General features: G+C 38.5%; 1 pseudogene; it reads right to left on the bottom strand.

Moving 5' to 3' along the window:
- Nucleotides 1–11,785: 11,785 nt before the first annotated feature.
- LOC127670971 (vomeronasal type-2 receptor 116-like) lies at nt 11,786–70,345 on the bottom strand (annotated as a pseudogene).
- Between the last annotated feature and the right edge of the window lie 1,744 nt (nt 70,346–72,089).

The raw sequence follows: 72,089 nt of genomic DNA, 5'->3' as shown, positions 1-72,089 counted from the left end.
CAGCATTGACAATACCAACTAACACCAGTGAGAACTAGATGGCAAAAGGCAAACGCAGGAATGCCACTAACAGAAATCAAGGCAATATGGCAACATCTGAACCAAATTCTCCTTTACCAGCATGGCCTGGATACCCCATCACACCAGTAAAACAAGATTTGGATTTAAAATCACTGGTCATGATGCTGGTACAGGAACACATGAAGGACATACATAAAGAAATTCAGGAGAAAATGGATCAAAAGTTAGAAGCCCTTGCAAGGGAAACACAAAAATCATTGAAAGAAATCCAGGAGAATACAAAAGCCAACAATGAGGAAACACAAAAAACACTTAAAGAAATACAGGAGAACTTTGTTCAACAGGCTGAGGTCATGAAAGAGGAAACACAAAAATCTCTTAAAGAATTACAGGAAAGCACAAACAAGCAAGTGAAGGAGCTAAGCAAAACCATCCAGGATCTAAAATCAGAAGTAGAAACAATTAAGAAAACTCAAAGGGAGACAATATTGGAGATAGAAAGCCTTGGGAAGAAATCAGTGGACATAGATGCAAATATCAACAACAGAATAAAAAAGATAGAGGAAAGAATCTCAGATGCTGAAGATACCATATAAACCATGGACTCAACAGTTAAAGAAAATGCAAAATGCAAAAAGCTTGTAACCCAAAATATCCAGGAAATCCAGGACACAATGAGAAGAACAAACCTAAGAATTATAGGCATAGATGAGAGTGAAGATTTACAACTTAAAGGGCCAGCAAATATCTTCAATAAAATTTTGGAAGAAAACTTCCCTAACCTAAAGAGAGAGATGCCCATGAATATACAAGAAGCCTACAGAACTCCAAACAGACTGGACCATAACAGAAATACTTCCTGTCACAAAATAATCAAAACATCATATGTACTAAACAAAGAAAGATTATTAAAGGCAGGAAGAGAAAAAGGCCAAGTAACATATAAAGGAAGACCTATCAGAATCACAGCAGACTTTTCACCTGAGACTATGAAGGCTAGAAGATCCTGGGCAGATCTCATGCAGACCCTAAGAGAACACAAATGCCAGCCAAAACTACTATATCCAGCAAAACTCTCAATCACCGTAGATGGAAAACTAAGATATTCGATGACAAAACCAAGTTTACCCAATATCTATCCACAAACCCAGCCCTTCAAAGGATAATAGGAGGAAAACACCAATACAAGGAGGGAAACTTCACCTTGGAAAAAGCAAGATAGTAACCTTTCATCAAACCCAAAAGATGTTAACCAATCAAATTTAAAAAATAACGTCAAAAATGACAAGAAGTAACAATAACTATTCCTTAATATCTCTTAACATCAATGGACTCAATGCCCCAAGAAAAAGACATAGACTAACTGACTGGATACATAAACAGGACCCTACATTTTGCTGCTTACAGGAAACACACCTAGGGTCAAAGACAAGCACTACCTTAGAGTAAAAGGCTGAAACACAATTTTACAAGCAAATGGTCTCAGGAAACAAGCTGGAGTAGCCATTTTAATATCAGATAAAATTGACTTTCAACCCAAAGTCATCAAAAGAGACTCTGAGGGACACTTCTTGCTGGTCAAAGAAAAAAATACAACAAGAACTCTCAATCCTGAACATCTATGCTCCAAATGCAAGGACACCCTCTTTCATAAAAGAAACTTTATTAAAGCTCAAAGCACACATTGCACCTAACACTGTAATTGTGGGCGACTTCAACACTGCACTTTCCTCAATAGACCGTTCAGGAAAACAGAAAAATAAACAGGGACAGAATGAAACTAATTGAAGCATTGGACCAACTAGATTTAACAGATATATATAGAACATTTTATCCTAAAGCAAAAGAATATACTTTTTTCTCAGCACCTCATGGTACCTTCTCCATAATCGACCATATAATTGGTCACAAGACAGACCTCAACAAATATAAGAAGATTGAACTAATCCCATGCCTCCTATCAGATCTCTATGGAGTACAAGTGGTCTTCAATAGCAACAAAAACAACAGAAAACCCACATACACATGGAAACTGAACAATATTCTACTCAATGATACCGTGGTCAAGGAAGAAATAAAAAAAGAAATTAAAGACTTTTTAGAACACAACGAAAATGAAAACACAACATACCCAAATCTATGGGACACAATGAAAGCAGTGCTAAGAGGAAAACCCATAGCCCTGAGTGCCTCCAAAAAGAAAATGGAGAGAGCATACATTACCAGCTTAATGACACACCTGAAAGCCCTGGAACAAAAAGAATCTATTTCACCCAGGAGGAGTAGAAGGCAGGAAATCATCAAACTCAGGGCCGAAATCAATCAAGTAGAAACAAAGAGAACCATACAAAGAATCAACAAAACCAGGAGCTGGTTCTTTTAGAAAATCAACAAGATAGTTAAACCCTTAGCCAGACTGACCAAAGGGCACAGAGAAAGTATCCAAATTAACAAACTTAGAAATGAAAAGGGAAATATAACAAAGGGAAATATAACAAAGGAAGCTGAGGAAATCCAAAAAAATCATCAGATCCTACTACAAGAGCCTGTACTCAACACAACTGGAGAATCTGGAGGAAATGGACAATTTCCTTGACAGATACCAAATACCAAAATTAAATCAGGACCAAATAGATCATCTAAACAGTCCCATAATGCCTAAAGAAATAGAAGGGGTCATAGAAAGTCTTCCAACCAAAAAAAGCACAGGACCAGATGGTTTCAGTGCAGAATTCTATCAGACCTTCAAAGAAGGCTTAACACCAATACTCTTCAAACTATTCCAAAAAATAGAAACAGAAGGAAAACTACCCAATTCCTTCTACGAAGCCACAATTACGCTGATACCAAAACCACACAAAGATCCAACAAAGAAAGAGAACTTCAGACCAATTTCCCTTATGAACATCGATGCAAAAATACTCAATAAAATTCTTGCCAACCGAATCCAAGAACACATCAAAACGATCATCCACCATGATCAAGTAGGCTTTATCCCGGGAATGCAGGGTTGGTTCAATATACGGAAATCCATCAATGCAATCCACTACATAAACAAACTCAAAGAAAAAAAGCACATGGTCATTTCATTGGATGCTGAAAAAGCATTTGACAATATTCAGCATCCTTTCATGCTTAAAGTCTTGGAAAGAACAGGAATTCAAGGCCCATACTTAAACATAGTAAAAGCAATATACAGCAAACCGGTAGCCAGCATCAAACTAAATGGAGAGAAACTTGAAGCAATCCCACTAAAATCAGGGACTAGACAGGGCTGCCACCTTTCTCCTTATCTTTTCAATATTGTACTTGAGGTTCTAGCTCGGGCAATTCGACAACATAAAGAGGTCAAAGGGATACAAATGGGAAAGGAAGAAGTCAAACTATCATTATTTGCAGATGACATGATAGTCTACATAAGTGACTGAAAAAACTCCACTAGAGAACTCCTACAGCTGAAAAACAACTTCAGCAAAATGGCAGATTATAAAATCAACTCAAGCAAATCAGTGGTCTTCCTATACTCAAAGAATAAGCAGGCTGAGAAAGAAATTAGGGAAATGACCCCCTTCACAATAGCCACAAACAGTATAAAGTATCTTGGGGTGAATCTTACCAAACATATGAAAGATATGTATGACAAGAACTTCAAGACTCTGAAGAAGGAAAAGGAAGAAGACCTCAAAAAATGGGAAAACCTCCCATGCTCATGGATCAGTAGGATCAATATAGTTAAAATGGCCATTTTGCCAAAAGCAATATACAGATTCAATGCAATACCCATCAAAATCCAAACACAATTCTTCACAGAGTTAGAAAGAGCAATTATCAAATTCATCTGGAATAACAAAAAACCCAGGATAGCTAAAACTATTCTCAGCAACAAAAGAAATTCTGGGGGAATCAGTATCGCTGACCTCAAGCAATACTACAGAGCAATAGTGTTAAAAACTGCATGGTATTGGTACAGTGACAGCAGGAGGATCAATGGAACAGGATTGAAGATCCAGAAATGAACCCACACACCTATGGCCACTTGATCCTCGACAAAGAGGCTAAAAACATCCAATGGAAAAAAAGATAGCCTTTTCAACAAATAGTGCTGGTTCAACGGGAGTTCAGCATGCAGAAGAATGCGAATTGATCCATCCTTGTCTCCTTGTACTAAGCTCAAATCCAAATGGATCAAGGACCTCCACATAAAGCCAGACACTCTGAAGATAATAGAAAAGAAACTGGGGAAGACCCTTGAGGACATCGGTACAGGGAGAAAGTTTCTGAACAGAATACCAATAGCGTATGCTCTAAGAGCAAGAATTGACAAATGGGACCTCATAAAATTACAAAGTTTCTATAAGGCAAAGAACACCATCAAGAGGACAAATCGGCAACCAACAAATTGGGAAAAGAACTTCACCAATCCTACATCAGATAGAGGGCTAATATCCAATATATATAAAGAACTCAAGAAGTTAGACTCCAGAAAACCAAACAACCCTATTAAAAAATGGGGTACAGAGTTAAACAAGGAATTCTCACCTGAAGAACTTCGGATGGCGGAGAAGCATCTTAAAAATGCTCAACTTCATTAGTCATTAGGGAAATGCAAATCAAAACAACCCTGAGATTCCACCTTACACCAGTCAGAATGGCAAAGGTTAAAAATTCAGGAGACAGCAGGTGTTGGAGAGGGTGTGGAGAAAGAGGCACACTCCTCCACTGCTGGTGGGATTGCAAATTGGTACAACCACTCTGGAAATCAGTCTGGCGGTTCCTCTGAAAACTGGCACCTCACTTCCAGAAGATACCACTCCTAGGCATATACCCAGAGGATTCCCCACCATGTAATAAGGATACATGCTCTATTATGTTCATAGCAGCCCTATTTATAACTGCCAGATGCTGTAAAGAACCCAGATATCCCTCAACAGAAGAGTGGATGCAAACGATATGGTATATCTACTCAATGGAGAACTATTCAGCCATTAGAAACAATGAATTCCCAATTTGTTGGTTGCCGATCTGTCCTCTTGATGGTGTCCTTTGCCTTACAGAAACTCTGTAACCTTATGAGAAGGGGGCTTACGGGACTTTCGGGGAGTGGTCGGGGGCTAGAAAAGGGGAAATCATTTGAAATGTAAATAAATTATATCGAATAAAAAAAAGAATTTACAAATGGAAAAAAAAGCAAAAAAAAAAAAAAAAGAAACAATGAATTCATGAAATTCTTAGGCAAATGGATGGCGCTAGAGAGCATCATACTAAGTGAGGTAACCCAGACTCAAAAGGTGAATCATGGTATGCACTCACTAATAAGTGGATATTAACCTAGAAAACTGGAATACCCAAAACATAATCCACACATCAAATGAGGTACAAGAAGAAAGGAAGAGTGGCCCCCTGTTCTGGAAAGACTCAGTAAAGCAGTATTGGGCAAAACCAGAACAGGGAAGTGGGAAGGGGTTGGTGGGAGGACAGGGGGAGAGAAGGGGGCTTGCAGGACTTTCGGGAGTGGGGGGCTAGAAAAGGGGAAATCACTTGAAATGTAAATAAATTATATCGAATAAAAATTTTAAAAAAAGAAAAGGGGAAATAATTTGAAATGTAAATAAAAAATATATCAAATAAAAAAAAATAAAAATAAATTAAATTTCCCAACCAAAAACCGCTCAGGGCCCAGATGGCTTTAGTGTAGAATTCTACCACACTTTCAAAGAAGAGATAAAAATAATACTCCTGAAATTATTTCTTCAGGCAAACGCAGAAAAAAACACAACCTTGTTCATTTTATGATTCCATAATTACTCTGATACCTAAACCATACAGAGACCCAACAAAGAAAAACAACTTCAGTCCAATTTCCCTTATGCATGTCAATGAAAAAATACTCAATATAATTCTAGGAAACTGAATACAAGAACACAGGGATGAAAGGTTGATTCAATATGTGAAAATACATTAACCTAATCAAGTATATAAACAATCTAAATGAAAAAAATCACATGATCATCTCATTAGATGTTGAAAAAGCAGACAAAATCAACACCACCTCATGTTAAAATAATGGAGAGAACCAGAATTCAAGGCACATACCTAAACAAAATAAATGTAACATATAGCAAACCAACAGCCAATATCAAATTAATGGAGAGAAATTTGAAGCAATTCCACCATAATCAGGAAAAGGACAATGATGCCAACTCTCCCCATATCTATTTAATATAGTAATTGAAGGTGTAGCCCGAGAACTACAACAACAAAAGGAAATCAAAGGGAGACAAATTGGCATGAATTCAAGGTATCACTATTTGCAAATGATATGATAGTATATGTAAACATCCACAAAACTTCTACCTGAGAACTAGTACAACTTATAACCAACTTTAGCAAAGTGTCCAGATACAAAATTAACTCCAAAAAATCAGTATCCTACCTTTAGACAAATGATCAACGGGCTGAAAAAGAAATAATCAAAATAATGCCCTTCACAATCGTCACAAATTATATAAAATATCTTAGTCTAACTCTATCCAAACAAGTGAAAGATCTGTATGTCCAGAACTTCTAGTCTTTCATGAAGGAAATCTAAAAAGACCTCAGAAAATGGAGTCATCCCCCATGCTCATGGATTGATAATTTAAACATAGTAAAAATAGCCATCCTACCAAAAGTATTGTAAAGGTTCATTTCAATCCACATCAAAATTCAAACAAAATTCATCAAAGACATGGAAATAGCAATTCTAAATTTTATATGGAAAAACAAACCTGCCAGGATAGCAAAAACAATTCTTAACAATAAAAGAATGTGTGGGGCAATCACTACCCATGATCTAAAACTATACTACAGATCAATAGTGATAAAAACTGCATGGTGTTGGTAAATCACAGACAGGTTGATCAATGAAACAGAATGGAAAACTAAGAAATATAACTACACACTTATGCACACTTCATCTTTGACAAAGAAGTAAAAAATATACAATGGATAAAGGAAAGCATCTTTAATAAATTGAGCTGGTCTAACTGGAAGTTGGTATGTAGAAAGATGAACGTACATACATATTTGTCACATTACACAAAGCTCAACTACAAGTGGATCAAGGACTTCAACATAAAACTAGATACACAGAATCTAATATAAGAGAAAGTGGAAAAGATCCTCAAACACATTGGCACAGAACAAAATTTCCTAAACAGAACTCCAATGGTTCAGGTTCTAAGATCAAGAATTGATAAATGGGACCTAATGAAACTGAAAAACCTCTGCAAGTCAAAGTACATAGTCAATAGGAAAAATCAGAAACCTAAAAATTGGGGGAAAAAAATCTTCACTAACTCCAAATCTGATAGAGGGCTAATATCCAAAATATATAAGGAACTCAAGAAGCTAACTTCCAACAAAACCAAACAACTCAATAAAAAAACTCGGGTATAGAAGTAAAGAGAGAATTTACAACAGAGGAATCTTGAATGACAGATAAGCACTTAAACAAAAGTTCAAATTCCTTAGTGATCAGGGAAATTCAAATCTTAATGGCCTTGCAATTCTACCTTACACCATTCACAAAGGCTAGGAAAAAAACTCAGTGGACAGTACCTGTTGGTGAGGATTTGGAGAGAGAGGAACACTCCTGGTTGCTGGTGGGCTTGCAAACTGAAAGAACTACTCTGGAAATCAATCTGGAGGTTCCTCAGAAAATTGGAAATAGATGCACCTGAAGACACAGTTATCCTACTCCTGGGCATACACCCTAAAGGAACCTGACTATTCCACAGGGCACGGGCGTCACTGTGTTCATAGTACCCTTATTTCTGATAGCCAGAAGCTTGAGCCAGCACAAATGTCCTACACCGACAGAATAGAAACAGAAAATACGGTTCATTTACACAATGGAATACTCTTCAGCTATTAAGAATGAGGGCATCATGGGTTTTGCAAGCAAATGAATGGAACAGGGAAATACCATGTTGAGTGAGGTATCTCATACCCCAAAGGACATGAATGGCTTGTACTCACTAATAAGCAGATATTAGCCAAAAAATATACAGAATTCCCAGGATACAATCCAGAGAACTCAAGTTTAAGAAGCCAAAGGGCCCAAGTGAAGATGCTTCATTTTCATTTTCTTTTTTCTTTTTTCTTTTCTTTTTTTTTTTTTTTTGAGACAGGGTTTCTCTGTGTAGCCCTGGCTGTCCTGGAACTCACTCTGTAGACCAGGCTGGCCTCGAACTAAGAAATCTGCCTGCCTCTGCCTCTGCCTCTGCCTCCCAAGTGCTGGGAATACAGGCGTGCGCCACCACCGCCTGACTTAAGATGCTTCATTTTCACTCAGGAGGGAGAAGAAACAGAGGACAGAGGGACAAAGTAAACTGGGTGGAAGAGATGGGGGGGCGTTGCAGGGAAAATGGAAACATGAGCAGATATTGTGGGGGTGAGAGGAGTGGTAGTGAAGCCCAGAGGGCCATCATAATAAATGGAAATATGCAATCTCAGGAGTTAGGAGGTTGGGAGACCCTCTAGAACATACCAGAGACGTGGTATGAGCGAATCTCAAGACACAAAGGAAAGGACCTTAGAAGAAATGTCCAAAAGTGGGGAGAGGGAAGTTGTAGATTCTACCTCTGGGGGGCTGGAGAGATGGCTCAGTGGTTAAGAGCACTGACTGTTCTTCTGACAGTCCTGATTTCAAATCCCAGCAACCACATGGTGGCTCACAACCATTCAAAATGAGATCCAGCGTCCTCTTCTGGTGTGTCTGAAGACAGCTATAGTGTAATTGTATATAATAAATAAATAAATCTTTTAAAAAAAGACTCTACCTCTGGTAGAAATACAGGGATCAAGTGGAGGCATAGGGTTGCTGTCCCACAGTGAAAAATGCTGACCCAGGATTGTTCCTGTCTGAAAGAACTGCAGGCACAACAATGGAGAAGAGATTGAGAGAAAGAAGGTCCCGTGACAAGTCCAAATTGGACCCCATCTGAAGGGGAGGCTCCAAGCCTGACACTATTAGTGATCCTAAGATGTAGCTGAATTAGGGAAAGGCTGGAATAATTGAAGAGGAGTGTGACCCATAGGAAGACCAGTTGTCTCAATAAAACTGGATCCTCAAGATCTCTCAGAAAATGAACTGCCAAGCAGGCAGCATTCACTAGCTGGCCCAAGGCCCCTCACACACACACAGATACACAGACACAGACAAACACACACACACACACACACACACACACACATGAGGACTCACTGAAATGGCCTCACCGAGAGTAGACGCACCTATCACTTGAGAGACTTGAGGTCCCAGGAAATGTGTAGGCCTGATGGTGTGTGGTAGGGGTGTGGGTGTTGGAGGTTGGGCCATTCCCTTGGAGACTGTGGTGGAGGAATGGGGTGAGGACATGTCAGAGGGCAGAGTGGGAAAGAGATAGAGACTGAACTGTAAAAATAATATGGCGATTAGTAATAATACTGATAATAATAAATAAAAAATATGAAGTACCATTGGTAGCTTTACCACTAGAACAAATAATCACAAAGAGACTTGCTAAGTACAATTTCTAATTATATCATAAAACAGATATGAGACTGAGTCTCAACCTTTCTAGGACATCTGTTAAATATCATGAAACTCTACATTCCATAAAGACCCTTAACTGTAAATATCTGTGTTTACAATTAAAATAATTAATATAAAAAGAATTATTTTAGTCTCCTTTCCTTAGGTTGATTTGCCTTGTCCTAGTCCAATGAGATGGACTTTTTTTCTTAATATGATTTGCTACTATGTTTTGTATTTATCTTGTAGAATCCTATTCTTTTCTAATGAGAAAAAGAAATGGACTAGATTCAGAAGGGATGAGAGTAGAGAGAAACTGGGAAGATTAGAGTGGGATAAAACTGTAATCGGGATATTTTGTTTAAGAAAAGAATCCATTTTTAACAAAAGGGATAAGTTGCCAATGGTTGGTGAATATGTGAGTTGGTAATAAATGTTTAAACTGAATTAAAGTACAGTAAATAAATGAGTCCATTATAGCTATTAATAGCAGTCTTTGGTTCAGAGAGAATAAAAAATATTCCCCTAACAGATTTAGACTGCCAAAGCTCCTGATGGTTATCTAGACAAGTAGCTTTTAGGTGAAGACAGATAATTTTGGCTTCAGGGAAGATTTTATCAGTAGAAAAGGAAAAACATAGGAGAGGAAGCAGAGAGGAAGGAGTGAAGGAAGGAAAGAAGGAAGAAGGAGGGAAGAAAAAGAGAGTATACTGGAGTTAGTTTATTTTCCTTTGAAAGTAAAGAAAGATGCCTTTGAAGTTCTGAAATTACTATAAATTCAGTGAGAGCAGTGATTCTCAACCCTTGAGTCATGTCCCCTCTGTGTTCACAGGACTCTTCGCAAGAGTCACCAAATACCTTTGAATCAGGAGATAATTATTTAATGATTCATAATGGTAGCAGAATTATTGTGATGAATTATCCATGAAAATAATTTTATTATTGGAGTAACCAGAATATTTGGGAATATATTAAAGGTTCACAGAGTTATAGAGCTCGTGAACCACAAGTTTAAGATGGTCAAGCAAATTTTAATTCATGTTAGGAGCAAACCATTACCTTTGTGAGTTTTGGGTAAGTGGTCTGCTAACTTAGTATGAAAAATGTGGTTTACATGCCCACATTTTGAATAGATTTTAAAAGTAAAGAATTCTAGGTGCTAAAAATTATGCATAATTTTTAGAGCACATTGTTTGTTTGCAAAGACTCAGGATTTAATCCACTGTTATCCTTATATGGTGTCAAGAAATAATTTTAGATTTTGAGATACACAAAATTTTCAAAATGTGGTGGGAAGAGTTTAAAGGACACTTTTCATAATTTTGGATAAGAAGGTAGAGAATAATGGTTAGAGTGATGTCACAAGTAACTTATGGTTCTAGAGGAACAAGAATTTTATTGGTCAATATAATCATGTTACACATTGTACATAATGTAAAGCAGTGTCAAGGATTTGCCCACATGATGCTGACCTCAGACTCAGAGAACTAATTGGTTATTTAGCAGGACAGACATCAAGATGGGTCACATTTAGCTATGCCATGGTTTCTGCTGATTGCTGTTTCAGGACTTCAGTTGAAATAAGAACAGTACTGAAAGATTTGAAAATATGAAAATTTATGAGGAATGTTTTGGTATGAAGTTTTATGTGGCAGTCAAACTGTGTGAAATTCATGACATGTGAAACTGTTAGAAATCAATGCCACCAGAAAGACATTGCATAGTCAGCACTGGGAGAAATGAAAAGGTCCTTAAAGGAAAAAACACCACTGGTTGAAGTAATTAATATGATTTAGAAATAAGAACTTAGAGAAAAAACCCCAGGACCATCACATGATTTGGTGAATAGAGTGTCCTTATTGCAAAATGTGAGAGATTTCAATAGGAAAAATTAATAATTTAAGTCAGTGGAAACAATAAGAGCTCATGCAATCATATCTCAATATTATGATTGTTTTCAAAAGGGTTTTCTAAATTTATATTACAAATGTTTACTTATTTTGGGGACTGGAAATGCACTAGTCCAACTTCCGAAAATCAATTCCTTACTTCATCATGAGGTTCCAGGGAATTAAGCTCAGAATATAATATCTGGTGAGAAGAAGCCATACCCACAAGGCCATCACAGGAAAAACATGTGACCTAATATGTGATGGTCAGAACGGTAGAGATCCAGTAAAATTCAGTTTAGATGAAGAATCATGTGAACTATGTTTTAAGTAAATAATTGCCCCTGTGGTGTCTTTCATCCCTGTTATGAGGAAGTGTGTTTAATTCTGGCCTAAACAAAACAATGTAGCACTTAGGGACAAAGATTACAATTAGAATGCTTGCACTGGAAGCCAGGATAGAGAACATTTCCATAGCTACCCTGACCTTCCCAGTGTTGCTGTGGTAGACAAGGAGGAACATGACCCATACACTGCAGAACATAAGCATGCTGAAAGCCATGGACTTGGATTCATTAAATGTGTCAGGAAGGTTCCTGGACAAGAAAGCCATGAGATAACTACACAAGGCCATGACTCCCAGGTAGGCCAGAGCACAGTAGAAGGCAACAGCTGAGCCCTTGTTGCAAAGAATGATGATGTGTCCCTGTTCAAAGTGGGCATCCATGTCAATAAAGGGAGGGGATGTTCCCGGCCATATGCCAGAGAGAAGTACTTGTATCAGAGTGCAAGCTGGAATGACACACTTAGGGACCTGTGATATCTGCAACCATCTGATCTTTCTTCCTGGAGCTGTAATCTTGAAGGCCATAACTACAGTGATGGTTTTGGACAACACAGTGGATAGAGTCACAGTGAACAGAAGTCCAAACACGTTCTGTTGCAGGATACATGTGGCTGTGTTTGGAAGACCAAGGAAGAGCAATGGACAGAGGAAACAGAGGGTCAGAGTGATGAGCAGGATGTAACTGAGAGATCTGTTATTGGCCTTGACTACTGGAGTGTCTCTGTGGTTTACAAAAACCCCAATAACAAGAGCTGTGAGAGTAGAAAATCCAAGGGACACGAGTGTGAGTCCCTTCCCCAAGGGATCCTCATAGGCCAGAAAGGGGACAGTTTTCTCCAGGCAGTATGTCTTCTCTGCATTTGCATAATGAGTTTCTGGACAGTGCACACACTGATCCATACCTGGTGGAAATGAAGTTGATCATGAATGCATGGTCAAGTTTCCCTTTATCCTACTACATTTTATGCTTCAAACTCATTGGATTGTTATTACAACCATGTTCCCTTGTCACTTTTGGTATAGAGATATGAGTATTCTAAAGTGAATAATCACACAAGTTAAGGTTTATACTTCTTTCCAAAAACCCCATGAAGAGTATCCTTTTCTGGAGAAAAGGGTATTTTTCACACTATATATTATAAATATATCACTGAGGAAAACATGCAGGAACTGAAGGGAGGATAAGGAGGTAAGAACTGAAGGTGAGTCCACTGGGATGTGGTGCTGCCTGCCCTGCCTCTACTATTTTCCCTGACCTGCTTTGTTATGTAGCTTGTGATCACCTCCTCAGAGCTGCACCAACCCAGTGAGGCAGAGCAGCCCACAGCAACCACTAAACATGAGTATGTACAAAACTCTTTGCTACAGTCCAGCCCTTCAAAGGATTTTCAATTGTGGTTTTTCTTTTATTACATAAATCTTGATTGTGTCAAATTGACAATGAAAACACCCATAAAATCTCATACCTAGAGCCTATTTATTTTAGTTGTATATTGAAGTATTCTTATTTTTTGCTTTTTACCTCTCTTTTATTTATATTTTGTAATACAGTTGAAGCATATATTTTCAAACTAGAAAATACCAAATTACATTGCAATAACTAATTCAATTTTTATGCCAGTTCTCAAAAAATATTTCTAAATTTCCAATAGAAGATGCGAATTCAATTTTGAAATAGACATTTTTCATTGAATTTCTTATTTAAAATAATTTTTTAGTCTGGAATACATGACACAAATTCATTTTTTTTAATTTTTTTATTCGATATAATTTACTTACATTTCAAATGATTTCCCCTTTTCTAGCCCCCCCTCACCGAAAGTCCCGTAAGCCCCCTTCTCTTCCCCTGTCCTCCCACCCACCCCTTCCCACTTCTCCGTTCTGGTTGTGCCGAATACTGTTTCACTGAATCTTTCCAGAACCAGGGGCCACTCCTCCTTTCTTCTTGTACCTCATTTGATGTGTGGATTATGTTTTGGGTATTCCAGTTTTCCAGGTCAATAACCACTTATTAGTGAGTGCATACCATGATTTACCTCTCTTTTATTTATATTTTGTAATATAGTTGAAGCATATATTTTCAAACTAGAAAATACCAAATTACATGGCAATAACTAATTCCATTTTTATGCCAGTTCTCAAAAATATTTCTAAATTTCCAATAGAAGATGCGAATTCAATTTTGAAATAGACATTTTTCATTGAATTTCTTATGTAAAATGATTTTTTAGTCTGGGATGTATGACACAAATTCATTTTTATTTATAAATTTCTTTGAGTTTGAAAATGTTTTCTTCTCATGTGATCTTGGTTGGAAACTACTAAATATGTCTTCAAACCATTCCTTATCTTTCCCCAGCCCCTTTCATTTTTGATGGAAGGAAGTTCTCACAGGTATTATAGTGAATATATGGATGTTTGATAAAAGTTAGTAGGCCTTTTCTCTTTTAACTTCTACTGGGTTCTGTGATGAAATTAAGGGTAGAGTAGGGGATGTAAGTTCCTTTTCATATTGAGATATTTTCGTGGCTATTAGTTTACTGTTTTGGAAAACTTTTTGAAAGATTTTCAGGAAAACAACTACTTAATAGCTAAATTTATGTTTTCTTTGTTCCACCAGAATAGATTTTAAGAACTAAATCTTTGTGAATAAAACTCAGAGGAGAAAAATAAATGCTCCTAATATTATTTAATCACATATTTCTTGTCACAAATAACTTTCAGTATTTTTGTAAAGGCTTCATTTCAAAAACTATTTTAGTTTCACTTTTCCTTAAAAGATACAGAAAGACTACACTTACTTCTTTTTACACTCAGTTCTGCATTTGTGTATCTTTCTTATGCTTTCTTAAACTCTCCTGTCAAATAGTTAACATTTTCTCAATGTGACTATTCATGCTAATGTAACACTTTTACATAAATCTGTTCTGCTCTGTTGCTAGATTATTTTTGTTGCTGTGTTATGCTAGCTTTTAATATTGTATCTTATAAACAATATTCATTAATTTATGGCAACTGATCTATAAGACACAATTTATTTTGTATAAGGCTTATGGTTTGTCTTGAAATATATCTTTATTATATTTCCCTGTATTCAAATTCCTTTGATTAGGAATTTCTTTAACTTTTGAGTGTTCAACATATATGTAGCTGTATTTTTAATCAATACAATCTGATAATGTGATGTAGGTCTAAACCTTTATTCTATTCTATCCCTCCAAATGTACATATCTCTAAAGTGTCTGAACTTCAGTCTGTAATAAAGGAAGCATTTTGGGGAGACAGTTGAAGTGGTCCTTCTACAACCACATTAAATTCTTAAGTGGAATTTATATGTCTTCAATCTGCATACAGGAACTATAACCGAATTAACAGATAATTAGTTAGTCTATATGTAGCAGAGAACTACCTTATATAAAATATTTTACAGTCAAATAATGGAAATTAATAGATGAGGAAATATAATTATCCGGAAATCTGCACCAGACTTCTATTCTCCCACTACCTCTCTACCCAGCTTCATCAAGCCTGTTGATCCAGAACCAAAACATTTAGATTTCTTTCCTTCTCTAATCGTCCCTGCCCAAAGAACTTTGTCAGGCATGGCTCTGAGGAGATAGTCCCTGCCAGATATAAAATTTTCTGCCAAGTCTCTTGCCATCTTTTTAAGACCTGCTATTCCAGAACCATATAGCCCAAAAATATACACCAGGGGCCTGTCACACCAAGATCACGGTGGTTAGCCATCATCCCAATATATATCACAACAGGAACATGCAGTGACTAAAACATCTAGATGGCTGTAGGAGTTCTCTAGTGGAGTTTTTTGGGTCACTTAGGTAGACTATCATGTCATCTGCAAATAATGATAGTTTAACTTCTTCCTTTCCAATTTGTATCCCTTTGACCTCCTTATGTTTTCGAATTATTTATTGTTTAATTTATTGTTTTATTATTTAAAAAAAAACATCTAGTTGGCTAAAGGCATGAAACGAACTCAAACACAAAATTCAATAATATTATGACACCAACAGGGCAAACTTACTCTACAACAGCAAGCCCTGCAAATCTTAACACAACTGATCCACGGTGCCCTTAAATCCAGTCTTATGAAGATGATAGAGGCCGTTAAAGAGGAAAGAATAAAATGCTTAAAAAAGAAAAGGAAAACACAATCAGACAAATATAGGACTTTACAGAGGAAACAAATAAATCTCTTAAAGTAATAGCAGAAACTAGAGTTAACCAGGGAAGTAAGTAAAGTTGTTCAGGAAATGAAAGTGGAAATAGAAGCCAGAATGAAAATCCAAACTGAGGGTAAACAGCAGATGGAAACCCTAAAGAAGCTTACAGAACAACAAATGCAAGTATCACCAATAAGATAAAAGGATGTAGGAGAGAATCTCAGGCAAACAAAAATAGAAACTGGCACATCAGTAAAAGAAAATGTTAACGCTAAAATATCCCAGAAACAAAACAGCCAAGAAATCTGGAATACAAAGAAAACAAGGAACCTTATAATGATCAGAATAGTAGAAGGTAAAGAGTCCTAGATCCCAGGGTGAGAAAGTATTTTCAACAAAATTATATTAGAAAAAATCACAATGTAAAGAGAGAAATACCTATAAACATAAAAGATGCTTGTGAAACACAAAATAGAGTGGGCCAGAAAAGTCCTCTCTCAACAAAATAATGAAAATGCAGAATGTAGAGGACTAAGAAAGACTAAGCACTGAGGGAAAAGACCAGGTATCATTCCAAGGCAGACCTGTTAGAATTGTGCCTTTTCAATAGATTCTCTAAAAAGTGAAGGGCCTGGACAGATATCTTAAAACCTATGAAAAAATCACACATGCCAACCTGGAGTCCTATAGCCAGCAAAACTGTCAATCACAATAGATGGAGTAAACAACCATAATTCAAGACAAGTCTGGATTTACACAATATCTATCCAAAAATCCATTCCTACAAAAAAGTGCTAGAAGGAAAACTCCAACAGAAAGATGATAGCTAATTTGAAGGAAACACAAGATATAGGTAATTCCATATAAGGAAAATCAATTTAAACATACACAAACCCATATACACACAACACCAACATCAAATAATAGGGATAAACAAACACTGACCATTAATATTTCTCACCATCTATGGATTCAATTTCTCAATAAATGACACAGACTAACAGAACAAGTACAAAAACAGCAACTATCTGTACTGGCTGGTTTTGTGTGTCAACCTGACACAGGTTGGACTTACCACAGAGACAGGTGCTTCATTTGAGAAAATGGCTCCATGAGATCCAGCTGTGGGGCATTTTCTCAATTAGTGATTACAGGGAAGGGCCCCTTGTCAGTGCTGCCATACCTGGGCTGGTAGTCTTGCTTTCCATAAGAAAGCAGGCCGAGAAAGCCAGGGCTGCTAGCCCAAAAGTAACATCCCTCCATGGCCTCTGCATCAGCTCCTGCTTCCTGACCTGCTTGAGTTCCAGTCCTTACTTCCTTTAGTGATGAACAGCAGTGTGGATGTGTAAGCTGAATAAACCCTTTCCTCCCCAACTTCCTTCGTGGTCATGATGTTTGTGCAGGAATAGAAACCCTGACTAAGATGCTTTCATTTTGCTGTATAAAACAGACATCTCAGCAATACCAATAGACATTACCTTAGAGTAAGTTCTGAAAAAAATTTCCAGGACAAAAACCCTAGAAGTAAGCTGAAATAATCATTTTTTTTTTTTTTTACCATTTGAAACTTTTTTTATTAGAATTTTTTATTGGATGTTTTCTCTATTTACATTTCAAATGTTTTCCCCTTTCCAGGTTTCTCTTTGGAAACTCCCTGTCTCATCTGTCATACTCCTGCCTCTATAAAAACGCTCCCCCACCCACCCATTCCACCTTCCTGTCCTTTCATTCCCCTACACACTGGGGCATCCAACCACCTCAAGCCCAAGGGCCGCTCCTCCCACTGATGTCCAACAAGGCCATCCTCTGCCACATATGCTGCCAGAGCCCTGGGTCCCTCCGTATGTATTCTTTGGTTGGTGGTGCAGTCCCCAGGAACTCCAAGGCGTCTGGCTGTTGACACTGTTTCTCCATCCATGGGGCTGCAAACCCCCTCATCTCTTTCAGTCCCTTCTCCAAATTTTCCATCTGTGATCCCATGTTCAGTCCAATGGTTGGCTGCAAGCATCCTCCTCTACACTTGTCAGGCTTTGGCAGAGCCTCTCAGGAGACAACTATATCAGGCTCCCGTCAGCAAGCATTTCCCTTCATCCACAATAGCATGCAGTTTTGGCGACTGCATAAGAGATGGATCCTCAGGTGGAGCAGTCTACGGATGGCCTTTCCTTCAGTCGCTGCTCCACACTTTGTTTCTATATTCCCTCCTGTGAGTATTTTGTTCCCCCTTCTATGCAGGACTGAAATATCCACACTTTGGTCTTCCTTCTTCTTGAGCTTCATATGGTCTGTAAATTGTATCTTAGCTATTCTGAGCTTTTGGGCTAATATCCACTTATCAGTGACTGCATTCCATGTGTGTTCTTTTGTGACTGGGCTACCTCACTCAGGATGATAGTTTCTAATTCCATCCATTTGCCTAAGAATTTCATGAAGTCATTGTTTTTAATAGCTGAGTAGTATTCCATTGTGTAAATGTACACATTTTCTGTATCCATTGCTTGGTTGAGGGACATCTGGGTTCTTTCCAGCTTCTGGCTATTATAAATAAGGCTGCTATGAACATAGTGGAGCATGTGTCCTTATTACATGTTGGAGCATCTTCTGGGCATATGCCCAGGAGTGGTATAGCTGGGTCCTCAGGTAGTACTATGTTCAATTTTCTGAGGATCCTCCAGACTGATTTCCAGATTGGTTGTAGCAGTTTGTAATCCCACCAGCAGTAGAGGAATGTTCCTCTTTCTCCACATCCTCTCCAGGATCCATTTGAAACTTTTATACATGATTCAGTGAATCTTGATCATATGGATACACCCTCTCTCCCCCACCATCATCCCTCCCAACGTTCTCCCCTTCCAACGTTGTGTCCTTCATTTCCGTGTCCAGTTGGTGTTCCTCATATGTGCATGCGTATAAGGTTATCCATGGGCAGTCCACTAGAGGCCACACCTCCAGAGAGGGGAGAGTCTCCCTCCTCTAGAAGCCACAACTGCCAGCAGTGCCTTAGTGGGGCCTTAGCAACCTATTTCCCACCCATGTTAGAATTTTCGATGGGCAGGTTCTTAACATGGGTCTTGTATAGATGGTCACAGCTGCTGTGGGTTCATGTGCAGCAGTGCGTCCTGTCCAGAAGACAGCATCTCCCAGCATTCCTCCTGTCTCTGCTTCTTACCGTCTTTCTTGAGAGTTCCTCTTCTGCCATGCTCCCCGGGCATCAGGAGAGGAAGAGGGCAGGCTGATGTGGATGTCCTGTCTGTGACTGAGCACACAGACTCCCTTACTCTCAGCACTAAGCAGCTGGGGGCCTCCGCAGTAGTCTGGACCCTCTGCAATAAGAAGCTTCTAAGACCAAGGCTGAGAGCCGTGCCCTTCAGCGCCATCCCTCCTGAGTCTTCATTCCATCTAGGCAGTTTCTCAATTCTGGTTACCATCATACCCTAGGCCTCAGTTTTCTAATCCATACAATGGGGCTGATGATCTTGTTCACCTTACAGAGATATTGAGAGGGCTATCTGAGAAGATATGTGTGGTGGTGATCCCTGCTTACCTTCAGCATGTCTTAGCAGCAGATGGTCCCGTCTCTACTACCCTGGAGAGGTAAACTGAGCATGTAATTAATTTTCTGTCTCTGATTCTGTCGGGTTCATGGTAGAGGCCTTCCCAGAGTCGATCAAGTTCATCTTTAGAGAACCATTTGATTAAAATGTCGTATTGGAGATGACTTTCAGCTCAACACAGTAGTTCGCTATTAATTCTCTATGAGACTTGAACCTTGGCGTTGGGTCTGTTGACAAAGATTCCCCTTGAATTCCTCTTGAAAGCTGGAAGACTTCTCAATCTCATGAGGCTACCCGCAGTGCCTAGCCAAGGGCTCCTGCACCCATATCATGTAACCCCATAGTTAGCACTGCCCAAGGAAGCTCCTTGTACCCTTGACCTGAACTGGAAAACTTATCAGGATGGGTGTGAGTACATGCTGAGAGGGCAGCTAGGGTCAGAGAGGGGACACTTGTCTGTCACCCTCCTGGTTTCCTCCTTTTGCAGAGTGGAAGATTCAGATATCTTCGTCCTGCTATGGTTAGAGTACCACAGTGAAATAACAGAGCAAGTGAGTTTGGAAGTTAGCTAAACCAGGGTTCACAGGTGGCTTCTTCCCAGGTCGCCATGGATAGGAGATTTATTTTCATTAGGCATGTTGACGATATTGGCCTTTCTTTGGCTATTAATTTAAATTTATGTTTTACTCGCTCCAGTTTCCTTCACTCACATTTAATCCTAGCACAACTCAATGAAGCAGGCACTTTGAATGATCCCTTTTCTATGGATAAGAAATTTGAACTAACCTGCCCCACATAACACAACTCATAAGAGGTGGTGCTGGGATTCAGACCAGGGCTTCAAACCCCATGAGCTTTAGTGGTTCTGGAACGTGAAGCACTCGGTCTGGAGTCTGAAAGGTAATGAAAGCCAGTTTGGGTAGGGGCTCTGTTCCCATGTTGATTCTCCCAGCACTAATATTATAGCTACCCTCTGTGTAGCTGTCCTCTATAGAACTGTCGGCTGCATATCAAGAGGGGCTTTGATTCACCCCAGGCACGTCTTGTCTTGAAGGATTTTTCCTGTTTCTCACCCTCCTGTGTCTGGAATGTCACGTATCCCCACCCAAGCCTTGTCTCCTGAGTCTGTTAGAACCAGAACCTGGTTGGTTATTTGATCTGGATACTCTACAGTAGTGTGGGTCAGAGCCCATTATCAAGTCTTAAAATTAACGTTTTAGTTGTGTGCACTTATATATAAATGGTGTGTATGCCATTGATGTTAAAAAGCTGTCACTAGCTTCATTGCAGTCCATGATTATGAAAGCACTGATTCAAAGCAGATTCCCACAGGGGCTGTGGCTGGGACCAGGTGACCTCCTGTCTCTTCTGGTTCTGAGGTGTTTGTATCTGCTGGTCAGTCTTTGCAGCTCAGGGCTAATTTCTCACCATCCCAGGAATTATGTTACTTGGTGTTGTTTGATTATGCCTAGTTGCTGGGGAGGCGATCACTCTCTCTTGTTCAATTAAGCTCGTCTGTGCTCTTCAGCCTGCTAAATGAAGCCTTCTATTGCAGTTGAGAATTTGCTTCTGTCTGAATCAGAGATGCACATTTGCCCATTTCCAACAGCTGTGGATTCTAATTGTAAAGAAACACCGTGGAGGTTTTTCTCTGGCTCTTAATTGAGTTTTTCCCCCTTAAAGATTGCCAACTGCTGCTGGTCCCTTTCTTTTTTTTTTAATTCTAATTTTTTATTGGATATAATTTATTTACATTTCAAATGATTTCCCCTTTTCTAGCCCCCCCACTCCCCGAAAGTCCCGTAAGCCCCCTTCTCTTCCCCAGTCCTCCCACCCACCCCTTCCCACTTCCCCGTTATACTGTTTCACTGAGTCTTTCCAGACTTATACTTATTAAAATAAACTTCCAACTAAAATGAATAAAAGGAGATGGGAATGGATAATTCATACTCAGCAAAGGAAAAATCTACTAAGACGATATTTCAATTCTCAACATGCATGCCTCCAGTTCAAAGGCATGAACATTTGTAAACGAAACATTGAAAAAGCTTGAACCACATGTCAAACTCTGAACATTACTAGTGGTTAATTTCAACACCCTTTTTTCACCAATTGACATGTTATTTAGTCAGAAACTAAACAGAGAAATAACAAAACTTACAGACATTATGAATCAAATGAACTTAAAAGGCATCTAGAGAATATTTCACACAAACACAAAAGAATATACTGTCTTCTCAGCACCTAATGGATTCCTCCCCCCAATATTTACCAGATAATCAGTCACAAAGCATCCTTCATGGATACAAGAAAATTGAAACATCATCTTTTCTGTTATGAGAGAACCTTGGAGGAAATTTGGACTTCAACAACAGAAATACCATGAAACTTAAACACTCATGAAAACTGAAGAACTCATTACTCAGTGATCTCTGGATTAGGGGAGAAATAAAGAAATTTTTAGATTTCAATAAAAACAAAGCACAGCAAACCAAAATTTTTGGGAAACAGTAAAAATAGTGCTAAGAGGAAGGATCATTGCACTGAGTGTCTTTATAAAGAATTTAATTTGAAAATTCTCAAAAGAGTAATTTAAACATAAATGTGAGAGCTCTAGAAAAAGGAAACACCAGGAAGAGGAGACAAGAAGAGGAAATAATCAAATCAGGGCTGAAATCAATCAGTTAGAGCAAAAGGAATAAAATTAATCAATGAAGACAAGAACTAGTTCATCGAGAAAATCAATAAGATAGACAAAACCTCACCATATTAACTACATAGCAATCGTATCAAAATAAATAAAACCCATACTTGAGAATTCCTTGTTTAGCTCTGTACCCCATTGTTAATAGGTTTCTTTTGTTCTCTGGAATCTAACTTCTTAAATTCTTTGTGTATATTGGATATTAGCCCTCTACCGGATATCCGGTTGGTAAAGATCTTTTCTCAATTTGTTGGTTGCCATTGTGTTTGTTCTATTGACAGTGTCCTTTGTCTTACAGAAACTTTGTAGTTTTGTGAGGTCCCATTTGTCAATTCTTTATCTTAGAGCATAAGTCATTGGTGCTCTGTTCAGGAAATTTTCCCCTGTGTCCATGTGCTCGAGGCTCTTCCCCACTTACTCTTCTATTAGTTTCAGTGGATCTGGTTTGATGTGGAGGTCCTTGATCCAATTGAACTTGAGCTTTGTACAAGGAGATAATATAGGATAATTTGCATTCTTCTGCAAGCTGATCACCAGTTAAACCATAACCATTTGATGAAAAGGCTATCTTTTTCTTACTGGATGGTTTTAGCTACTTTGTCAAATATCAAGTGACCATAGGTGTGTTGTTTCATTTCTGGGTCTTCAATTCCATTGCACTGATCTACCAGTCTGTCACTGTACCAGTTTACCATTCACTTTTTAAACACTGTTGCTCTGTAGTATAGTTTGAAGTCCAGGATGCTGGATTCCCACAGAAGTTCTTTTATTTTTGAGAATTGTTTTTACTATCCTAGGTTTTTTGTTATGCCAGATGAATTTGAGAATTGCTCTTTCTAACTCTGAAAAATTGAGTTGGAATTTGGATGTGGACGGCATTTAATCTGTATATTGCTTTTGGCAAGATGGTCATTTTTACTATATTAATCCTGCCAATCCACAAGCATGGGAGATCTTTCCATCTTCTGAGGTCTTCTTCAATTTCTTTCTTCAGTGACTTGAAGAGCTTGTCATACAGATCTTTGACTTGTTTCGTTAGAGTCACACCAAGATACTTTATATTGTTGGTGATTACTGTGAAGGATGTTATTTTTGTAATTTCTTTCTCTTACTGAGAAACACCTAAAGAAATGTTCAACATCCTTAGTCATCATGGAAATGCAAATCAAAACAACCCTGAATTTCTGCCTCACCCCAGTAAGAATGGCTAAGATCAACAACTCAAGTGACAACAGGTGCTGGCAAGGATGTGGAGAAAGAGGAACACCCACCCCCCTACTGCTGGTGGGACTGCAAGCTGGTACAACCACTCTGAAGTCAGTTTGCTGTTTCCTCAGAAAATTGGACATAGTATTACCTGATGACCCAGCTTTACCACTGCTGGGCATATACCCAGATGATTCTCCAACATGTAATAAGGACACATGCTACACTATGTTCATAGCAGCCAGAAGCTGGGAAGAACCTATATGTTCCTCAACACTGGGATGGATACAGAAAATGTGGTACATTTACACAATAGAATACACTATTCAGCTATTAAAAACAATGAATTTATTAATTTTGAAATTCTTAGGGAAATGAATGGAAGCAGAAGATATCATCCCACGTGAGGTAACCCAGTCACAAAAGAACACACATGGTATGTGCTCACTGATAAGTGGATATTAGCCTAGAAGCTCAGAATACCCAAGATACAATTCCCAGACCAAACAAAGCTCAAAAAGAAGGAACACCAAAGTGTGAATACTTTGGTCCTTCTTAGAAGGGGGCACAAAATGCCCATGGGAGGAGATAAAGAGACCAAGTGTGAGCAGAGCCTGAATGAAAGACCTTCCAGAGAGAGATGCCCCACAGAGAGATCAATCCCATATACAGTCACCAAACCCAATCACTATTGTGGATGCCAACAAACACTTGCTGACAGTAGCCCGAAATAGCTGTCTCTTGAGAGGCTCTGCCAGTACCTGACAAATACAGAGGTGGATGATATCAGAAAACCACTGAACTGATCATAAGTTCCCCAATGGAGGACCTAGAGAAAGGACCCAAGGAGTTGAAGGAACTTGTAGTCCCATAGAAGCAACAATAATATGAACCAACCAGAACCCCCAGAGCTCCCAGGGACTAAACCACCAACCAAAGAGTACACATGGAGGAACCCATGGTTCCCGCTTCGTATGTAGCAGAGGATGGCCTTGTTGGACATCAAAGGGAGGAGAATTCCTTGGTCCTGAGAAGATTCGATGCTTCAGTATAGGGGAATGCCAGGACAAGGAAGCATGAGTGTGTAGGTGGTGACCTGGGGGAGGGGCGATGGAATAGGGTGTTTTCAGAGGGGAAATGAGGAAAGGGGATAACATTTGAAATGTAAGTAAAGAAAATATCTGATCAAACATAAATAAATATATATAAATAAATAAAATCAGAAATGAAAAGGGAGGCAAAAACACAGACAAGAAAAAAAAGTGTTAGTTTATGTCAAAGCTTTTACTCCACAAAACTGGAAAAGCTTAATGAACTGGCTGAATTTCTAAACAAATTCCATACTTTCTAAAGTTAAATCAAGATCAGGTATCCTATATAAATATCTCTAAAACCCTAAAAAAAAAGAGAAGCAGTCATGAAATGTCTCTTGATTAAAAATACCCTAGAAAATTGGAATACCCAAAACATAATCCACACATCAAATGATGTGCAAGAAGAATGTAGAAGTGGCCCCTAGTTCTGGAAAGACTCAGTGTAGCAGTATAGGGCAAAACCAGAACAGGGAAGTGGGAAGGGGTGTATGGGAGAACAGGGGGAGCGAAGAGGGATTATGGGACTTTTGGGTAGTGGGGGAACAGAAAAGGGGAAATCATTTGAAATGTAAATAAAAAATATATCAAATAAAAAAAAATACCCAGGGCCAGGTGGTTTTATTTCAGAATTCTCCCAGACTTTTAAAGGAGAGCTAAAACCAATGCATCACGGATTACTCCACCAAATAGAAGCAGGAGCACTGCAAAACTCATTTTATGAGTCCACGGTCAAACTGATATAAAATTTCACAGACTCAACAAACAAAAATAATTTCGGACCTATTTCACTTATTCATATTGATGCAGAAATACTAAAAACAATCTATAAAAATCAAAACTCACAAACCAATTCCAAGAACACATCAAAAATGTCATAAACCATAACTCAGTAGGATTCATCCCTGAGATCCAAAGATGGTTCAATACATGAAAATTCTTCTGCCTGATTCACCATATAAAAAAACTGAAGAAAAAAAACATATTGATCATCTCATTAAATGCTGAAGGAAACATTATGAAAATGTGATAACAATTCATTCACAAAAAGGAACCTCCTAGCTTGACAGAGCACTGGAAATCCCAAAAAGCAGCAGAAAGAGTCAGATCCAGATATTTGTACCCAACCAATAGACAGAAGCAGCTGACCCCTGTTGTTGAAATAGTGAAGGTTGAAAGAAGCTGAGGAGAAGAGCGATCCTGTAGGAGGACCAGCAGTCTCAATTAATCTGGACTTATGTGATCCTTCGATCACTGAACCACCAAACAGGCAGCATATACCAGCTCCCAGCACACATACAGTAGAGGACTGATGGGTCAGTGTTATGAGATGATGCACCTAACCATCAAGAGACTGGAGATCTCAGGGACTTTAGAGGTCAGGCAGGTTGGGGGTCTGGACCTCCATGTGGAGACAGAGGGTGTGAAGGAAGTATGAGATGTTGAACAGTTGGTGAGTAGATGGGGGTGAATAAACTATGGAGTTTAAAAAATTAATTAAAATAAAGAAAATGTGACGTCAATTCATTTTTTAAGTGTTTGAAAAATCAGGGATATATGTCAAAGATCTAAATTTTACACAAAGAACATAAAGAAAGCCATTAGCTAATATCAAATTAAATGGACAGAAACTTAGTTAATTCCACTAAGATCAGTGACAAGACAATGCTGCCCACTCTCACTAATCTATTCAATACAGAGTTTGAAGTTGTAGCTGGAACAGTCAGAGTACTAAAACAGAACAAGTGGCTACAAATTGGAAAGAAAGAAGTCAAAGTATTGCTTTTGACCGATGATATGATAATAAACATAAATAATTCCAAAAAATTCTACCAGAGAACACGTACAACTGATGAACACTCGGGGAGTAGGGGCCCAGAAAAGGGGAAATCATTTGAAATGTAAATAAAAAATATATCGAATAAAATTTAAAAAATTAATAAAAAAGAAAAAAGAAATAATAATTAAGGAAATATTAAAAATCAGAAAAAGTGGCTGAATACAAAATTAACATTAAAAATGCCATATTCCTTCTTTACACAAATGATAAATGAGCTGAGAAAGAAATTAGGGAAACAGATTACTTTACAATATTTATAAATATAAATTTCTTCATGTAATTCTAGCCATGCAACTGAAAACCTATAAGAAATTATCTTGAAATTACTGAAGAAAACATTGAGAAAGATATCAGAATATCCAAAGATCTCTCATGTCCTTGAAATCGAAATTAACATAATGTAAATGATTACCAAACCAAAAGTAACCTACGTATTCAATCCAATTCCCATAAAAATCACAATACAATTCTTTACAGACCTTGAAATAGTAGTCTTAAATTTATATGGAAAAACAAAATCCCAGCATCACTAAGGGAATCCTGAACTATAATAGAACTTTTGGAGGTAACCCCATCCTTGACCTTAAGTAATAGTAATAAAAATCTGCATGATACTACTCTAGGAACAAACAGATTGATCAATGGAATCATTCCTCAAAGCCACATGCCTACAGACACTTAAATTTCTGACAAAAACCCAAAATCATACAATGGGGAAAAAAGAAAGCATCTAAATAATAGTGGTGAGCTAATGGGATGTCTGATGTAGAGGAATGAAAATAGATGTATATCTATTATCCTGAACAAAATGTCAAGTGAAGTGGATCAAAGATGTTAGCATAAAGACTCCAGAGAACCAGGTAATGCTATTAAAAATGGAATACAGAGCTAATAAAAGACTTTCCAAATAAGGAGTCTCAAGTGGCTTAGAAGCTCCTAGTGAATTGTTCAACATTCTTAGTCATCAGGGAAATGTAAATCAAAATGACCTTCAGATTCCACCACACACCCTTTAGAATAACTAAAATCAAACTCTCAGGTGACAGCAAATGCTGGTAAGGATGTGGAGAAAGAGGCAAACTCTTCTATTGCTGGTGGGAATGGAAGCTGGTAAAACCACTCTTGAAATCAGTATGATAGTTTCTCAGAAAATTGTAAATAGTACTACCTGAGGATCCAGTTATACCACTCCTGGGCATATATCCAAAAGATGCTTCAATATGATCATATCAGCCTTTTTTATAATAGCCAGAACTTGAAACAACCCAGATGCCCATCAATGAAAGAATGGATACAATACTTATCATGCAAATACACAATGGAGTACTATTTAGCTATTAGAAATGGCAACTTTGAGTTTTGCATTCAAATGGATGGAAGTAGAAAATACCATTCTCACTGAAAATGTTGAACAGCAAAAGAACATGAAACATATGTACTACTCTCTCATAGTGATGTGGCTATTAGGCAAAAGGCTTATAATACCCAGCATACAATGGACAAACAATGAAGATCAAGCTGAAAGAAGACCAAATTATGGATCCTTCAGCCCTACTTAGAAGATGGAAGAAAATAATAATGGGATCTAGAGGGAGAAAATTGGTTGACAGAGCGGAGGATGAGGAGAAAAGAGTGTCAGGATACAATTCACAGACTAAATGAAGCTCAAGAAGAAGGAAGAACAAAGTCTGGATACTCTGGTCCTTCTTAGTAGGGGGAACTAAATACCCACAGGAGGAGATGCAGAGACAAAGTGTAGATCGGAGACTGAGGGAGAGATAATTCAGAGACTGTCCCACCTAGGGATCCATCTCATATACAGTTACAAAACCTGGACACTATTGTGGATGCCAACAAGTGCTTGCTGATAGGAGCCTGATATAGCTGTCACCTGGGAGGCTCTGCCAGTGATTGACAAATATAGAGGTGGATGCTCTCAGCCAACCATTGAACTGAGCACAATGGACAAACTAGAGAAAAGACCCAAGGAGCTGAAGGGGTTGCAGCACCATAGGAAGAACAACAATATGAACAACCCAGCTCCTCCAGAGCTCCCAGGGACTAAACCATCAACCATAGAGTACACATGGAGGGACCCATAGCTCCAGATACATATGAAGCAGAGGATGGCCTTGTTGGACATCAAAGGGAGGAGAGGCCCTTGGTCCTGAGAAAGCTAGATGCCCCAGTATAGGGGAACCCCAAGACAGGGAAGTGAGAGTCCGTGGAATGGTGAGCAGGGGGAGGGGGATGAGTTAGGGGATTTTCGGGGGGAAATCAGGAATGAGGACGACATTTGAAATGTAAATAAAGAATATAACTAATAACAACAAAAGTGCTTGCTCAGAGGAGCCAGATACAGATGTCTACTGACAGAGCCTGAGAAATACAGATGGGGATGCTCACAGCCAACTGCTGGACTGAGCACCAGAATCCCAATGGAGGAGTTAGATGAAGGCCTGCAGGAGCTGAAGGGGTTGCAACTCCATAGGAAGAACAGTATCAACCAACCAGAACACATGGAGGGACCCATGGGTACAGCTGCATATGCACCTGAAGATTCCCTTATCTGGCATCAGTGGGAGGGGAGCCCTTTAGTCCTGTGGAGGGTGGATGACCCAGTGGTGGAGAATGCTAGGGCTCTGAATTAGGAAGGTGTTGTGTGGGTGGGGATGGCATCATCATAGAAGCAGGAGGGATGGGATTGGGGGGCTGCTGAGGGCAAAACAGGAAGGGAGATAATATTTGAAATGTAAACAAAACAAACAATAAAAAATTTTGAAGAAGGTACATAGACTTAAAGATTTAGTTGCTAATCTGAAGTAATATAATTGCCACGTAGTTCTCTTGTCTAATTTTTTTTTTCATTACTTAGTTTTGTCAGAGCATTGTAGGAAGGATGTAAAACCCTCTGAAAGACTTGTGCTGAGTCCTGAGGCCTCTGGTGGTAGCCCTCAGACCTCTCCGCTTCCGGATCCAGATCAGCCTGGGCGGCAACACCACATCTCCAGGTCCTGAAAGAGGCACGTGGGGCTTCCAGGCGGCCAGCGGGGAGAAGTCAGTGTGCTCTGGTGAATCCAGCAGGCCCCAGCAGGAGCCTTCAGGCGCCTGCTTTGGGATCTGAACAGCCTGGGCCACAGCTCTCGGTCTCCAGGAAGTGCGGGAGACCTGGTGTGCACCCAGAGGCAGTCTGGGAGCTCACAGCACAGCTCTTTCCTGTGGCACCGAGCTTAGGCTTCAGTCCTGAGGCTTCTGGCTGTAGCCCTCACACCTCTCTGCTTCCGGAACCAGATCAGCCTGGGTGGCAACCCCACATCTCCAGGTCCTGAAAGAGGCAAGAAGGGCTTCAGGGCGGCCAGCGGGGAAAAGTCAGTGTGCTCAGGTGAATCCAGCAGGCCCAAGCAGGAGCCTTCAGTTGTCGGCTTCAGGGTCTGAACAGCCTGGGCAATAGCACCCAGTCTCCAGGCAGTTCAGGAGGTAAGCTGTGCACCAGTGGCCACCTGGAAAGGGGAAGCTTGCACTGGTGAGTTCAGCATTGACAAGACCAACTAACACCAGTGAGAACTAGATGGCAAAGGCAAACACAGGAACGTCACTAACAGAAATCAAGGCAATATGGCAACATCTGAACCCAATTCTCCTTTACCAGCATGGCCTGGATACCTCATCACACCAGTAAAACAAGATTTGGATTTAAAATCACTGGTCATGATGCTGGTACAGGAACACATGAAGGACATACTTAAAGAAATTCAGGAGAAAATGGATCAAAAGATAGAAGCCCTTGCAAGGGAAACACAAAAATCATTGAAAGAAATCCAGGAGAGTACAAAAGCCAATAATGAGGAAACACAAAAAACACTTAAAGAAATACAGGAGAACTTTGGTCAAGAGGTTGTGATCATGAAAGAGGAAACAAAAAAATCTCTTAAGGAATTACAGGAAAGCACAAACAAGCAACTGAAGAAGCTAAGCAAAACCATCCGCAAAACCATCCAGCATCTAAAATCAGAAGTAGAAACAACTAAGAAAACTCAAAGGGAGACAACATTGGAGATACAAAACCTTGGGAAGAAATCAGTGGACATAGATGCAAATATCAGCAACAGAATACAAGAGATAGAAGAAAGAATCTCAGATGCTGAAGATACCATAGAAACCATGGACTCAACAGTTAAAGAAAATGCAAAATGCAAAAAGCTTGTAACCCAAAATATCCAGGAAATCCAGGACACAATGAGAAGACCAAACCTAAGGATTATAGGCATAGATGAGAGTGAAGATTTACAACTTAAAGGGCCAGAAAATATCTTCAATAAAATTATGGAAGAAAACTTCCCTAACCTAAAGAGAGAGATGCCCATGAATATACAAGAAGCCTACAGAACTCCCAACAGACTAGACCAGAACAGAAATACTTCCCGTCACATAATAATCAAAACACCAAATGTACTAAACAAAGAAAGAATATTAAAGGCAGTAAGACAAAAAGGCCAAGTAACATATAGAGGAAGACCTATCAGAATCACAGCAGACTTTTCACCTGAGACTATGAAGGCTAGAAGATCCTGGGATGATCTCATGCAGACTCTAAGAGAACACAAATGCCAGCCAAACCTACTATATCCAGCAAAACTCTCAATCACCATAGATGGAGAAACTAAGATATTCCATGACAAAACCAAGTTTACCCAATATCTATCCACAAACCCAGCCCTACAAAGGATAATAGGAAAACACCAATACAAGGAGGGAAACTTGAGCCTGGAAAAAGCAAGATAGTAACCTTTTACCAAACCCAAAAGAAGTTAACCAATCAAATTTAAAAAATAACGTCAAAAATGACAGGAAGTAACAATCACTATTCCTTAATATCTCTTAAAACATCAATGGACTCGATGCCCCAATAAAAAGACATAGACTAAATGACTGGATACGTAAACAGGACTCTACATTTTGCTGCTTACAGAAACACACCTAAGGGTCAAAGACAAACACTACCTTAGAGTAAAAGTCTGGAAGACAATTTTACAAGCAAATGGTCTCAGGAAACAAGCTGGAGTAGGCATTTTAATATCAGACAAAATTGACTTTCAACCCAAAGTCATCAAAAGAGACTCTGAGGGATACTTCTTGCTGGTCAAAGGAAAAATACAACAAGAAGAATACTCAATTCTGAACATCTATGCTCCAAATGCAAGGGCACCCTCTTTCATAAAAGAAACATTATTAAAACTAAAAGCACACAATGCACCTAACACAATAATTGTGGAAGACTTCAACACTGCACTTTCCTCAATGGACCGATCAGGAAAACAGAAACTAAACAGGGACATAATGAAAGTAATTGAAGCTTTGGACCAATTAGATTTACCAGATATATATAGAACATTCTATCCTAAAGCAAAAGAATATAACTTTTTCTCAACACCTCATGGTACCTTCTCCAAAATCGACCATATAAGTGGTCACAAGACAGACCTCAACAAATATAAGAAGATCGACCTAATCCCATGCCTCCCATCAGATCAGTATGGAGTAAAAGTGGTCTTCAATAGCAACAAAAACAACAGAAAACCCACATACACGTGGAAATTGAACAATACTCTATTCAATGATACCTTGGTCAAGGAAGAGATAAAGAAAGAAATTAAAGACTTTTTAGAACACAATGAAAATGAAGACACAACATACCCAAATCTATGGGACACAATGAAAGCAGTGCTAAGAGGAAAACTCATAGCCCTGAGTGCCTCCAAAAAGAAAATGGAGAGAGCATACATTACCAGCTTAATGACACACCTGAAAGCCCTGGAACAAAAAGAAGCTATTTCACCCAGGAGGAGTAGAAGGCAGGAAATCATCAAACTCAGGGCCGAAATCAATCAAGTAGAAACAAAGAGAACCATACAAAGAATCAACAAAACCAGGAGCTGGTTATTTGAGAAAATCAACAAGATAGATAAACCCTTAGCCAGACTGACCAAAGGGCACAGAGAAAGTATCCAAATTAACAAACTTAGAAATGAAAAGGGAGATAAAACAACAGAAACTGAGGAAATCCAAAAAATCATCAGATCCTACTACAAGAGTCTGTACTCAAAACAACTGGAGAATCTGGAGGAAATAGACAATTTCTTTGACAGATACCAAATACCAAAATTAAATCAGGACCAAATAGATCATCTAAACCGTCCCATAATGCCTAAAGAAATAGAAGGAGTCATAGAAAGTCTTCCAACCAAAAAAAGCACTGGACCAGATGGATTCAGTGCAGAATTCTATCAGACCTTCAAAGAAGGCTTAACACCAATACTCTTCAAACTATTCCAAAAAATAGAAACAGAAGGAAAACTACCCAGTTCCTTCTACGAAGCCACAATTACGCTGATACCAAAACCACACAAAGATCCAAGAAAGAAAGAGAACTTCAGACCAATTTCCCTTATGAACATCGATGCAAAAATACTCAATAAAATTCTTGCCAACCGAATCCAAGAACACATCAAAACGATCAGCCACCATGATCAAGTAGGCTTCATCCCTGGAATGCAGGGTTGGTTCAATATACGGAAATCCATCAATGCAATACACTACATAAACAAACTCAAAGAAAAAAACCACATGGTAATTTCATTGGATGCTGAAAAAGCATTTGGCAAAATTCAGCATCCTTTCATGCTTAAAGTCTTGGAAAGAACAGGAATTCAAGGCCCATACCTAAACATAGTAAAAGCAATATACAGCAAACCGCTAGCCAGCATCAAACTAAATGGAGAGAAACTTGAAGAAATCCCACTAAAATCAGGGACTAGACAGGGCTGCCCCCTTTCTCCTTATCTTTTCAATATTGTACTTGAGGTACAGGCTCGCTCAATTCGACAACATAAGGAGGTCAAAGGGATACAAATTGGAAAGGAAGAAGTCAAACTATCATTATTTGCAGATGACATGATAGTCTACCAAAGTGACCAAAAAAAACTCCACTAGAGAACTCCTACTGCTGATAAACAACTTCAGCAAAGTGGCAGGTTATAAAATCAACTCAAGCAAATCAGTGGCCTTCCTATACTCAAAGGATAAGCCGGCTGAAAAAGAAATTAGGGAAATGACCCACTTCACAATAGCCACAAACAGTATAAAGTATCTTGGGGTGACTCTTACCAAACATGTGAAAGATCTGTATGACAAGAACTTCAAGGCTCAGAAGAAGGAAATGGAAGAAGACCTAAAAAATGGGAAAACCTCCCATGCTCATGGATCGGTAGAATCAATATAGTTAAAATGGCCATTTTGCCAAAAGTAATCTACAGATTCAATGCAATACCCATCAAAATACCAACTCAATTCTTCACAGAGTTAGAAAGAGCAATTATCAAATTCATCTGGAAAAACAAAAAACCCAGGATAGCTAAAACTATTCTCAGCAACAAAAGAAAGTCTGGGGGAATAAGTAACCCTGACCTCAAGCAATACTACAGAGCAATAGTGCTAAAAACTCCATGGTATTGGTACAGTGACAGGCAGGAGGATCAATGGAACAGGATTGAAGATCCAGAAATGAACCCACACACCTATGGCCACTTGATCCTCGACAAAGAGGCTGTAAACATCCAATGGAAAAAAGATAGCCTTTTCAACAAATGGTGCTGGTTCAACTGGAGGTCAGCATGCAGAAGAATGTGAATTGTTCCATCCTTGTGTCCTTGTACTAAGCCCAAATCCAAATGGATCAAGGACCTCCACATAAACCCAGACACTCTGAAGCTAATAGAAAAGATACTGGGGAATACCCTTGATACAACGGTATAGGGAGAAAGTTTCTGATCAGAACACCAATAGCGTATGCTCTAAGAGCAAGAATTGACAAATGGGACCTCATAAAATTACAAAGTTTCTGTAAGGCAAAGGACACCATCAAGAGGACAAATCGGCAACCAACAAATTTGGAAAAGATCTTCACCAATCCTACATCAGATAGAGGGCTAATATCCAATATATATAAAGAACACAAGAAGTTAGACTCCAGAAAACCAAACAACCATATTAAAAAATGGGGTACAGAGTTAAACAAGGAATTCTCACCTGAAGAACTTCGGATGGCGGAGAAGCATCTTAAAAAATGCTCAACTTCACTAGTCATTAGGAAAATGCAAATCAAAACAACCCTGAGATTTCACCTTACACCAGTCAGAATGGCTAAGATTAAAAATTCAGGAGACAACAGGTGTTGGAGAGAGTGTGGAGAAAGAGAAACACTCCTCCACTGCTGGTGGGGTTGCAAATTGATACAACCACTCTGGAAATCAGTCTGGCGGTTCCTCCGAAAACTGGGCACCTCACTTCCAGAAGATCCTGCTATACCACTACTAGGCATATACCCAGAGGATTCCCCACCATGTAATAAGGATACATGCTCTACTATGTTCATAGCAGCCCTATTTATAATTGCCAGATGCTGGAAAGAACCCAGGTATCCCTCAACAGAAGAGTGGATGCAAAAAATGTGGTATATCTACACAATGGAGTACTATTCAGCCATTAGAAACAATGAATTCATGAAATTCTTAGGCAAATGGATGGAGCTAGAGAACATCATACTAAGTGAGGTAACCCAGACTCAAAAGGTGAATCATGGTATGCACTCACTAATAAGTGGATATTAACCTAGAAACCTGGAATACCCAAAACATAATCTACACATCAAATGAGGTACAAGAAGAAAGGAGGAGTGGCCCCTTGTTCTGGAAAGACTCAGTGAAGCAGTATTCAGCAAAACCAGAACGGGGAAGTGGGAAGGGGTGGGTAGGAGGATAGGGGAATGAAGGGGGCTTACAGGATTTTCGGGGAGTGGGGGGGCTAGGAAAGGGGAAATCATTTGAAATGTAAATAAAAAATATGTCGAATAAAAAATATATATATATATATAAAAAAAGACTTGTCCTTCACCTGTCTCATTGGAAATCTCATTGTCTGGGCAAGGACTGCAGTCAAAGCAACAAGTTGGCCTTCCCTCCAGAACAACTTTCCTGAATCCAGGGCTGCAGCTCTCACTGCAGACAGACCGAGGAATCTGAAAAATATTTAATACAAGATACAAAATGCTTAGCTCCTAATCAGTGCCCAAGTACATATTTTATAATAGAAGGTGTATTAATTAAAATTTATATTTAAAAATGTACAAACTTGCTGTATTACCCCACTTGGCTATTGAATGAAAAGTGGAAATGAAGTTTGGCCAGCAACAGCCATCGCTTTCCTCCCCCTGAATGTGGACAGAATCTGCCCAGTTTCCTAAAGTCACTGCTGTCCTGATTCCTTGCCATGATGAACTTCACCCTCCAACGGTGATGTTCTGAAGAGAATCCTACTTTCCTCGCATTGGTTTTGTTGCCTCCATTTTTCCAAGATGAGACTTAAAAATAAAAGAACATCCTCTTAGTTTGTTGTGTGTCTGCCAAAGGCTTAAAAGCAAAGGTCACCTGAAAACTGACTGTGACTGCCTTTCTAGTTGTCTTAGTTGTGGTTTCTATTGTGCTCAAACAGCGTGCCAATAGTAAACTGAGGACAGACATGTTTCTCCTCAATGGAAATAAGAACTAGAGTTAAAGCAGGAAATTGGAAAATTAATAGAAATGGAGAACGTGCAGTATTTCTGTTTAGTATCCTGCTAATAATGGATTTCTCACCCATGATTCTTAAACAACTAAGGACCGCCTGACACCACTCCATTTTATGTGTCATTGTGAGGTAATTTTTTCACTAATTGTTGTATTCAGTTTACATACAGGATGCTTCCTCTCCTCGTCCACACCCTAACACTCCTCCCCCTGCCCTGCTCTGCTGAGAAGGTGTGGGCCCCCTGGATTTACTGCCACTCTGCCACATTATGTCTCTACAGGATTAGCTTCATACTCTCCCACTCTGGCCAAGGAAGGCAGCTAAGTTGTGGAGTGAGTCCCACAGATAGCTTAAGGACAGCCCCCACTTCAGCTATTTGGAACCAACATGGAGTTTGAGCTGCACATCTACTACATATTTTGAGGGTGTTGAGACTATGTCTATCTCATGTATGGCCTTTGATTAGTGGATTATTTTGTCAGAGCCACCAAGGGTTGAGGTTCCTAGACTCTTGGTCTTCCTGTGAAGTTCCTAAACTATTCTGGGCCTCAATCCTTCCATAAGAGACCCTTAGCTCTGTCCAGTGTTAGGCTGTGGATCTCTTCATCTGTGTCTGTCTACTGTTGGGTGAAGCATCTTGGAAGACACTTGTGCTAGGTCTTTTTCTGCAAGCATAGCAAAATATCATTAACTGTTTCAGGGATTGAGTATTGCCCCAGGATGGATCTCAAATTGGGCCAATTATTGGATGGCCATTCTATCAATCTCTCTTCCATCCTTGCATTTCTGTTAAATAGGACAAATTTTGGGTCAAAATTTTTGTGTCTGTGTTGTTGTACTTATCCCCCCAAGGCAGGATCAGCATGGATATAGGAGTTGTTTGTCCTCTTCATGTTACACATCTCCACTGCTATTTTTCTCAGCTATGGTCACCTGAATTTTCTACTGGTACCCTTCCTAAAGCCATGTTTCTGACACTTCTTGTGATTCCCCCAAACCCTCCACTGATGGCAGCTACAGATTGCCTTTCATTCTTCTAACTCTCCCAACACCTAATACTGAGACCACCATTCCCTACCACCTTCCCTCTCACACCCAGTTCCTCCCTCACTCTACCCATTATGACTGTTTCAAGCCACTTCTAAGAGAGATTCAAGTATCCTCGCTTCAGTATCCTGCTTTGTTTAGCTTCATTGGGTCTGTGGATTGAATCAGGGCTATCATGTACTTTATGACTAATGTCCTCTCAAGAGTGAACAAATACAGTGCATGCCTTTTGGGTCTGGGTTACCTCATTGAGGATGATATTTTCTAGTTCCATCCATTTTCCTTGAAAATTTATAATGGCTGAGTGTTTTAATAGCTGAATAGTAGACCACTATGTGAATGAACCACATTTTCTGAATCTATTTTTCCATTAAGGCCTATCTGGGTTGTTTCCAGTTTCTGGCTATTATGGATAAGGATGCTATAAAGATTGGAGAGCAAGGGTCTTTCTGATATGGTAGAGCAGTTTTGGGTATATGCCCAGAAGCAGTATATATATATACATGTCTTCACTTAGTACTATTTCCAGTTTTCTGAGAAAATGCAAGATTATTTTCCTGTGTGATTGTACAAGTTTGCAATCCCACCAGCAATGACGGAGTGCTGCCCTTTCTCTATATCCTTTCTACCATATACTATCTCTTGAGCATTTCTTTTTATTTTAGCCATTTTGATTGGTGTAAGATGATTTCTCAGGGTCTTTTTCACTTGCATTTCCCTGATTACTATGGTTGTTGAACATTTCTTTAACTGCTTCTAAGACATTCAAGGCTCCTCTTTTAAGAATTCTCTATTTAGTTCTTTACCACATTTTAAAAATTTTCTTATTAGCTTTTCAAATTAAGGAATCTAATTTCTTGAATTACTTATTATTTAGAATATTAGACTTCTACTGAATATAATGTTAATGAAGATCTTTTCACAGTCTATCAGCTGCCACTTTTGTCCTATTGATAATATCCTTTGCCTTATGGAAGCGCTTCAGGATCAGTTATCAATGGTTTCATGATCCGTCCAGGAAATTGTCTTCTCTGCCAATGGGTTCAAAGCTATTTCCCACTTTATCTTCTATTAGACTCTGTGTATCTTGGTATTATGTTAAGGTTTTTGATCCACTTGGTCTTAGGTGTCTTCAGAGTTAATATCGGTTGATTTTCATTCTTCTACAAGCATATATTCAGTAGGAGAGACATCATTTGTTGAAGATGCTTTCTTTTTTTCCATTGTTAGATTCGGCTTCTGTCAAAAATAAAGTGTCCGTAAATGTACTACAGGGAACTGATTTCATTCCACCGATCAACTACTTTCATTTTATAGGAAACCATAAAGGTTTTATACCATTGCTCAGTATTACATTTTGAGGGCAAGGATGGTGATTTCTCCAGAATTTCTTTTATTGTTCAGGTTCATTTAGCTATGCTTGGTTTTTGTTTTTCCACATGAAGTTGAGAATTGCTCTTTGAAGGTCGGTAAATAATTGTGTGAGAATTTTCATAGGAATTACACTGTATCTGTAGATTCCGTTATTAAATTGTAAAATTTAGGTAACACTCTAAATTTCCAATTTTCACTAGGTTAATCAAATTCATCCATGAGGATGAAAGAGATTTCCATCTTCTCACATCTTCTTCAATTTATTTCTTCAAGGACTTGAATTTGTTTTCATACACTTCTTAGATTTACTTGGTTAGAGTCATAACCAAATAGTTTACATTATTTGTGGTTATTATTGGTAAGGGTGTTTTTTCACTAATTTCTTTCTAATCCCATTTTTTAATAAATTAGGGAAATATCTCCCATATTAATGGTCCCTCATACTACCATGTTTTATGATAATACTCGACAGGTTTTCCTTGATGAAAGAAGTTCAGAAATGCTATCTATATAAGATTCCTCTTCTCAGGGAAGATCAATTTATGTTATTTTGTAAAAAATTTACCTTGGACTCTAGAAGTTAATGTACAATGATGTCAGAAAGTAGTAATTGATAACCTTTCTTTAAAGGTGTAAATTATTAGATAATTTAAAAATATTTGAAACACTTTCACAAGAATGAGCAATAGTAACACTCTTAATAATAATAGTTATGAATGTATTGATGGGGTAAATATTAACAACCAAGATTTACTACATCAAGAAGCATATAAGATTTACTTAGAAACACACCTCTGTAAATCCTATGGGCCAGTTAATCATGTATTCAGATATCATCAACTGTTCCCCCTTGGAAGCACTAGGAACAAATGTACCCACGTTCACCAACAGTGAAAGACCTGATGGAAAGTTCCAAATGTTGTTAATATCATACTCTGGATCAGCCTTCCTTTTCCAGTCCAGAACCACAGTGTCACCAACAGAGTTTTTGACTTGAATATTCTTCAGAAAAGGGTGAAGCTAAAAGATATGAGAAATCATATGATGAAGTTGAAGTTATGGATTTATAATTTAATTATGAATAAGGAGTTATTTCCTGAAAATAATGTATGATGTTAACACTGTTTTAATTAATTATCTATGGGATTGAACACAACAAAAGAAAGCTTAGGAGAAAATGAATATAATTTTTTTCTTAAATGTCAGTTTTTTCATAGAATATGCCAGGCCAAGAAGAACCAAATGATCAAAGATAATACAGCAAACAAGTCACAACTTTTTATCCCTTTTCAAAAGATTGAAACTACTTCATTTCTATCACTATTATCTAATAGAATAAAATATAATTCCAAGAATCTATAAAATGCTACAAAAGATCCTATTACTTTGCCATGGTTTAAAGAAACTATCTTATTACTATTCCAAATACTACCAAATGTTCAAGGACTATGGAGTGAATGGATCTCAACTTCTTTGAAAAACTAGGTATATCCTTATATTTCCTGACATTTTCACAGCCTCAATGTTTAAGATGAGGTTATTTCAGTTTGGTGGATAAGCAGGAGTGGGCTGATTTAGAGCACATCCTTATTCTAATGGCATACAGGAACTTTGTATATATTTTGTATAAAATGAACTTGAAAACCTGGATTTTTTTTTCTTTTTTTCTTCTTGTTCCGGTTTATTTGTAAGAATGAGAACATGCATTTCAAACAATCAAATGTTTTATAAACTTAGAAACATAGATACAATGTCAGTTATCAAACTAGAAAGCATAGCCTAACATGAATTGGTAGCCATGATTTACATGTATGTTGACTTCTATGAAACCCAGAGCTACACAGTTGTCCTGTATGCTTCACTGACTTAAAGAGTGCTTGTTGTGGAGAACTCGGTGTGCTCCAGTGAATAGGGCGGGCCCCAGCAGGAGCCTTCAGGTGCCTGCTTTGGGATCTGAAAGCCTGGGCAACAGCACTCGGTCTCCAGGATGTGCAGGAAACCTGGTGTGCACCCAGAGGCAATCTGGGAGCTCGCAGCACAGCTCGCTCCTATGGCAAGGAGCTTAGGTTCCAGTCCTGAGGCCTCTGGCAGGAGCACTCAGATCTCTCTGCTTCCGGATCCAGATCAGCCTGGGCAGCAACACCACATCTCCATGTCCTGCAAGAGGCAAGAGGGGTTCCCGGGCGGCCAGCGGGGAGAAGTCGGTGTGCTCTGGTGAATCCAGTGGGCCCGAGCAAGAGCCTTCAGGTGCCTGCTTTGGGATCTGACCAGCCTGAGCTACAGCACTCAGTCTCCAGGAAATGCGGGAGACCTTGTGTGTACCAAAAGGCAGTCTGGGAGCTCACAGCACAACTTATTCCTGTGGCACAGAGCTTAGGTTCCAGTCGTGAGGCCTCTGGCAGGAGCACTCAGATCTCTCCGCTTCCAGAAACAGATCAGCCTGAGTGGCAACACCACATCTTCAGGTCCTGCAAGAGGCAAGAGGGGCTTCCAGGCGGCCATCGGGGAGAAGTCGGTGGGCTGCAGTGAATCCAGTGGGCCCCAGTGGGAGCCTTCAGGTGTCTACTTCGGGATGTGAACAGCCTGGGCAACAGTACCCTGTCTCCAGGCAGTACTGGAGGTAAGCTGTGCACAAGAGGCCACCTGGGAAGGGGCAGCTTGCACTAGTGAGTACAGCATTGACAAGACCAACTAACACCAGTGAGAACTAGATGGTAAAATGCAAACGCAGGAACGTCACTAACAGAAATCAAGGCAATATGGCAACATCTGAACCCAATTCTCCTTTACCAGCATGTCCTGGATACCCCATCACACCAGTAAAACAAGATTTGGATTTAAAATCATTGGTCATGATGCTGGTACAGGAACACATGAAGGACATACTTAAAGAAATTCAGGAGAAAATGGATCAAAAGTTAGAAGGCCTTGCAAGGGAAAAACAAAAATCATTGAATGAAATCCAAGAGAATACAAAAGCCAATAATGAGGAAACACAAAAAACACTTAAAGAAATACAGGAGAACTTTGGTCAACAGGCTGAGGCCCCGAAAGAGGAAACACAAAAATCTCTTAAAGAATTACAGGAAAACACAAACAAGCAAGTGAAGGAGCTAAGCAAAACCATCAAGGATCTAAAATCAGAAGTAGAAACAACTAACAAAACTCAAAGGGAGACAACTTTGGAGATAGAAAACATTGGGAAGAAATCAGGGGACATAGATGCAAACATCACCAACAGAATAGAAGAGATAGAAGAAAGAATCTCAGATGCTGAAGATACCATAGAAACTATGGATTCAACAGTTAAATAAAATGCAAAATGCAAAAAGCTTGTAACCCAAAATATCCAGGAAATCCAGGACACAATGAGAAGACCAAACCTAAGGATTATAGGCATAGATGAGAGTGAAGATTTACAACTTAAAGGGCCAGAAAATATCTTCCATAAAATTATGGAAGAAAACTTCCCTAACCTAAAGAGAGAGATACCCATGAATATACAAGAAGCCTACAGAACTCCAAACAGACTGGACCAGGACAGAAATACTTCCCGTCACATAATAATCAAAACACCAAATGTACTAAACAAAGAAAGAATATTAAAGGCAGTAAGAGAAAAAGGCCAAGTATCATATAAAGGAAGACCTATCAGAATCAGAGCAGACTTTTCACCTGAGACTATGAAGGCTAGAAGATCCTGGGCAGATCTCATGAAGACTCTAAGAGAACACAAATGCCAGCCAAAACTACTATATCCAGCAAAACTCTCAATCACCATAGATGATGAAACTAAGATATTCCATGTCCAAACCAAGTTTACCCAATATCTATCCACAAACCCAGCCATACAAAGGATAATAGGAGGAAAAAAACAATACAAGGAGGGAAACTTCACCCTGGAAAAAGCAAGATAGTAATCTTTCATCAAACCCAAAAGAAGTTAAGCAATCAAATTTAAAAAATAACGTCAAAAATGACAGGAAGTAGCAATCACTATTCCTTAATATCTCTTAACATCAATGGATTCAATGCCCCAATAAAAAGACATAGACTAACTGACTGGATACTTAAACAGGACCCTACATTTTGCTGCTTACAGAAACACACCTCAGGGTCAAAGACAAACACTACCTTAGAGTAAAAGGCTGGAAGACAATTTTACAAGCAAATGGTCTCAGGAAACAAGCTGGAGTAGCCATTTTAATATCAGATAAAATTGACTTTCAACATAAAGTCATCAAAAGAGACTCTGAGGGACACTTCTTGCTGGTCAAAGGAAAAATACAACAAGAAGAACTCTCAATCCTGAACATCTGTGCTCCAAATGCAAGGGCACACTCTTTCGTAAAAAAAAAAAAAAAAATAAAATAAATAAAAATAAAAAAAAAAAAATAAAAAAAAACTTTATTAAAGCTCAAAGCACACATTGCACCTAACACAATAATTGTGGGTGACTTCAACACTGCACTTTCCTCAATGGACCGATCAGGAAAACACAAACTAAACAGGGACACAATGAAACTAATTGAAGCTTTGGACCAATTAGATTTAATAGATGTATATATATATAACAGTCTATCCTAAAGCAAAAGAATATACCTTTTCTCAGCACCTTATGGTACCTTCTCCAAAATCGACCATATAATTGGTCACACAACAGACCTCAACAAATATAAGAAGATCAAACTAATCCCATGCCTCCTATCAGATCACTATGGAGTAAAAGTGGTCTTCAATAGCAACAAAAACAACAGAAAACCCACATACACTTGGAAACTGAACAATATTCTACTCAATGATACCTTGGTCAAGGAAGAAATAAAGAAAGAAATTAAAGACTTTTTAGAACACAATGAAAATGAAGACACAACATACCCAAATCTATGGGTCACAATGAAAGCAGTGCTAAGAGGAAAACTCATAGCCCTGAGTGCCTCCAAAAAGGAAAAGGAGAGAGCATACATTACCAGCTTAATGACACACCAGAAAGCCCTGGAACAAAAAGAAGCTATTTCACCAAGGGGGAATAGAAGGCAGGAAATCATCAAACTCGGACGAAATCAATCAAGTAGAAACAACGAGAACCATACAAAGAATCAACAAAACCAGGAGCTGGTTCTTTGAGAAAATCAACAAGATAGATAAACCCTTAGCCAGACTGACCAAAGGGCACAGAGAAAGTATCCAAATTAACAAACTTAGAAATGAAAAGGGAGATAAAACAACAGAAACTGAGGAAATCCAAAAAAATCATCAGATCCTACTACAAGAGCCTGTACTCAACACAACTGGAGAATCTGGAGGAAATAGACAATTTCCTTGACAGATACCAAATACCAAAAATAAATCAGGACCAAATAGATCATGTAAAGAGTCCCATAACGCCTAAAGAAATACAAGGAGTCATAGAAAGTCTTCCAACCAAAAAAAGCACAGGACCAGATGGTTTCAGTGCATAATTCTATCTGACCTTCAAAGAAGAGTTAACACCAATACTCTTCAAATTATTCCACAAAATAGAAACAGAAGGAACACTACCCAATTCCTTCTATGAAGCCACAATTATGCTGATACCAAAAGCACACAAAGATCCAACAAAGAAAGAGAACTTCAGACCAATTTCCCTTATGAACATCGATGCAAAAATACTCAATAAAATTCTTGCCAACCGAATCCAAGAACACATCAAAACGATCATCTACCATGATCAAGTAGGCTTGATCCCGGGAATGCAGGGTTGGTTCAATATACGGAAATCCATCAATGCAATCCACTACATAAACTAACTCAAAGAAAAAAAGCACATGGTCATTTCATTGGATGCTGAAAAAGCATTTGGCAAAATTCAGCATCCATTCATGCTTAAAGTCTTGGAAAGAACAGGAATTCAAGGCCCATACCTAAACATAGTAAAAGCAATATACAGCAAACTGGAAGCCAGCATCAAACTAAATGGAGAGAAACTTGAAGCAATCCCACTAAAATCAGGGACTAGACAGGGCTGCCCCCTTTCTCCTTATCTTTTCAATATTGTACTTGAGGTACAGGCGCGGGCAATTCGAAAACATAAGGAGGTCAAAGGGATACAAATTTGAAAGGTAGAAGTCAAAGTATCATTATTTGCAGATGACATGATAGTCTACCTAAGTGACCCAAAAAACTCCACTAGAGAACTCCTACAGCTGATAAACAACTTCAGCAAAGTGGCAGGTTATAAAATCAACTCAAGCAAATCAGTGGTCTTCCTATACTCAAAGGATAAGCAGGCTGAGAAAGAAATTAGGGAAATGACACCCTTCACAATAGCCACAAACAGTATAAAGTATCTTGAGGTGACTCTTACCAAACCTCTTTGGGGTGAAAGATCTGTATAACAAGAACTTCAAGACCCTGAAGAAGGAAATGGAAGAAGACCTCAAAAAATGGGAAAACCTCCCATGCTCATGGATCGGTAGAATCGATATAGTTAAAATGGCCATTTTGCCAAAAGCAATATACAGATTCAATGCCAAACCCATCAATATCCCAACTCAATTTTTCAGAGTTAGAAAGAGCAAAAATCAAATTCATCTGGAATAAGAAAAAACCCAGGATAGCTAAAACTATTCTCAGCAACAGAAGAAAGTCTGGGGGAATCAGTATCCCTGACCTCAAGCAATACTACAGAGCAATAGTGTTAAAAACTGTATGGTATTGGTACAGTGACAGGCAGGAGAATCAATGGAACAGGATTGAAGATCCAGAAATGAACCCACACACCTATGGCCTCTTTATCCTCGAAAAAGTGGCTGAAAACATCCAATGGAAAAAAGATAGCCTTTTCAACAAATGGTGCTAGTTCAACTGGAGGTCAGCATGCAGAATAATGCGAATTGATCCATCCGTGTCTCCTTGTACTAAGCTCAAATCCAAATGGATCAAGGACCTCCACATAAACCCAGACACTCTGAAGCTAATAGAAGAGAAACTGGGGAAGACCCTTGAGGACATCGGAACAGGGAGAAAGTTTCTGATCAGAACACCAATAGCGTATGCTCTAAGAGCAAGAATTGACAAATGGGACCTCATAAAATTACAAAGTTTCTGTAAGGCAAAGGACACCAGCAAGAGGACAAATCGGCAACCAACAAATTGGGAAAAGATCTTCACCAATCCTACATCAGATAGCGGGATAATATCCAATATATATAAAGAACTCAAGAAGTTAGACTCCAGAAAACCAAACATCCCTATTAAAAAATGGGGTACAGACTTAAACAAAGAATTCTCACCTGACGAACTTCGGATGGCGGAGAAGCATCTTAAAAATTGCTCAACTTCACTAGTCATTAGGGAATTGCAAATCAAAACAACCCAGAGATTTTACCTTAAACCAGTCAGAATGGCTAAGATTAAAAATTCATCATATGATTAAAAACATCATACTAAGTGAGGTAACCCAGACTCAAAAGGTGAATCATGGTATGCACTCACTAATAATTGGATATTAACCTAGAAAACTGGAATACCCAGAACATAATCCACACATCAAATGAGGTACAAGAAGAAAAATGGAGTGGCCCCTTGTTCTGGAAAGACTCAGTGAAGCAGTATTCTGCAAAACCGGAACGGGGAAGTGGGAAGGGGTGGGTGGGAGGATAGGGGAAGAGAAAGGGGCTTATGGGACTTTCGGGGAGTGGGGGGCTAGAAAGGGGGAAATCATTTGAAATATAAATAAAAAATTATATCAAATTTAAAAAAATAAAGACTGAAGTATATCATAAAAAAATTCAGGAGACAGCAGGTGTTGGAGAGGGTGTGGAGAAAGAGGAACATTCCTCCTCTGCTGGTGGGGTTGCAAATTGGTACAACCACTCTGGAAATCAGTCTGGCGGTTCCTCCGAAAACTGGGCACCTCACTTCCAGAAGATCCTGCTATACCACTCCTGGGCATATACCCAGAGGATTCCCCACCTTGTAATAAGGATACATGCTCTACTATGTTCATAGCAGCCCTATTTATAATTGCCAGATGCTGGAAAGAACCCAGGTATCCCTCAACAGAAGAGTGGATGCAAAAAATGTGGTATATCTACACAATGGAGTACTATTCAGCCATTAGAAACAATGAATTCATGAAATTCTTAGGCAAATGGATGGAGCTAGAGAACATCATATTAAGTGAGGTAACCCAGACTCAAAAGGTGAATCATGGTATGCACTCACTAATAAGTGGATATTAACCTAGAAAACTGGAATACCCAAAACATAATCCACACATCAACTGAGGTAGAAGAAGAAAGGAGGATTGGCCCCTTGTTCTGGAAAGACTCAGTGAAGCAGTATTCGGCAAAACCAGAACGGTGAACTGGGAATAGGTGGGTGGGAGGACAGGGGGAGAGAAGGGAGCTTACAGGACTTTCGGGGAGTGGGGGGCTAGAAAAGGCGAAATCATTTGAAATGTAAATAAATATATCAATAAATTAAAAAAAAAACAGAAAAAAAGAGTGCTTATTGTTCCTATGAATAAAAAGTCACACAAAATTTCCCTAGATCCAATGACCTAATGCCCCAAAGTCGCCTGAAACATGCCTCTCAAGACAGCTTAACCAGGGTAACTCCAGGAGACACAGCAGCTTGGCACTTGGATTTGGATTGCAGATGCAGTCACATTGACAACTATGACTACCCATCACAACTAACTGTATGTCATGCTGTGAAACAACAAATTATTCTTATTTATCTAAAGTGGGGTTCCTCTAAATAACATTTTCATTGCCTTTACCCTCTAATCACCTTTTCTTGGCAATTCCCATTCTACTTCCTACATCTACTCTAGAATTTGGACCTACATTTCCTTTTTTATAGTTTTTGTATGTTTTCAATGTAATTATTCAGTTCCATCCTGATTGCAGTTCCTCTTTTTAGACTAATCCATCTCACCACCCAACTCCCATCAACTTCTCTGAGATGGTGGAGCATCCCCTGGGTATTCCCAACTCTAAGACATGAAGATTCTTCAGGGATCAGCACATTAATGAAAGTCTTGGTTTTTCTACTGAGAAATTATCAAGACAAATATCTCTGCTATTTCGTTTTTTGTTTGCTTGGGAGTTTTGGTTCTTTTTCAAGACAGGGTTTCTCTGTGTAGTCCTAGCTGTCCCGGAACTCACTCTGTAGACCAGGCTGGCCTCGAAGTCAGAAACCTGCTTACTTCTGCCTCCCAAGTGCTGGGATTACAGGTGTGTGCCACCATGCCCAGCTATCTCTGCTATTTCTACAAAAAGAAGAATTAGTCTGTTGAACAGAATCTTCTACAGGCCACTCATCATATACATAGACATTGAACTATATTGATATCTAAGCACTGAAATATGCACTATGTCTTATAGGTTATTGAATGGAAAAATAATATAGCATTATTAGTTTGAGAGCTTTTAAAGCATCTGTGTCATATTGGTGAATTTAAAATACAAAGAAAGGCACATTGAAGTCAGTGTGCTCTGGTGAATCTAGCTGGCCCCAGCAGTAGCCTCCAGGTGTCTGCTATGAGATCTGAACAGCCTGGCCCACAGCAGGAGACCTGGTGGGCACCCAGAGGCAGTCTGGGAGTGCACAGCTTCCTTGGGTGGCACAGAGCTTAGGTTCCAGTCCTGAGGCCTCTGGCTGGAGCCCTCAGATCTCTCCGCTTCCGGGTCCAGATCAGCCTGGACGGCAAGGCCACATCTCCAGGTCCTGCAAGAGACAAGAGGGGCTTCCTGGCGGCCAGCGGGGAAAAGTCGGTGTGTTCTGGTGATTACCTGCCAGGGGAATAACATTACCTGCCAGGGGAATAACAAAGTCCTATCTATATTTGCCTGTGGTTGAACTTGTATTTGATTGAGCTTCTTCTCATGGAGACTGTGGGCCACCGCATACACAGCATTGTACACATTGTAACTCTCTTCAGTCATGACCATTTCAAAAAGATTCACTTGCAACAATCCCAGAGAGGCATTGGGCAGACACTTTTCAACAAATTTATGTTCAGAATGCAATCCTGAGCAATTGAAATAGCTCAACCACAAGATGTGAAGAAAAATATCTTCTGGGTACTTAACAGGAGTGGCGTCCTGCATAAAATCTGTGAAACCAGCAATCTCCCCATGATGGGGTGAAAAAGTGAGAGCCCCATGGGATAAATGTAACATAGTGTATTGTTGAAAACCTGGGCTAATCCATTTTTTATTCATAACCCAGATTTTATTCATTGTGTACTTTCTATGGATATTTGCTATTACAGTTAATAGGAAATTAATGGGTCCATAAATTACAATCACATCTGCTGATGACTCTAGAGTATGCATCTGATCATATGTTAGCAAATAATACATTGATTCTCCCACAAACGATACTGTTTCCACAAAAGCTATGCTTGCTTTGTTTTTTTCCATCTACATTCTAAAATCTGATGCAAACTGAGAACATTTGTGGTCATCTGTGATGATCAGTCCCACCCAGGTCCAGCTGAAATGAAGCATCAAAGAGGCAATACCACAGAACAGAGCTGTGTCTTTGGGAGCTACCTGGTACAGAGATGTAAACTGATTTGTGTCAATCTTTGCATGATCAAAAGGTCCAAAAGTAAGCTGAAAGGAATACAGTATTTTAAAAAGGAGACCAAGAATTGCCATTTAAACAGTCTTAGTCTTAAAAAACAGATTTAAGTAATAAAGTTGATACTCTGCTCAATAGTTCTTAATGTCACATCTCACCTCCTGAGTGTTTCCAGAAAATTATTGAAAAGTACCAAAGTTTTAAATTGCCTTGTGTACTGTTCACCCTCCTTACTCTACATCAAAGTAAAAAAGAATAGACTGTGTCCGTATTTTTCTTTGTATTTGCTCTTTAATACCAATTAATCAAAATCTCTCCTTTTCATTTTGCAAACAGCTAGTTCTGAGAAAAGAAAGCTGGCTTCCCACTACTCACATCATGTGCACTCACCTGAGGAAATTTGTAAAGATCCAACAATGTCCCAATGATTTCAGATGATTTCCATGATATTCCAGTAAGTATAGCAGCTGATTTGCTCTTTTTTCTACAATTGTAATTAGGGATAAATTTGCTCAAACCTGTGAGCCAATAGAATACACTCTTCAGAATGTTCCTTTCAGTATCTGGGAGATTATATATCTCAAGTCCCAGAGATGTGTTTGGTAAAACATGAGGGTTCAAGTTGATTTCATTGATGGCAAATAACATGGCCAAAACAAGTTGGTAGTTTTGTATATTCATCCTGCATAGAAGTATCACAGCATTCATATGGGGAACTCATAACTATTATACATATAACTCTAGAGCAATGGCTTTTATATTCTGAAAGCTTGTGTTTGCTTAGAACACAAAGTCCTTCAACAAATTCTTCATTTCAAATGATATGCTATGACATTTGTAGTTGATTAGATACTGAAGAGCAAAACTTGTTAATTATATATCCAAGAGAATTTGCTTTCTCTGACTTCCAGATGTGGAAATAGAACATAATTCCATCATAGAATGAAACATATTTCTTAACAAATTATCCACTCTTCTTATCTTCCAGTATGCAAAACTATGTAAAATAGTTTATTTTTCATGGAGCCACCAGATTCATATGATATACTATTATGAAAGAGCTCACTTTCTGATTTTAGTCTATCTGTGGCAAGATTTGGCTTTTGAACAAGCTGTTTATTTTTGGTTCACCCTGGAAAATAGGTGGATGCAACCTTCTCTGTGTGGGCCAGAGATTAAATATCTTTTGCAAGATGGAATGGCTAGAAAGGGAATCATATTGTGTAAACCCTCAGAGCCACTATGTACCTCATTTGCATGGAAAACTATGTTTTGTGGTATGTGATCACATGTCTTATGTCCTTATGTGGGAAATATGGCAAATGTCCAATTCAGGAATGTAGTAGGGAGTTAGGAGATACCTACAATCTCTGGTGGGTGCCTGGGTACCAGGGTGCCGGAGTCTCAGACATACTCAAGCTTACTAGGTTTCGGGCTTTGTCTACTATCCCAGACTCATCTCCTTAAAAAAACTAGGAGCTGGGTGGTGGTGGTGCACTCCTGTAATCCCAGCACTCTGGGAGGCACAGGCAGGTGGATTTCTGAGTTCGAGGATAGCCTAGTCTACAGAGTAAGTTCCAGGACAGCAAGGACTATACAGAGAAACCTCTCTCAAAAACATAACAAAGCAAAACAAAACAAAGCGAAAAAAAAAAAACAAAAACAAACAAACAAACAAACAAAAAAAAACAAATCCGATCAGCAGTGGAAGCAAGGTGACAGGGTCCAGGCAGGCCCTGCGCCCACGACCACTGGCCATTGCTGGCCAGCTGGGCTGCAAGCAGCGGTGGATTTATGGTGCCTTTCACTGAACAGAAGCCACTTCAGAACTCTGCCTCCCGCCAGTCGTGAGAGACTTGCCTCCATCTTGGTTCTCGGACTCCAGAGAGATCAGACAGACTGAGGTACGCAAACATAACCCGAGGCCAACATCGTGGTGGTCTAAGCCCGACGGGCGTTGACCGGCACCTAGGCTCTGGGCTGTTCGGGGGGGGGGGGGGATCAGGGTGCCAACCCAGCCAGGAGGTTTTTAGCCCGGGCCCAGCATGCCCCGTCATTTTGCCTGCAGGACACCAGAGAGCTCTAGCAGGCAAAGCCTGCTAAGAGTCATAGCCCAAGGCTAACACAGTGGGGGTCTAGGCCCCAACAGGCCCTGGACTGCCCCCAAGACCTGGGCTGCTCGGTGGGCCAACTGTGTGTCAACACGCCCAGGAGGTTGTTAGCACAGCAGACTCTCCCGGCACTTTCAGGGAGCGCGTGCATGCCCACCATCCTGGCCACCTGGCAGACTCAATTAATAGTCATAGCCCAAGGGGAACTTTGCTCAGACCTTGGCCTCCCAGGCTTTTGCCTAGCCTCACGGCATGAGCAGCTAGGCTAGCCTTGTGTGCACCAACCCAGTTGGGAGATCAGCTGCCCAGCAGAGTGATCAGCAAGCGGAAAAGGTCCTTGAAACATAAATCCTTCAGCACTCCCTGAAGGAGCAAACAAGCACCATCTGGTTCACAGACACAATCTGGGGCAAAGCACACTAGGACTGAAAGGGCACCCAAGAGGAAGACAGGACATCAGCAATCTGCTACAGGGGAAACCCAACCATCCAGTGTTGCAAAAATAGCCCCAGAGCCCCTCAGGAGGCTCAAATACCAGCCAGAGACAAGACCAACTAACTCCAGAGAACAAGATGGCAAAGGGCAAACGCAGGAACACTACTAACAGAAATCTAGGCAATATGGCAGCATCTGAACCAAACTCTCCAACATCAGCAAGTCCTGGTTATGCCAACACACCAGAGAAACAAGATTTGGATTTAAAATCACTGGTCATGATACTGCTAGAAGAACACAAAAAGGAGATAAATGAATCTCTTAAAGAAATACAGGGGAACATGAATAAGCTAGAAACCCGTATAATGGAAACACAAAAATCACGTAAACAAATGAAGGAGAATAAGGCTCAAGAGATAGAAGCCAATAAAGAAGAAACACACACATACACACACACACACAAAAAAAAAAAAACCTTAAAGAAATGCAGGAGAACTTGAGTCAAGAGGCAGAAGTCATGAAAGAGGAAACACAAAACTCTCTTAAAGAATTACAGGAAAACACAAACCAACAAGTGAAGGAACTGAGCAAAACAATCCTGGATCTAAAAACAGAAGTAGAAACAACTAAGAAATCACAAAGGGAGACAACTTTGGAGATGGAAAACCTTGAGAAGAAATCAGGGGCCATACATGCAAATATAAACAACAGAATACAAGAGACAGAAGAAAGAATCTCAGATGCCGAAGATACCATAGAAACCATTGATTCAACAGTCAAAGAAAATGCAAAATGCAAAAAGCTTGTGTCCCAGAACATCCAGGAAATCCAGGATAAAATGAAAAGATGAAACCTAAGGATTATAGGTATAGATGAGAGTGAAGATTTACAACTGAAAGGGCCAGCAAATATCTTCAACAAAATTATGGAAGAAAACATTCCCAAATTAAAGAGAGAGATGCTTATGAATATACAAGAAGCCTACAGAACTCCAAACAGACTGGACATGAGCAGAAATAACTCTTGCCACATAAAAAGTAAAACCCCAAATGCACTAAACAAAGAAAGAATATTAAAGGCAGTAAGAGAAAAAGGCCAAGTAACATATAAAGGAAGACCTATAAGAATCAAACCAGACTTCTCACCAGAGACCATGAAAGCTAGAAGATCCTGGGCAGATCTCATGCAGACTCTAAGAGAACACAAATGTCAGCTAAGACTACTATACCCAGCAAAACTCTCATTCACAATAGATGGAGAAACCAAGACATTCCATAACAAAACCAAATTTACACAATATCGTTCCACAAACCCAGCTCTGCAAAGAATAATGGGAGGAAAACTTCAATACAAGGAGGGAAACCGCACCCTGGAAAAGGAAAGATAGTAACTTCCCTTCATCAAATCCAAAAGAAGATAACCATGCAAATATAAAAATAACATCAAAAATGACAGGAAGCAATAATCACTATTCCTTAATATCTCTTAACATCAATGGACTCGATTCCCCAATAAAAAGCCATAGACTAGCAGACTGGATAAGGAAACAGGACCCTACATTTTGCTGCATACAGGAAACACACCTAAATGTCAAAGACAAAAAGTACCTTAGAGTAAAAGGCTGGAAGACAATTTCACAAGCCAATGGTCTCGGGAAACGAGCCGGAGTAGCCATTCTAATATCAGATAAAATTGACTTTCAACCTAAAGTCATCAAAAGAGAAACTGAGGGAAACTTCTTGCTGGTCAAAGGAAAAATCCACCAAGAAGAACTTTCAATTCTGAACATCTATGCGCCAAATGCAAAGGCACCCTCATTCATAAAAGAAACTTTACTAAAGCTCAAAGCACAAATTTCACCTAACACAATAATTGTGGGGGACTTCAACACTCCACTGTCCTCAATGGACCAAGCAGGAAAACAGAAACTAAACAGGGACACAGTAAAACTAATTGAAGCTTTGGCCCAACTGGATTTGACTGATATTTATAGAACATTTCACCCTAAAGAAAAAGAATAAACCTTTTTCTCAGCACTTCATGGTACCTTCTCCAAAATCAACCATATAATTGGTCACAAGACAGACCTCAACAAATACTAGAAGATCGAACAAATCCCATGCCTGCTATCAGATCACTATGGTGTAAGAGTGGTTTTCAATAGCAACAAAAACAACAGAAAGCCCACATACACATGGAGGCTGAACAATACTCTACTCAATGACACCTTGGCCAAATAAGAAATAAAGAAAGAAATCAGAGACTTTTTAGAATTTAATGAAAATGAAGGCACAACATACACAAATCTTTGGGACACAATGAAAGCAGTGCTAAGAGGAAAACTCATAGCCCTGAGTGCCTCCAAAAAGAAAATGGAGAGAGCATAGACTAGCAGCTTAACAACACACCTGAAAGCCCTGGAACAAAAAGAACCCAATTCCCCAAGGAGGAGTAGAAGACAGGAAATCATCAAATTCAGGGCTGAAACCAATCAAGTGGAAACAAAGAGAACCATTCAAATAATCAACGAATTCAGGAGCTGGTTCTTTGAGAAAATCAACAAGATAGATAAACCTTTAGCCAGACTGAACAAAGGACACAGAGAAAGTATCCAAATTAACAAAATTAGAAATGAAAAGGGGGATATAACAACAGAAACTGAGGAAATCCAAAAAATCATCAGATCCTACTACAAAGGCCTATACTCAACACAACTGGAGAATCTGGAGGAAATGGACAATTTCCTTGACAGATACCAAATACCAAAATTAAATCAGGACCAAATAGATCATCTAAACTGTCCCATAACTCCTAAAGAAATAAAAGGGGGTCATACAAAGTCTTCCAACCAAAAAAGCACAGGACCAGATGGGTTCAGTGCAGAATTCTATCAGACCTTCAAAGAAGACCCAACACCAATACTCTTCAAACTCTTCCACAAAATAGAAAGAGAAGGAACCCTAAACAATTCCTTCTACCAAGCCACAATTACGCTGATACCAAAACCACACAAAGATCCAACAAAGAAAGAGAACTTCAGAACAATATCCCTTATGAACATCAATGCAAAAATACTCAATAAAATTCTTGCCAACCGAATCCAAGAACACATCAAAATAATCATCCACCATGATCAAGTAGGCTTTATCCCAGGGATGCAGGGTTGGTTCAAAATATGGAAATCCACCAATGCAATCCACTACATAAACAAACTCAAAGAAAAAAAAAAACACATGGTCTTTTCATTGGATGCTGAAAATGCATTTGACAAAATTCAGCATCCTTTCATGCTTAAAGTCTTGGAAAGAACAGGAATTCAAGGCCCATACCTAAACATAGTAAACGCAATATACAGCAAACCGGTAGCCAGCATCAAACTAAATGGAGAGAAACTTGAAGCAATCCCACTAAAATCAGGGACTAGACAGGGCTGCCCCCTTTCTCCTTATTTTTTCAGTATTGTACTTGAGGTACTAGCTCGGGCAATTCGACAACATAAGGAGGTCAAAGGGATACAAATTTGAAAGGAAGAAGTCAAACTATCATTATTTGCAGATGATATGATAGTCTACCTAAGTGACCCAAAAAACTCCACTAGAGAGCTCCTACAGCTGATAAATAACGTCAGCAAAGTGGCAGGTTATAAAATCAACTCGAGCAAATCAGTAGCCTTCCTATACTCAAAGGATAAGCAGGTTGAGAAAGAAATTAGGGAAACGACTCCCTTCACAATAGCCACAAACAGCATAAAGTACCTTGGAGTGACTCTTACAAAACATGTGAATGATCTGTATGACAAGACCTTCAAGACTCTGAAGAAGGAAATGGAAGAAGACCTCAAAAAATGGAAAAACCTCCCATGTTCATGGATCGGCAGGATTGACATAGTTAAAATGGCCATTTTGCCAAAAGCAATATTCAGATTCAATGCAATACTAATCAAAATCCCAACTCAATTTTTCACAGAGTTAGAAAGAGCAATCCTTAAATTTCATCTGGAATAACAAAAAACCCAGGATAGCTAAAACTATTCTCAACAATAAAAGAAACTCTGGGGCTATTAGTATCCCTGACCCCAAGCAATACGACAGAGCAATAGTCTTAAAAACTGCATGGTATTGGTACAGTGACAGGCAGGCAGATCAATGGAACAGGATTGAAGATCCAGAAATGAACCCACACACCTATGGCCACTTGATCCTCAAAAAATTGGCTGAAAACACCCAATGGAAAAAAGATAGCCTTTTCAACAAATAGTGATGGTTCAACTGGAGGTCAGCATGCAGAAGAATGCGAATTGATCCATCCTTGTCTCCTTGTACTAAGCTCAAATCCAAATGGATCAAGGACCTCCACATAAATCCAGACACTCTGAAGCTAATAGAAAAGAAACTGGGGAAGACCCTTGAGGACATCGGTACAGGGGGAAAGTTCCTGAACAGAACACCAATAGCTTATGTTCTAAGATCAAGAATTGACAAATGGGACCTCATAAAATTACAAAGTTTCTGTAAAGGAAAGGACACCATCAAAAGGGCAAATCAGCAGGCAACAAATTGGGAAAAGATCTTCACCAACCCTACATCAGAGAGAGGGCTAATATCCAATATATATAAGAACAAGAACTTAGACTCCAGAAAACCAAATAAACCTATTAAAATATGGAGTACAGAGTTAAACAAAGAATTTTCACCTGAAGAACTTCAGATGGCAGGGAAGCATCTTAAAAAATGCTCAACTTCATTAGTCTTTAGGGAAATGCAAATCAAAACAACCCTAAGATTTCACCTGACACCAGTCAGAATGGCTAAGATTAAAAATTCAGGAGACAGCAGATGTTGGTGAGGATGTGGAGAAAGAGGAACACTCCTCCACTGCTGGTGAGGTTGCAAATTGGTACAACCACTTTGGAAAGCAGTCTGGCAGTTCCCCAGAAATCTGGCCACCTCACTTCCAGAAGATCCTGCTATACCACTCCTGGGCATATACCCGGGAGATTCCCCAGCATGTAATAAGGATACATGTTCCACTATGTTCATAGCAGCCCTATTTATAATTGCCAGAAGCTGGAAAGAACCCAGGTATCCCTCAACAGAAGAGTGGATGCCAAAAATGTGGTATATATATGCAATAGAGTACTATTCAGCCATTAGAAATAATGAATTCATGAAATTCTTAGGCAAATGGATGGAGCTAGAGAACATCATACTAAGTGAGGTAGCCCAGACTCAAAAGATGAATCATGGTATGCACTCACTAATAAGTGGATATTAACCTAGAAAAATGGAATACCAAAAACATAATCCACACATCAAATGAGGTACAAGAAGACCGGAGGAGTGGCCCCTTGTTCTGGAAAGACTCAGTGAAGCAGTATAGAGCAAAACCAGAACAGGGAAGTGGGAAGGATTGGGTGGGAAAACAGGGGGAGGGAAGGGGGCTGATGGGACTTTCAGGGAGTGGGGGTCTAGAAAAGGAGAAATCATTTCAAATATAAATAAAAAATTTTCGAATAAAAAATTAATTAATTAATTAAAAAAACCAAATCCAAAAAAACAAAAAAAGAAAGAAAGAAAGAAAGAAAGAAAGAAAGAAAGAAAGAAAGAAAGAAAGAAAGAAAGAAAGAAAACTAAGAAGAGGACCAAGATTGGTGGGAAGTTTCTATGCTGGGGCACATTGTGTGATGTTTTGTCACTATTATTGGATTGCTGAATTCTAATCTTCCCGGGAGTAAAGTGCTAACTTAGTTGTCAGTTCTTGGTTTTGCTATTTCTACAGACCATCACTGGCCTGATATTTTATGAACATACATCCTTCCTCACTTGTCTTTTGGATGTAAGATATATCTGACTACCAATAGCTGGGAAGAAAGTGGATAGCAAAACTTCCAGGAGATATAGGGATACTTCAAAGCAGAAATCAAAGGTGGGAGTCTTGCTAGCAGGACACTGTGGTTTCTGGATGGACCTGAAGATGAACAGAGAAGTGGAGTTGACCACATCCAGGGCATAGTGGCAGGTATTACAGTGGTGAGCTTGAAAGCTGTCTGGTAATCTACCCAGCTAAAACTCCTATGCCTTAAAATATTGAAAAGCATCTGTCATTATCAATACCACTGGTGGGTGCATGAGTCTACTACATACAACCTTATTAAACATGCAGAAGCAGGCCTATCTGTAAATTCCAAATGAGTCTGTCTATATCTTGCTTCCAGACAACCCTGGATATACATTAATCCTATTTCAAAGAAAATGAAAATGTAGAAAAATTCCACTGTGAAGTCACAAATATTGTTAAAGGTACCTAAGTTATTGCTTCTTGACGTTTTGGCTAAGTTAGATGCACTCCACTAAATGTCTATAAAATACAGGAGAAAGAAAGGAGTCAACATAGTAGGACTTCACTGCTAAAGAGGACAGTAAAGTCTGCAGGTCAGAATAACATATGAATGCCTAGCCTCAAGTGATTAGGTGATTTGTGCTTTTCCTCACTGCTGAGCACTCATGGAAGCCCAGGCAAGCTCTGAAGCTGAAACATGGATGGGATATTTTCCTTGCCCAAAAACAACATCTAGTTTCACTTCTGGTTTTCACCCCAGAGCTGAACCTGTGCACCAGCTCTCCATACTGAAATACTCCAAACAGAGAGCTGGTCTCTCAGTAGTGCTGACAAATCTGTGAGCAAGATCAGACCACCAATCTGTGGACCTGACCAGAGCCCTCAGATCACAGGAACCAAGGAGAAGTCTGAGATAGGATCCCTTAGGTTTCTGTCTGTGCCTGGAGTTGACCCAGGTCCACAGTGAGAATTTCTCCCAGAGAGAACTGATATCGAAGGAGTGCTGACACGTAGACTTGCAGAAGGGACAAGCCACAATCATGGACAGGAATACCAACTAACACCAGAGATAACTAGATGGCAAGAGCCAAGGGAAGAACATAAACAACAGAAACCAAGGCTACATGTCATCAGCAGAACCCAGATCTCTCACCACAGCAAGCCCTGGATACACCAACAAACCAGAAAATCAAGACTCTCATTTATAATGATAGAGGACTGTAAGGACATAAATAACTCCCTTAAAGAAATACAGGAGAATACAGGAAAACAGGTAGAAAATATTAAAGAGGAAACACAAAAATACCTTAAAGAATTACAGGAAAACACAACCAAATAGGTTAAGGAACTGAACAAAACCATCCATGATTAAAAATGGAAATAGAAACAACAAAGGAAACAAAGGGAGACAACACTGAAGATAGGAAAACTAGGAAAGAGATCAGGACTCATAGATGCAAGCACCACCAACAGAATACAAAAGATAGAAGAGAGACTCTAAGGTGCAGAAGACACCATAGAAAATATTGACACAACAAACAAAGAAACCACAAAATGAAAAAGTTCCTAACTCAAAACATCCTGGGAATCCAAGACACAATGAGAAGACTAAACCTAAGGATAATATGTATAGAATAGAGCAAAGATTCCCGACAGAGAGGGCGAGTAAATATCTTCAATAAAATTATAGAAGAAAACTTCCATAACCTAAAGAAAGAGATGCCCATAAATATATAAGAAGACTACAGAACTCCAAACAGACTGAACAAGAACAGAAATTCCTCCCATTACATAATAGTCAAAATACAAAATGCACAAAACAAAGAAAAGAATATTATAAGCAGTAAGTTTAAAAGGTCAGGTAACATATAAAGGTAGGCCTATCAGGATTACACCAGACTTCTCAACAGAAACTATGAGAGCTAGAAGAACCTCAGCAGATATCATACAAACCCTAAGAGAAGACAAATGCCAGTCCAGGCTACTATCTTTCTACAAATTCAGCCCTGCAAAGGGTAACAGATGGAAAACTCCAACAGGAGGAGGAAACTACACCCTAGAAACAGAAGAAAGTAATGTTCTTTCAAGGAACCCCAAAGAAGATACCCAAAAAAACATAATAACATCTCTAACAACAAAAATAACAGGAAACAACAATCACTATTTCCTAACATCTCTTAATATCAATAGACTCAATTCCCCAATAAAAAGATATAGACTAACAGACTGGATACGTGAATAGGATACAGCATTTTGCTGCATACAGGAAGCGTACCTCACAGACAAAAACAGAAACTACCTCAGGGTAAAGGGCTGAAAAATAATTTTCAAAGCAAATGGTCCCAGGAAAGAAGCTGGAGTAGCGATTCCAATATTGAATAAAATCTACTTACAACCAAAAGTTTTAAAAAAAGATAAGGAAGGACACTTTATACTCATCAGAGGAAAAATGTGCCACGGAGAACTCTCAATTGTGAACATCTGTGCTACAAATGCAAGGGCACCCACATTCATAATAGAAATATTATTAAAGCTCAAAGCACACAGTGAACCTCACAAGAACAGTGGGGCACTTTAATACTTCAATCTAACCAATGGTCAGATCATGGATACAGAAACTAAAGAGAGAGACACAGTGAAACTAACAGAAGTTATGAAACAAATGGATTTAACTAATAATGACAGATGATTTAACCCTAAAGCAAAATAATAAACTTTCTTTTAACCATGGTACCTTCTCAAAAATCTACCATATAATTTGGACACAAAATAAACATCAACAGATCCAAGAATTTTGAGTTAATCCCATGTATTTTACCAGACCACCACAGAATAAGGCTGATCTTCGATAACTACAAAAACAGGAAGCCCATATACACAGGGAAGTTGTACATCTCTCTCCTCAAAGGTAACTTGGTCAGGGAAGAAATAAAGAAGGAAATGAAAGGCTTCTAGACTTCAATGAAAATGAAAGACACAACAAACCCAAACTTATGGGGCACAGTGAAAGCTGTGCTAAGAGGAAAGCTCATAGCTCTGAGTGTCTCCAAAAAGTAACTGGAGGGAGCATACACTAGCAGTTTAACAGCACACCTGAAAGCTCTCTTACAGAAATAAGCAAATACACCAAAGAGGAGTAGACAGCTGGAAATAATCAAACTCAAGGATGAAATCAACCAAGTAGAAACAAAAAGAACTATATAAAGAATCAGCAAAAGCAGTTGCTGTTTCTTTATCAACAAGATAGTGGAAATCCTTAGCCAAACTAACTAGACAACAAAGAGACAGTATCCAAATTAACAATGTCATAAATGAAAAGGAGACATAACAACAGAGATGGAGGAAATTTAAAGAAATTATCAGTTCCTAATACCATAGCCTATACTCAACAAAACTGGAAGTCCCTTTCTCAGAGGAACCATAGCACCCTCACTTAAGTCCTCCTTCTTCTTGAGCTTCCTGTGCTGGGTAAATTGTAAATTGTTTATTTTGAGCTTTTGGACTAGCATCCACTTATTAGTGAGTGCATACCATGTGCATTCATTTGTGACTAGGTTACCTTGCTCAGGATGACACTTTCCAGTTCCATCCATTTGCCTAAGAATTTCATGAATTCATTATTTTTAATAGCTGAATAGTATTCCATTGTGTATATATAACACAGTTTCTGTATCCATAATACTCACAGGAACAATAAGGGAGGCAATGTGTGGAGCAGAGTTTGAAGTAAAGGCCACCCAGTGACTGCCCTACCTGGAGATTCATTCTATAAACAGTCACCAAACCCCAATTCTATGATAAGAAGCGTGTACCAAAAGGAGCATGCCATGGCTGTCTCCAGAGGGGCCCTGCCAGAGCCCTACAAATACAAAGGCAGAAACTAGCAACCAACTATTGGACTGGGCTTGGCGTCCCCAACGGAGGATCTGGAGGGTGGTACGGAGGAGCTGAAGGGGTATATAGCCCCATGGGAAGAACAATGACTTCGGACACCCAGACACCCTAAGACTCCCAGGGACTAAACCATCAACAAAGGGGTACACATGCTTCCAGCCAAAAATGTGTCAGAGGAAGTCCTTGTTAGGCATCAGTGAGAGGAGTGGTCTTTGGTCAGGTAAAGGCTCAATAGAGGCCCCAGCAAAGGGAAACGTCAGGGGGAATGTGGGGGGGGGGAGGTGGGAGGGTGTCGAGTAGAGGGGCATATACATGGAGGCAGGGGGTGGGAGGAGGGGTAGGAAATCTTTGGGGAGGGGACTATGGGGGGGGAAATTTGGGAAAGGTTTTACCATTGGCAATAGAAATGAAGAAGATACTCAATAAAAAAGAAAGAAAGAAAGAAAGAAAGAAAGAAAGAAAGAAAGAAAGAGAGAGAGGCAGTCATTAAAACTTTCCCAACCAAAAAAATAAATAATTAAATAAAAATAAAAAAAGCACAGGGCCAGAAGATTTGAAGGTAGATTTCTACCAGAATTAAAGAAGTCCTAATACCAATAATCCTAAACTCTTTCACAAAAAAAAAAAAAAAAAAAAAAAAACAGAAGGAACACTACCCAATACATTTTACAAAGCCTCATTTATGCTGATACCTAAACCACACAAAGACCCAACAAAGAAAGAGAACTTCAGAACAGTTAACAATTTCCTTTATGAATGTTGCTCTAAAAATATTCCATAGAATTCTAGCAAAATGAATCCAAGAACACATCAAAATGATTAGTCACCATGATCAATTGTGCTTCATCTCAGGGTTGCAGAGATGGTTCAATATATGGAAATCCATCAACTTAATCCATTATATAAACAATGTCAAACAAACAAAAACCCACATGATCTTCTCATTGGATGCTGAAAAACTTTTGACAAAATAAAACACCCCTTCATGATAAAGGTATAGGAGAGATCAGGAATTCAAGTCCATACCTAAACATAATTAAAGAACTATAAAGCACACCAACAGAGTTAGAGAACAGGAGCAACAGGAGAGGGATAGAGGAGCAGGAGGGCAAAAAGGAGGGGCATGAACAGGTAATGGAAGAGACAGGAGAGAAGACAGAAAATAAAACAGAAACAAGTAGCAGTGGAGATGGGGAAATTGGGGTAGCCAGAAGACAGTACCAGACTCCAGAAAAGTGAGAGGCTCCCAGGATGCAATGGGGATGGCTTTAGTAATAATATCCAAGAAAGAGATTCAAAACCTCTACAGACAACCTCCAGTAGATCGTCATGACCCCCAGTTGAATCACGATGCCACCCATGTAATTCAAAACATTAAACCCAGAAATATTCCTGTCCAAAGGAAAGAGAGAGACAAAAATGGAGGAGAGACTGAAGGAAAAGTCATCTAGAGGCCACCCCAACTAGGAATTCATCCTACCTGTAGAACCAAATGCCCACAATATTGTTGGTGTCAAGGGCTTACTGGAAGGAACCTGGTATGACTGTTCTCTGAGAGGTTATGCCAGCACCTGATCAATACTAATGGAGAAACTCACAGTAACTTCTGGTCAGAACAAGGGGACCCCAATAGAAGAGCTAGGGGAAGAACTGTAGGAGCTGAAGGGGATTGCAACCCCATATAAAGAGCAACATCAAGTAACTGGACCATCCAGGCCTCCCAGGGACTAAACAAGCAACCAATGATTGTACATGAAACAAGACATGATTCCAGATACATATCAAGTAGAGGATGGCCTTCTCTGACATCAAGGGAGGGGAAGGAGGAATGATTCTCTGTGTAAAGGGATGCTAGCCTGGTGAAGCAGGAGGGGGTTAGTGGGTGGAGGAGAACCCTCTTAGAGGTAAAGAGTAGGGGGGTGAGGAGCAATGTGATGGGGGGCTTTGTAGAAGTGTAACTGGGAAGGGAAATCTCGTTTTAAATATAAACAAAAAATGATAAATAAAAAATGTATTCGTATAAGAAAAAAGAAGACAGCATAGATAAAATAGATACATCTTTCAAATAAAATGTTAAATTTAAAAAATTCCAGACCCCAAACATCCAGAAAATCTTGGACAATATAAAAAACAAAGTTTAAACACATAGAAATAGGAGAAGTAGAGAATCCCCATGTCAGAAATCCAGAATATTTTAACAAAGCCTTAGAATAAAAATGTCATATCCTATAGAAAGAGTTGCCTATAATCATGCAAGAAGCTTACAAAATACCAAAAAGGCAAGCTAAGTAAACTGTCCTGCTACATAATAATCAAAACACTAAGTACACAAAAGAAAAGAAAAGAAGAAAAACAAAAAAAGATTAAAACTAAAAGAGAAAATGGAAAGTAATATATATAAAGGCATATCAAATAGAATTAAATCAGAATTCTTAAGAGACACTCTAAAAGCCATGTGGGCCCAGGCAGATTTCATATAGACTCCAAGAGACCACAGATATCCATGGGTAGTATTTTACCCAGTGAAACCTTCACTAACAATAGATGAAGAAAACAAGATAGTCCATGAGAAAGACAAAGTACAGAAGTTACTGTAGAAAAATTCAAACTAAAGGAGGTCACATGTAGCCCTGAAAATTCAGGCAATAAATAATCTCATACCAGCATAACAAAAGAAGCAAAGCAAACATACACTCCAACACTACCACCAACATCAATACCTAAAAGAAAATAACAAGAGTTAATAATCATTAATCAGCTGGGCAGTGGTGGTGCATGCCTGTAATCCCAGCACTCTTGGAGGCAGAGGCAGGCGGATTTCTGAGTTCGAGACCAGCCTGGTCTACAAAGTGAGTTCCAGGACAGCCAGGGCTATACAGAGAAGCCCTGTCTCAAAAAAACCAAATCCAATAATAATAATAATAATAATCATTAATCATTGTCTCTCATTACCAATGGACATGGTTCCCTGAAAAACAACACAACCAAATAAAATGACTACAAAATCAAGATGTTAATTTACTGCATAATGCAAACACTCCTCAATGTCAAAGATAAAAAATTATCTCAGAAGAAAGGCCTGGAAGGAGTTTCCAAACCAATATCCAAGAAGATCAGTAAGGTAACATCTAACAAGATAGACTTCCAACTAAAATTTCCAAAAAGAGATGGGGAAGTGGACTTCATACCTACAAAGGAACATCTACCAATATTATACTTCAATTTTCAACAACTATGGCCTCAAATTCAAGGACACCAATATTTGAAAAGAAACATTACTAAAGCTCAAATCCCATCATCCTTCACACCCTTGCAGTGCAAGATTTCAATATTCTACTCTCACCAATAGTCTGGACATACCAGACAAAAACTAAACATAGAAATTGTAGATGTAATAGACAATATGGATCAAATGGACATAGCAGATAACTAAAAAGTATTTCACCTGAACACAAAAGAAAACACTTTCTTCTGAGCACCTCCTCTAACACTCTTAAAAATTACCACATAATTATTCACAAAGTATGGTTAAACTCATAAAAACATTGAAATAAACCTTTATATTTGATCAGGCTAATACTAATTAACAGGCTATCAACAATGACATCATTTGTACGCTATCATCAATGACAGAACAACAAATAGCAAAGTAACTCGTGGAAACTGAAGATATCTCTTCAGAATGACTACTGGATCAAGGTATAAAGAAAGAAAGAAATTAAAAACTTCGTTGCCATTCAATGAAAATGAATACAGATCATAATCAAAGTTGTGGGACTCAACAAAGTTGTGCTAAGAGGAAATGTTAAAGCAGTATGTACTTTCATAAAGAAATTGGAGAGATCTTCTACATTCAACTTAAGAGCACACCAGAATATTCTACAACAAAAAGAAGCAAACACATGCAAGATAACTGCACGGTAGGAAATAGTCAAACACATGGCTGAAATTATTAAAACGTGAAACAAAAAGAACAAAACAATCAGTTAAACAAGAGTTGATTCTCTAAAAAAACAATATTAAAAAATGGTTATCCAAACTGCCTAAAAGACACAAAAGCTGTACCCAAATTAACAAATTCAGAAAGAAAACGAGGCAAACAACCAAAGATAACAAAAAAATTCAAATAATCATCAGTTCCTCCTTTAAAGATCCATCTTCCACACAATTGGTAAAATAAAGGGACAGTTTTCTTCATAAATACTACTTACCACAGTTAAATGAAATTCAGATAAGCAGTGCAAATTGACCTGTAGCCCCAAAGGTTATAGAAGAAGTCATTAAAATCATTCAACTAAAGCAAAACAACAACAAAAACAAAAACTGAAGGTCAGATGGTTTTAGAGGAGACTTCAACAAGACTCTCAAAGAAAGACTAATGCTAATCTTCCTAGAAATATATTCAAAAGGAACATTGCCCAATTCATTTTATGATGCCCCTGACACTCTAATGACCAAACACCACAGAGTATAAGAAGTCTGTTGTAGAAAATTTTCTCTACTGAACATAGGTGAAACTACTGAATGAAGTACTTGCAAAGAACTGAAAGGGCATTGACAACATCATCTACTATGATCAACCGGGTCTCATCTCTGAGATGAGGAAATGGTTAAATATATACAAATCTTTCAATGTAATCCACAGTATGAAAAACCTGAAAAAAAGTGCATGATCATGTCATTAAATGCTGAAACAGCATTTGAAAATATGGAGAAACCTGTAAAGATAAATAGGTCTCTAATGATCTGTGGTATGAGGGACATACACTTAAGAAAGCCAGTTTACACCAAGCCTAAATCCAAGAAAGCAATTCTTCAAAAATCAGGAACAAGACAAAGCTGTCCACTATCTCCAGAACTATTTAATATAGAACTTGAAGTTGTAGATTGAACAATAAAACAGAAAAGGAGTTTATGGGAATTCAAATTGAAAAGGAAGCTATCAAAATATCACTATTTACAGATGATATAATATAAATAAGTGAGTCCAAAGTCACATATACTAAACTAAATAAAAATTGTCAATAACCATCCTATATGGAATCAATAAGGAGACCAAGGAAAAAATGCTAGTGGACCACCCTTTACAACAGTCACAAATTATATAAAAATCTTGTGGTAACAAATACCAAGCAAGTTAAAAACATGTATAATAAAAATGTTCAATCATTGAAAATAAATTGAAGACGTCAGAACATAGAAAGATCTCAAGAGCTAATGTAATAGTAGGGTCAACATAATGAAAATGGCCTTCTAATCAAAAGAAATCTCCTGTTTCAACTTAATCCTTATCAAAACTCCAACAGAATACTTTTCAAAACTTAAAAGGATATGTAACTTCATACGTAGAAATAAAATCCCACTGTAGATAAATCAATTATGTACAATAAAGAAAATCCCAAGGTAATACTTTCCCTGATTTCAAACTGTGCTACAGAGCAACAGCAATAAAACCCTCATTGTATTAGCTTAAAACAAACATGTTTATTAATAGAATTAAATGAAAACCCTTATTGGAATCCATACCCCTATGGACACTTGATCTCAGATAAAAATCCAAAAATTATACAGTTGTAAATAAGAAAGTATTTTCCATGAATGGTTGTGGTCTCACTAGATGCCAGTGATTATAGAATGCAAATAGATGCACATCTAGCATATTGCACAAACCTAAACTCCAAACAGATCAAAGATATTAACATCAAACGAGAAACACTGAATCAAATCCTAGAGAAATTAAGGCAAACCGTTGCATGCATTGAAGAGGAAAGACTTTCTGAACAGAACACCAATCATGCAGTTACTGTACATTATCACAGCTAATAAAATGATAATAAAAAGGTTTGGTAAGGCCAAGGAAAGACCAGTTGTTCAAAACAGCAGTCTTCAGAATGCAGAAAGATTTTCACCAATTCCACTTCTTGCAGATAGCTATTATCCAAAATATGTAGAGTACTCAAGAGACTAGAAAACAACAAATCAAATATTTCAGTTAAAATGCAGTACAGATCTAAACAGAATTTTCAACAGAAAAATCGTGTCTGGGAAACATTTAAATAAATGTTCAAAATTCAACAGAAAAATGTAAATCAAAATGATTCCGTGATTTCATCTTATACATGTCTGCTCGACTAAGATCAGAAACAAAAGTGACAGTTGACGCTGGTGAGGACCTCAAGGAAAAGGTGTGCTTGCTCCTCCATTCATGGCAAACTTTTACAGAGACCTTGTTCATCAGCAACTCAATAGCCAGCCATACCCCTGCTGAGCTTACATCAAAATATTCTACATTGTGCCACAGGACATTTGCTCAACCATGATCTTTGCAACTTATTGCATAACAAACAGAAAACAGAAGCAATCTAGATATCCCTCAGCCAAAGAATAGACAAAAATGTGTTAAGTTTACATAGTGCCATAGTACACAACTCTTTAATAGGGCATCATGAAATTTGGAACTAGAAAAATTTATTCAGAGCAAGCATACCCAGACCCAGGAAGATGAACATGGCATGTTCACACTGACAAGTGGATTAGCTCTGAGGTACAGATTTTGAGACAGTGAGTAAGAAATAGGGCTTAAGGGACAATGCAAGAATATTCACAATGTAACAAATATTAGTGTCCTGTGTGTATAAAGAACTTGTTTTTTTGTTTATTACCATGTGCTTTCACTTCCACAGTGCTATTATCATTTTATTTTCTTAATTTAAATCATCTTAAACCAAAAATGCTAGGGTTTAATGATTAGGATATTTTGGGTGGTTTGATATTCACCAAATATCCTTGAAAATGAAGGCATCACTAGCAATAAATATTTCTGCTAAAAAAAAGTTATACTTTTATAAACACCAGTACATAAAATGGATCAAACATGCAGACTGCATTTTATTGGGAAACACTTCAGCTTGGGGTTTTCATGCTTGCCTGCTGTTTATTATTCCAAAATATTTTTTGATTAAAAAAATACCTTCCACTAAACTGTTGCAGAATGGATTAATGATAAAAAGTCAGAAAATGAGTTCAATTACACACACGTAAATTGAAACTCCAGTGTTAAGGCTCATAATTCTAGCCACTCTAAAGCACATGATCATTGTGTTCATTGTGACCCTGACGCTTGCACTTGTGCACATAGAAACAGAAAAGGAAGAATATCAGAAAGATCCTTTTTCAAAATGACTGTGCACCACATCACTCTATTATAAAAGATTTAATCAGAAGCATGAATGAAATTTAATAGATCTTACTCTATATTTACTTTATATGAATACTTTATATTCAGATACCTTTCTTTTAGAAAACTAGATATTTTTAATTACATTAAATAAGGTGAATATAAATATATTTAATATATTTACACTTTAATATATAAATATATTTATCATACATGAAAAAAAAATCACTTCCCAAATTCTGTTGTCTTATTTCATATCCTGTTAAGTCATCTGACAAGTCATTTTGCACTTGCTAGTATTTGATGAGCTGTTCTACTGCAAACATGCTTTTGCAGTGAGATTGCTCTCACTACACTGTCTGGACAGACATGGGGCATAGTGCAAAGTGGTGCCTGATCTGGTGTAACTGCACAACAGTGTAAAAGATTTATCAAGTGCATCCATGGTTCTTGCAAAGTTAAAAAAGATATATACCTGAGGCATTTAGAGAGCCATATGAAATATTTCAACTAGTTGTGAACTTTTGGATTACTCTAATCATCTTTAATATTAAAATTTATTTCAAAATATGAAAAGATATCTTCTTCACCTAATGATGTTTTATTTCTGAATCATTTCCCTTCTATACTGTCTTGACCTAACAATTTATCACCATACCAATTTGCTAACAAAGTGGTAGCAATGTTTCTACTTAGACTAAGTCCACTTAGACATTCAGCAATTTTCTAGCAACTAACCAGAAGCAGGACATTCATTGCACAGTTTTCCTTCCCCAGGTTGAATTCAGAGTTGAGTGTGTACTTTGTTTCTCTATTTCAGCTCTTTACTTTATATATACCCTGATAGAAATTTCAGCATGCTACAATATACACTTTATTTCCTTGAAAAATTATTGTACATTGCTATTTATGTCTGAGATTACCAAGGAAGCTGAAGCAAACTTTGTCTAGATCTGTTGTTCCTGCAGATTTTAGACTGTCTAGGAAAGAGCCTTCAGTGACATAATCCGGGAAAATTCCTGTATGAATAAATTCATGAAATCAAGAATGCATGGTGGATTAAATTAATGGATAAGTTAAATAAGTTATAATGGATAAAAATCTGAAGTCATATAAATTGAAAAATATTAGCTTTCAATACTCTGCAAAATGTTAAGGATAGAAAATAAAAGTGAAGTGAGATAAATTTCTAATTCTGCCATCACTGCATTCAAATCTGTGTCAGCTGACACAAGCAACACTGATCACTCTAGAACCTGAGGAGGTATTACAATGTCACAGATTTCAAAGGTATTACCTGCTCTAATACAATCACAAATGAAACTCCCTGATTCTCTGAAGTGTTGTGTCAGGCTACTGACAACATCCCTTGAAGTACAGGACTGGCATGATATGTGCTCACAGTCTGAGGAATTACAGACAGCATGGTGAAAGGTGATCAAACTGCAATGACCAAATATGAAACACAAAACTCTGTAATGACATATTTCTCTTCTCACTTGAGAGGACATAAGGAGTCACCAAGAAAAGAAAATTAAACAGAGGATCTTGGAAGGGAATATATGAAGAAAACCTCATGAGGAGAAATTCTTGGAATAACGTTCAAATCCACACTTAAAGTAGGACAAATAATATTTTGAAATGAGTTGATACAAATCACTTACCGTAAACCATTAGATGTGCCCAAAGGTAATGTTTTCCAAACTATTGTTAAACTTGAAGTAGAGTCACTTAAAAGAGGAAAAAATGCACCAATGACCACAGAACCATCGTGGTGTAGTATGTATTCTGATTCTGTTAGGCCAGAAGGGGCTGCAATGATCCAGATGAGTGTTCGCATCTGTAAAAACCAGAAGATAAAAAGCCAAGAGAAGAGCATATTAAGAGATGTTTCTGCCAAGATCTAAGTCGTGGGATGGTACAACCTATGGGGTGTTACATATATATATTCAGTGCTCATATGTGTTTGCATGTGCGTGCCTGTGTGTATGTGAGTGTGTGTGTGTTTACACTGTTGTTATTGATATGATGACAGAATATTACACTCTAATCAACCAGAGATATGTGCAAGGATACTTCCATTCACCCTGTGAGAATTCTATGGCACTTTATCCTTCAGGCTATCCATATGAGTCACCTCACTCAGTGACAAAGAGGTTACAGCATCAAAGGACATGCTTTCATTTCCACTAGGAATCACAATAATTACTCCAAGACTGAAACACCCCAGTGTTGCTTTCTGCCTCTGTGTTTATGGTCTAAAATGTTTACCAAGAAAGAATTTATTCGAGAGACCTTCAAGATAATGCCCACATATCACATCAAAGGAAATCATTGTTGGAAAAATATAAATACACATTAAAGACCCATACCAGAACTGATGAAGGTGCACCATGCGCCACAAAACTTAATAGTATTAGTCTTAAGTTCATTTTTTACTCTCCTATGGTTCTTAGGGTTCTGAGACAATTCTATCTTTCATACATGCATGTCTACATACCAATACTTGGCCAGTTTACTCCTGCATATCCTTTGTGTCACATTTGCGTCACATTCTTGTGTAACCTACTACCAAGGTGAAGTTATTACTTCAGATGCATAACTTAATTTCAAGGTAAAAGTCAGGTTAATAATTTGATCTTAATCTATTCTGGAACACTGAATATATATATATATATATATATATATATATATATATATATATATATATATATATATATATATATAATTCATTGCCCTCTTAACCACTCATTCCCCTTTTTTTTTTGACATGAGGGTATTAGAGAAATTCCCCCAACTTCTCCAAAGAACATATCATATGCTGAGTTGGTCTTTATGTTTCTTTCATGGAGTTACTCAACAAATGTATCATAAGCAGGGACTATTTTTAATCAATAAAACAATTTTAAGACAGAATAAATACATTGTTCTATAGTGTAGTCGTGCTTGCATTTTCCTGTTAGTTTGATTGCCATGAAGGATGTACAACATAATAACTAAAACAATAAATAGGCAATGACTTTCTTCATTGAATTTTGATACATTATGTTGTCTCCTGCACCTGTAATACAAAAAAGGAACACAGGTAATATAGTAATGGAAGTTTTGTTAATATGAGCATATTACTGTGTTTTCTCTCCGCAGAAGAGAGAAATTCTTTAATTCTTTAATTCTGACTGTGACATAAGAACATACCTGTTGAATTTTAGAGTCAACTCCATTGTCATCATGAGTGCACCAATACCATGTGTGTAGTGAATATTTACAATGTATCTGTTCTAAAGAGGCAATGTGCTAAGCAGAAACAATTAGTTATTTGTCTCATTTTCCAGGAATACACATGGTTACTACATAAATCATACATTTTTATTTGTTCCATGATAAGAATCTATGGCTAATTGTAAATAATACTTTATTTGTAAGTATGTGTGTGTGCATGGGTGCTCATGCATGCATAACTTCAGGAATGTCTTATGGACAGAGGATCATGATGCTCTGATCTATAGTTTAAGATGTCTTTGAGTTTACTTAAGTATATTCTAGAGGCTCTTCATCAGGTTCTTTGCAACAGCAGCATGAACACTTACATGCTCAAATAACCCCAGTGCTAGACCCAAGGTTTT

Source organism: Apodemus sylvaticus, chromosome 20 (assembly GCF_947179515.1).
Source record: "Apodemus sylvaticus chromosome 20, mApoSyl1.1, whole genome shotgun sequence".
Taxonomy (NCBI): Eukaryota; Metazoa; Chordata; class Mammalia; order Rodentia; family Muridae; genus Apodemus; species Apodemus sylvaticus.
Note: the sequence above shows the minus strand (reverse complement) of the source record. Positions and strands in the feature narration are given on the sequence as shown.